At 38.0% G+C, this 72,089-nt stretch overlaps 1 protein-coding gene across 3 annotated transcripts; it reads left to right on the top strand.

The window, feature by feature from the left end:
* Positions 1-22,971: 22,971 nt before the first annotated feature.
* Positions 22,972-67,024, top strand: PKIA (cAMP-dependent protein kinase inhibitor alpha). 3 transcript variants are annotated; one of them, XM_080381355.1, is made up of 4 exons: positions 23,224-23,450; positions 25,252-25,421; positions 59,227-59,404; positions 64,490-67,024. In XM_080381355.1, exons 3-4 carry the CDS (start codon positions 59,254-59,256, stop codon positions 64,567-64,569), a joined length of 231 nt encoding a protein of 76 aa, XP_080237481.1. In that variant the 5' UTR covers positions 23,224-23,450; positions 25,252-25,421; positions 59,227-59,253; the 3' UTR covers positions 64,570-67,024. The 3 variants fall into 3 exon arrangements, with proteins under 3 accessions (XP_080237482.1, XP_080237481.1, XP_080237480.1); XM_080381356.1 differs by lacking the exons at positions 23,224-23,450; positions 25,252-25,421 and adding an exon at positions 22,972-23,083; XM_080381354.1 differs by lacking the exon at positions 25,252-25,421 and having other exon boundaries at positions 23,229-23,450.
* Positions 67,025-72,089: the final 5,065 nt, after the last annotated feature.

Genomic DNA, 72,089 nt, shown 5'->3' with positions numbered 1-72,089 from the left:
CTCCCATTGTGCCTCTGTGCTTCTCCAGGTTTGTGAAGATGGGTCTTTGCTGGGCTGATGGCTCCTGTGATGGGCCTGACAGTAGCCCAGCAGGGTATTATTTGGGGTCCCCCAGCCTACCATGGCCTCTCTGTGATCTTTGTGGGTGGGAAGATGAGTGTCTATCACATAACCTGACATAATGGGACATCAAGCCTCTTGGATGCATAACAACATCTGGTGCATAATAGCAGCTTTTGAGTGTCTCAGTACAAAAGACTGTGATTGAAAATCTTACCACCTTAATTTTATTTCCCCCACAAACATATATATACAGTGTTGTTTGCATGCTAATGCCATTTGCCTCATTTCAGTGTTTAGATTACTAGAAACTAGATTTACTGTAATTTTGACCAGGCTATTTCTTAATTACGAATTGATGCTTCTGCAAGGTGTTCTGATGCTATTAGAAATAATACAAATGCAATGAATCCTGAAGTTTTACTTTCTGTTGTTAAAAGTGAGGCGAGGTCCAGAAAGACTAACGTTCAACCATTAGAGACAAGGAAAGCCCACAGAACAGCTTATGCCAGTTTCGAACACAGGTATATTTAACAACGATCGGCTGATAAGAGGAATATGAAGTGAATCTATAATGAATAGATTATTCAATGGACTGCACTTTCTATTGAAGCATTGCTATCTGCTTGGAATCTATTCATTTCTCTAGATTCTGCAACATCATTATTTTTTCTCATGCTTCTACCTAATCTGTGTTGCTCAGCAGTCACAACAAGCTGGAGCAGCCAAGAGCTCTGCTCCACTTGCCAGCCACATTGTAAATGATGAGTTTTATTTAACATATGCTTCAGCAAAGAATAACAACAATTTTTTAATTGGCTTATGGCACAGATACTTAAATTATGGCTCCTTCCAGCTTTCCTTCCCTGCTGATTTAAATTCACGTAAGGCCTGTAAATTCAGTAGGGTCTGTAGCAGTAGGACGAGGGGTTATGGTTTTATACTGAAAGAAAGCAGATTCAAACTAGATATAAGGAAGACATTTTTTACAGTGAGGGTGGTGAAACACTGGAACAGGTTGCCCAGAGAGGTGGTGGATGCCCCATCACTGGAAACATTCAAGGTCAGGTTGGACGGGGTTTTGAACAACCTGATTGAGATGAAGATGTCCCTGTTCACTGCAGGGGAGTTGGACTACATGACTTTAAAGGTCCCTTTCAACCCAAACGATTCTATGGTTCTATGAATTAATAAAACCAAGTAACAAATATTTGTGACCATACTGTTAGCTGAACTAAAGTGTGCTACAGTGTGGCTTGCAAAGTGCCCTAACTAGCTACCCTTTATTTGAAGGACTCATCCTTATTTCAAGAGATCACTTGTATATCCTTTGTTGGTAGCACGAAGGGAAAAATCACACTTTTCAGGGTAGCATTATACGCTATTATAGAGGAAATCAGCCTAAGGAAACCTAGTCCCTTAATAAAAATCAAATGCAAAGCTCTAAAAAATGTTCTCCTTTTATGTTGTCTTAAATCTGTACCTAAAATAAAAATCATTGATGTGGCTCCCTGGTTTGAGACTCTGCATGTAAGAACTTGGGTTTGCCCCAAGGTTCTGTTTTTTTTTTATATTTGTAACCAAGGTAAGGAAACTGGCATATAAAAAGAAAAAAAAAACTGGAAAGGTTAATAAATCACTGTGTAAACAGCTAATATGAACAATTGTACATTTCACTACAAATGCGTAGTGAGTATCACATATAGGGTAAAACTTTGAAGAGGCTACAGGAGGACCTCAGCCTCCTGGGACAGCCTCCACCGTCTTGTGTGAAACTACTGAAGAATCAAAGGACTTCAAAACCAGGTACTGGAACCATGCAAGAGGTGTTCTTTCCTTGGGCTCACAACTAAGACTAAGTGTGTGTTACAAGAGATTTTTAAAGACAATTTGAGACGGAAGACTACTTCCCTCCTACTCTCCACTGTTGCAACTGGTCAAGAACGGACAATCTGGCTAGTGAAGCAAAGAACTAGGGAAAAGTGGTGCTGTCCATCTTAAGTGAGGCAGAGGCCCCTCTGACAGGCTGCATCTAGGCTATTTTAGCCAGTGACTACACCATTTTACAAACAAATATGGTACTCGATATCAAGTACTTCACATGCATACATCTCTAAAGGACAGGAAACCTTCAATTTCTTTAGCTTTTTTTTTTTTTTTTTTTTAACAGAAATTATTAAATCCATCATTAAAAAAGATTCTTTTAAAGATACATTTCCAGAATACAAATCTGTAAGTGGGATAACCCAATACATTCGGCTAGTTAGTGAGTAAAGATTTCATTTTTTGTATTTATCATAGGGTAAACGTTAACCATTATAGACTACATTGTCTGGGGACTCTCTCTCTAATATCAATCAATTACAGAGACTGGCATGGCAGTAAGAATCAAGGTAAAGCCAGTTATTATTTATTTTTATCTCCTCAAGTTACACCATGGATGATGAATATGACGTTGATAAAATATTATGAAGTGATGCCCCAATGAGAAGATATACTTTCACGTGACTATACTTTACTCTTTCAGTAATGACAAACATTTTGTGATATGTATGGCTATACTTTTTACTATACTTTATGCAGCAGTTTCACTGTTGCTCACAGGGACTGTTTGGAGTAGGACAGCATGCAGGCAATGCAAATCCTCCAAATAATTCCTACAGCATCAAGGAACAAGCTCTTCGTTTTGTGTTTTTGTTGGTTATTGATAAAAAATGTGACAATGCAGAAGCTCACGAGGTGGCTGCTGCAAAAACAACTAAGTTTACCACCATATCATTTGGAGTCATCCGTATGAATGACTTGATTATAATAATAAAGTAGCATGGTTTTCTAAGAGCACCCATGTCCAAAATGTTACCTCTTCATATGACAGAGCTTTCTTTATTGCCAGTTTTCTTTTAACTAAGAAACTCATTAAGAATATTTGAAAAAAAAAAACTGTTTTCCTTACTGGATATTGGTACTTCAAACAATAAATCTATCAAAATAATTTCTGATAGTCCTAACTTATTACTATTTAAAAAACCCAAACACCAACAACCAAACCAAAAAAAAACCCCACACACACACAAAAAATCCCAAACCAACCACAAATCCACTATTTGATGGATTACTTTCTTAAAAATCTATGAAACTGCAGCTAAAATTTTGAAAAAATAAAAAGCATAGTGCATTCAAATGGTCTACCCTTTGACAGAGAATTATTGTCTCCAGCTGATAGTGGCAATATCAACTCTGTGAGATATCTGCCTGCAAATTAATGGAGAATAAAACCAAATATTCACTTCCAGCATATTGTCCTTTTCCTTCAGAGCAAAATACACCATAAGACGTAAAACAATCCTGACAATGATGCAACAATACATTTCATCTTCGTTTCTCATCTTCCAAAATTTCAGGATAATGGGAGCTACGTCATTTTGTTAGTTTTACATACTTAGAAATATTGTGCATGTCCCTTTATCTCTACGGCTGAAAGCAGCTTAAAAATGTTTTGTCACTTTCTAATATTGCATTTGTGTCACGAGAAGAAACTGTAATTTTAAGTCTTTCTAAAGATTAATAAAACAGATTGGAAGAAACTTTCCATGACTGAGAACTATTCTTATTTCTTTAATGACATAATGTGTTAATTGATGGTTAGGTTCCAAAGGAAAGTTAATGACAAATTATTTTTTCACAAATTTAATACACCTTGAAAAACATACAGAAAAACAGCAACAAGAACAAAAGGCAAAGAGATTTATTTTAGCAATATACAGTAGCTCTCAAACTTAAGATTCAGTTGTTTAGCAAAAAAAAAAATTCAAAACCAAACTTTAATACAATGTAACCATATTATTTTAAAAGTATTCAATATTTATTTTACTTCTCATGAAACTATTAGGATTATTATAGGGCTGAAGCCTGACAAAAGGACTTACTATGGATTTTTTGTGTAAGGAATATTTTAACTGTGATTCAGAAGAGTATGAAAATCAGGAAATGAAAAATTGTCTATCTTCAAATCAGATTTTCTCAAGTTCTTAAAAAGTTTAAAATTTACATCTATTCCTACCTCAAATGCAGGGCCAAAAATATTTATTTTCCTAGTCAATAGTCCTGGAAAAATTGCAGAAAATTGCTAAATATTAATTGTGTTAAAGCTGAACATCAAACTAATTTCCACTACATGTAAGTTATTAACTATTTTGAGTTTTTAAAGGTTTGAAATATATTACACCTGGAAACCATTTTAAATAGCAATTTGAGAAGTGTGACTTGTATATATAGGAGGAAGAAAAAAATAGATATAAGATAAAAAGTCTTAATACCCTGGAGGAAATGGTGGATTTTCCATAAGGACCTTTTAAACATAATCTAGTCTTCAGATTTCTTTGTATCTTTTCACTTTTTTCTTATCTCCCTGGAAGTCTCCCTGGGACCTCAGCAAGACCTCAGTATCTCTGACAGCAATTCCTAATCACGCAGACACTGATTTTCAGTGTTCTGTGAATTAAGAATCAGTCAATGACTCTTCGTTACTGCTATATTGTAACTTAGCAACGTTAATTATAGATCAGGAATCTGATTTTACACCTTTTTTTCTCTTTAATACCAGTGTCCATCTGCTTACTTGGTTATAGGTAATAGGGATGAGCGTTTTACCTCAAAGGACATGTTCATTGCTCCTTTCAGCCAATACAAACCAACCAATTCAAGACCAATTTTTCTCAAAGTGCCATCAGTATCAGCTCCTGACTTTGTCTCAGTTTTTGGCATATGCATAGGCATATATGTTTTAGTACCGCCATTCATTTGACGTCACAACAGAAATACTATGAATATTATATTTTTCAATCTTCAAGAAAGTTACAGGAATAAAATCTCATATACCTCCCTGCAACAGTGTAGGGATCTCCAGGCTTGCTCTTTTCAGTAAAGTTGCGGATAATATAAGGAGCTTAAAATGTCAATATGGGCTGAGACCATGCTGAGTGCTTTTGGGTTTATACCTAAATAGACAGCTTTGTCTTCTTTCTGACATTACCTAGGGAGAGTACTGATTCTTTCATTTTTTCACACCTTCTTTGAATACCAAAGGCAGCAGACATCTATCCATTAGTTTCTGCATTACAAAAAGGGAAAACCTCCTGAGAGCATGAACTGAGAAATGGGAGGATTTCATCGGCTACACTCTGGGGAAGCAATATTTTCACAGCAAGTCCACTACTCTGCTCTTGCTGTCCTTTTGCAAAAATTGTAATCAAATAGTAACTAAGGTTTTGAGAGTCCAGCTAAATGTTACTTCCTATTACAGCCATACAAGCATATGGACTATGAACACAATAGCAAACTTACTATGTAAGTATATATTTTACCATTAAAAAACAAATAATCTTGTTAATGAGCAAATAAAACTAATCAAAGGTATGGTGTATTAGGTTTATAACATTTATAAATGTTTATTCAGCACATTTGTAAGCTAACCACTAAGAAAGTTTTCAAATCAATTTTCCATATTAATGAGGTTTGGCTGTATTTTCTATAATTTTCACAAAGGTATATGTTTGAAAATACCACATGCATATTGACAAAGGAGACATAAAACTGAAGTTTAAGGATTACTAAACATGATGCAAGATATATAACCAGTGACTTTAATTTACAAATATATACATCAATTAATTGCCTTGGAATAAATAGATATTTCAAGGCCTTAGTCAAAGAAGAAGGTGGTTTAAAAAAAGGCATTTCAGGCTACACCTAACCCACCAGAGAAAAATCTTGTGATAGAAGAACCACAAAGGCTTTTGCTTTGTTAGAAAGTTAATTTTAGTATACTAGTAAAATATGTAGTATTTTACAACTTACTTCCTAGAATAACTTAGCAAATTTCCTGAAGCAGTGAATGTTATTAAGAAGCAGCTGGCCTGTTTCTATGCTGTCTTTATATAGCTTTCTAAAGTGTGTCTTGTTAACGAGACCAAAAAGAAATTGTCATATTTTAATTCTAAAACTTGAGTTTCTCTGCTTCTCCCCACCACTGAACTTCTTCATCATTATTTTTCTTTATATTTTGGATATTATATTTATCCACATATTTCATTTAAATGCTCCAATAATATGTGTAACTCTACTGCAATAACAAGCATACCTTTTCCACAGTAAACTGAAAAAGTATCTGTGTTGGGGGTTTTTGTCTTTTACTGCACACATTATATCTCTCTGAGGTAAATAGGATTCTTCTAGCAACATGGGCCCATTAATTAAATATGATTTTTTTAAAGCTAGTCTAATTGCTTTTTGCTGCACTGATGCTAATCTTCCCAAGGTATCTTCCGAGCTGGAAGATTCTTTTTTGTCTATGGTATACATACTCTGCTGACTCTTGTAGTTATGCTACCATTTCACAGACACCAGTATTGGCTGATCTTATGTTGATCGGTGTGATTTTGTCAACAGGACTTTCTTGGACTCCAGATTTGAGTTTTGCTTCCCTTTTTTATTCCTGATTCTCTTTTCTGCTTGGGGATACTTTTTTTTTTTTTTTTTTTTTTTTGTATTCTCTCATATTCATGCTACCCAAGAATTTAACTTTCTTCAGTACATTTTCCTGTGGGTTGACAAATTTCCTTTGCTTGGCAAATTTTAATTACTTCAACAAAAATTGGTTCTTTGTGTTTGAGATCTGGGACAAGTCACAACCTGATCTTTTATAAAACCCCCAGCATTCTTGCATCATTAGGTCAGCTGTGTCCCCTTTTTTTATCTTGCTTTTATACAGAGTTTTAAAAGGTTCAATTTTATGTATACCATTCTAGTTTTCCATTACCTGAAAAAAAAAAAAAAAACAAAAAGAAAAAAAAACCCAACCCACCAAAGTGCATATAAACTATTTTTCCATTTTTATATATGGCATTCCTAGAGGAGTCAACAGTTCCATGTATGGCACCTTTGAAGCAGGAACACATCACAAATATTACTCTATACCTCCTAACTTTTCTTTGCTGCTGCCTGCTCATTGTGCTCTTTTACACTGCAAGCTGGTGTGAGGGATGCACCCACTCTACGTGAGAGAACAGCGCTGTGGTTCAGTTCATCATCGACACGTAGGCCTGCCTGAAAGCAGCCCTGCTGTGCAAACCAGGAGAACTGTGCTCGGCTGCATCTTCTCAGGAACTAATGAGTCTAGGCCACATCCACCAGGAGCCAAGAGCAGAAGCCTGAACTGGGACTAGACAGAATTTAAACTGCTAGAGCTGCACACCTGCACGTACACCAACGGGCTGGGTGGGGGGTGCCTACAAGTCAGTCACTTCATGCTACAAAAACCTGCAGCCCCTCCAAGCCCCCTGAGCTCTCCTGTACAGCAGCAGGCTGTACGGTGGCAACCTCCTCCTGAAGCAGGGATGCCTCTCAAGGTTACTTCTTGAGGTTGAGAGATCCTGGCATCTGATATCTGTAACAAGGTAATCGACATTTTACACCAGTCCTAGAAGTATATTGTATGCTAGTGACATTTGTATATACCCAGCTATAGCTTAATTATTAGAAGTCTAGTAAGTAGCAGAGTGTTTGACTGCTGTCTGAATCGTTGTCTCAGTTATCACCTAATCAGTCTAAATTATCATTTAAATCACTGTCAGCTCATTCTCAAAACATTTTTAAATCACTGTTCAACTAACATTATATTATTGCTTAGTGACCATTTCATTACCATTTGATTTTCATTCATTAATCATTGATTAATTACCATTTGATCATCATTCAATCATTAATAAAACCCTTTTCGTTAAAATTGTAACAATGACTTCTCTTAATATTTACCTGCAACAGACATTTTTTTGAAACAGACTGATAATTTAGCTTTTCTTATTTTACTAGATGTCCCAGGCAAAATAAAATCTTTAGCCAAAATATGAATTTATAATGTGTGTTGCTACCAGACACAAGGTGTTTTTCATGATTATTTTGCTCCTTTCCCTGAGGCTTTTATACAAAGGTTAGCAATAAAATATAGATTCTGATGCATTTTAAACCTTCAGAATAATAAAGCACTGGATCTACAGAGTTCAAGACAGACAAGGCATCCACTGTAAAAATATTCATGCAAAATGTTCAGACAATACATATATTGTAAATCAAACAAGGGAGGAAAGAAATAGAGCTGCCCAGTCCATTCTAAGAGAAAAAACATGCTATTGTTTTCCCATGGCATTGTTAGAGACAAAGAATGCTAAGTGATGAACTTAGCTTTTGTGTGATTAAGTGCACCAGCTGTATTTCCGAATTTCAACAGTCAACTGCATGATTTGCAGAAACATTTGTAATTAAACGTTTGCCTTAATTCTTCGATGATGTTTTCACACAATGTAGATTTGAATAGCCACATAGAGCAGCTACCTATTCTAGAACAAGTGAGAGGTTTTTAATGTGTTGCTTCAAATCAACATCATTTGAGATATCAGGCATCACTGAAATTATGCTTATGGAATATGATACATCATAAATTAATGCAGAACAGCCTAAAAAATATCAGTTTTCTGAGTCTTTTTATTACATGTTACTGGCATTATCAAAATAGGCTAGGACTTTCCTATATAAAATCAGGAGAAACAGCCCTTCCCAAAGGGCTATTTCTCTGAACAGTAAATAAACAGAGAAATGGAAGAAAACAAACCTGACTACACAGGAGAAATAACATTGTCAGGGAATGTTCCCCACACAAATAGGGTTCACAAATTATTCACATATACATGTACACAAATACTGCATAATATTAATTCTATCACAACAATTTTTTTACTTGCTTAGGTTTAGTTTCCTCAGTTGAAGGCATTTTCTGACAAAGGAAAGAAAGAACACCATAAAGCTCCCTGGTAACTTACAGGGAGAAACATCTTTTCTCCAAGGGGAAGAATGGCTACATTTAATTAGCTGAAGGCCTGCTGGTTCCAAGGCTTGTTTTTCATATGCAGAATGAGGATAGAGATCCTTCACTGTAACCCTCTTATATAAATGTTTCCTTCCCTGAGGCAGTATTCAATTTAGAACTGGAATAATGAAAAGCCAATAGAGGTCTGACAGGGACAGGCACACATGGATAAATTTCTGCCCTGACATTATTTTAGTTTTGGTGAAGCTTTGAGAAAGCTTTTGGAAAAGCTTTAAATTCACACCCAGACATCATATCTATTTAGAATAGCAAGCTGAAGCAGACTTTCAGCAGATTCCAAACTGCTGAACCCCCATCAAAAACACAGAAGCAATGAGAATGCCAGTTACCTTGTACAAAAATAAGGACTGGTTCAGGCTTGCCTCTGCTTCCTGGGACAGCCTAAATGTCTATGCCAATTCCGAAGTGATGCATTTGATGAAAAAAAATCTTTGAATGATGGAAGACACTTTATTAGCAAAAACAACCATTTGGAGGGGTAAAGTGAGGACCTACCTTCTGATTTGCTGTGCCTTGAAATAACACAGTAATATCATGTTTTATCAGAATTACTTCAAATAAAATCAGACACTTATCTAATTCTTAAGATTTACTAACTAAAATTAAAACTCTTCATACACAATTGGATTGCATGAGCTAAATAAAATGAAAGAACTTCCCACATATTCAGGTTTGGTTGCTTTTTCTTTAAAATGAAGTTGATATAAATCTATTCTGCTACTTAGCCATATACTACAAGGGGAGATCTTATTCATAGTAAAAGTCTCACCAATAGAGAAATCTGACATGTGTTGAAAAAAAGTGATTATAGAAGCCTCAAAAATTGTGTTTTTAGTAGAAGATAACAGTTCATAATTCTTCCTTCTTTTTGTGAATTGTTAAAAATTTGAGATGAGATTGGTTCAATGAATTATAAATTCCCTCTATAAAAACCACCTCCCAAAGCTATCACCTCTCTCTCAGAACACTGTTTGAACAGCTTTGTATATCATAAGGAACAAGCACTCAACAATCTTTTGATAACTGTTCTCCATCTGGAAATGAAGACCAGCTCCACAATATTGTCTTTCATTGCTGCAAAAACAGCAGCTGTTGAAAAACTCAAATTTAAACAGTAATGCAAATAGAATTTAGGGTGAAGAAGAAAAACAAGTCATCTTTTGACAAGCATGAGAGTGGGGAAAAAAATCACACACTTAACAAAAAATAGAGTGGTTAAGGCACTCAAAACTCTCAGTTAAATTTCCAGCTTCTTCACAGACTTTTTATTTGACCTTGCTCAAATTTCAGTGTGCTCCAGTCCTCTATTTTTGAAGTAGAAATGAAAGAATCATTTTTCCTTTCTTCTACACTGCTGTGCATGAATGATTCAGACAAGAAGATATTAGAGAGATACATATACACCTGTATATACATCATACATACACTAATCACTTTGTATAGCTGCATGAGGTGGGTACCATGGTCTACTTTTTAGTGATGTCAGTGCTGTCAGCACCAGTTAGCTGTTCTCCAGGGCGTAAGATTGAATTACTTTAGAGCTTAAGTAAGTAGACACAAACTCTAGACTGAGTAGGGCTTAGGCAAAAGCCAAGGATCTCTGAGCTCAGTCAGGGTTTCTCCTAAGTATCTGCAGGCCCTAATTTTAGGTATACAAGGAATTCCAAGGACGGTCAAGGAGGATGAGTAGTCTGTGGAAAGCCACTCCAGCTCAGACTTGAGCAAAATTTAGATACTGAGGGTCAAGGTAAGGCAGAATCTAGGTGACATGGATGTCAGTTTTACTATTATGTGTATGTACAACGTCCAAGACATTGTGGGGTCCAGACTTCTTTTGAGAACTCCTCACACTGCAAGAAATTAATAGTTCTCACCAACAAAGACTATCAATGTACTTTTACTTTCCGGTGCATATTTTACCTCACATCATGAATATGTGGGGATTTGTAGTTGCACACCAGGAAATTAAATTTATAATTTTGGTTCTATAAATTAAATTGCTTAGACATTGCCTACTCTGAGATTTAGACAATATCTCAAAGTCTGCCCAACACAGTTCTCTCTCAATGAAGATTGCAGCCATAATGTCAAATGTCTACTAATTAGTCTCTTTTTAGATTAAAAGTACAACTAACCATCTATCTTAATGAAGACTGTTATAGCTACAAAATTAACAAAAGGACATTATCTGTGCAAAACGTTCACATATAACCAGCGTTAAACACTGAAGGTGTAGAAACATTGCTGTTGCTGTTTGTAAAAGGATTTTCTTTAATGTCTCATTTTCTGATACAGTTCTTTGACATTTCATAATTAAGCATTGTAAAGCCCATACTACAAATATACGCTCCATTTTGGATGTAGTTTTAATTTTGAAAATGTTTTCTACAGTAATTAAGTGGACGATCATAAGTCTCTTAGAGTCATTTGAAATAAAATAAGTGTAAAAATTGAGAGTTTATCCCCATCTAAGGACAACTTTCAGCTGAAAAGCCCTGCACTATACTGGTAATAGATCTGCTAAATCTCTGAAAACTCTGATTTTAGAGCAAGCTTAAAAATGAATGGTATTATCAATGTATGCAGTAGTTGTTAAGAAACCAAAGGCAGGGAATTCTTAGGGGAAAAAAACCCTAGGAAAGACCAAGCTTCTGCTTTGTCCTCTGACCACTCTACCATAATCTCAAAAACAGTATTTCCTAATCCCCACTGACTTTTAACCTGCTGCCTGTGCAATCATGTCCTTTCTTCATTTTTGTGAAGCAGTGTTCTTGGTCTCTTCCCACCTTTTATAGGGTGTTCTTTAAAGTAGATGGCTTAACTCCTGTCTTTACCTTCCTAGAGTTCTGTCCTTACTCTCCTTCTGTTGTCCTTCTATATCTTATTTCAACCATGGCTCCATGGTCTCTCTTCAAAACATTTCAAAAATACAGGGGGGGGTTGGTTGGGTTTTTTTCTCTGCTTAGCCATGCAATCAAAAATTTCATTTATGCTCTTATGAATTACCACAACATTCTTTTTTGGCTTTGGCACATGCCCTGCTTGTTCGAAGTCAGAGTATTGTTAAAATAATAAACTTTCTATCCCATCACCTTGATCGCATCATTAATTTCTCTGCAGTCCTGTATTTGTGGTTTCACATGCAAACCTTCTAGACCTGAGATGGGGCATCTTCACAGCTCATCTTATTACCATCCACTTTCCCTTTCTTTTTATGAAGTCTTTAAAAAATGAGTATTTAGGCTTTGTCTATGTTACAATTCTTGCATATTGGGGAAGACCAGGACTGAATTACCCAACTGTGTTCTACTGTCCATTGTCTCGATCCTTTGAATGTAAGCTGCACAAGAAAACATCTTGTTCTGCGGCTGTTTTTGTACTGTGCCTAGCCTAATCAGATCCTGATCTAGGATCAAAGCTTTTTCATGCTATTGTAATTCAAATCACATTTTTATTGATATTTCTAGCAAAATTCCAGTTTCAAAAAGGAGGTAGTTTTGATTATGTGTACTGATTATATTCTGTTTAAAGAATGCTGAGAACTGTAGTTGCTTATGAAACCAGAGTGAATAAAACGGTAACTTTGGACATCAGCTTCAAAGGTCTGCTTTAGCAAAAGCAGAAGTAAGACACATTTGGCCTACAAATTGCAAGTTACAAGTCTGTGCTATTCAGCCACTTATCTACTTAATTAAACTTTTATTGCCTTGAGATAGCTAGCATACACTGTCCAAAGGCTCTTTTCAGATGGAGTATGCTCTGCTGCTCCACTGTCATATAATTGCATACCGCCTCTGGAAGGTGGATATTCAAGAGTCATTTTATATAATTTTATCTGTCTGAGTGTTCATATCTCTACAAGTACAATGAAATTCTACACAGCATAAAATGTCAATGTTTAACCTATTGTACAATTTTATTCCCCTGTTTATCACAATAATATCTGAGCTCATTGGAAAAGCAACTAAATCTCTTACAGGTTCTTCTCTGGTAATACTTTCTTTCTTGACTGAAGAAAATGTTTGCAGAAGGATTTTGTGAAAGTTGTACCTTCCATTTAGCTCTTGCCTAAATTTGTGCTATTTTTGCAGTCTCCTTTTTCTTCCCATCCTACAAAACAATACCCCATTAACCTATGGTTGAGAAAGTCATCCCTGAAAGATTATTGTTTCTTATGTTTTTTGACTGACACAGTTCTCCCTAGGAACATAAACAGACTTAAAAAAATCCACAGTCACAACAGAAAATTGACCTGAAAGTGGGATTCCTATGGAGGCATTGAGCTTGTGAGTGGGCAGGCACAAGGAACAGTTACAGAATCTTCCAACATACACTCAGAAATAAAACAGCAAAACTAAACAACAACAACAAAAAATTACTATCAATTACTTCTCATAAAACTAGTTTTTGGAGGAAAAGATTCACTATCATTGATAGAGAATCACTAAATTACTTGGTTTAGGAAATAAATATTTTTAAGCAGAAAGCACCAATACCCCAACTGCATTAATCAAAACCACAGACCAGCTTTGGGCACAGCACTTATAAGTAATGAATTTGCTTCTTTTAGACTGTTGGGGAAAAAAAATAATCATGAAATATACACATAGTACAACAATGAAAAGATTTCTCAGTAAACAGGCAGCTGACTTAAACTCAAACTCCAAATGTTCAATGTTGCCCTGACTGCACTAGTCAGGAATTACATTCAAACAGGAAAAGGCAGGAGCAGGGACCTAAACAAAAGTTTCAGTAGATGGTATCCAAAGAAAAAATTGAGAACTCTAAATGCCTTGAAAACCAGGAAAACTGCATATGTTTAACTGCCACCTACTCGCCAACATTTAAAAAAACTACAAGCAACCCACAAGCTTCTGTTATTTGGAAAACTATAATTAGCCACCATCCAAAATTGAATATATTTTTTTTAATTCCGAACTGATAATTGTTACCCAAGAATACTGAACAGAAAGAGATACAGAAAGGGAAACAGCAAGTAAAGCTAATATACAGAAACACAACAGGCATTCCTGAGTTTTAGAAATTGCTTTAGAGAAAGTTTTAGAGGTGCTGGCACAATACCGAGAAATCTGCCTAAAACCCAACTCAAGAGTTGTGCTAGATTTGGGATTAGGAAAAGATGTATTTTCTCTGGTTAGACAGACAGGGTTCTTGTGTTTCTTGGCTGGTTAAAACTGCTTTGGCAGTGAAAGACAAAGTATACAGGATGACTGTGGCACATTTTTTCTGTCAAATTCTCTGCATCTGCAAAGGCACCAGGTTTTGGCAACTCTCACAGTCTGCTTCTCTCTTCCCTGCTATATACTGTAAGTTTTGGTAGTAATTTTAGTAAAAAAAAAATAATAAATTAAAGATCTGTGTTGAAAGATGGTCTCTGCTGCATTGCAGAATGAAGAGTGTTTGGACAAATCTCTGTTTAAAGGTTTGTACATAACAATAAACACCTGGACTTACTGACTCCAGTCTTAGATGGGTTCCACTCAAAGAGGTGTGAAGGAAAAAACCTGAAAGAAAGTCAGGATTAAAACCTTACAAAATTTTAAGTCTGTATCAATGACAGTCAAAGAAATACAGGCTGTACATTAAATACAAAATATGGCTGCAGGCTGAACCCCTGGGAGTATTAGTAAGACAGAAAGGCATCAAACTAAAAATGAAAAGTGGACATTGCACACAGATATATACTGAGAGTAGCCTATCTATTATAGGGGTTACTCACCACTTTGGACAGGACATTTTCAGTCTTGGTTATAACTGCCCATGTTAACCATTTGACCTCTACATTTCAGAATCGTGTGAGCTTCAAAATGTACTTTAATGTCACGAGAAAATTATTTTTTCCAAAAGTTGTCAGGGTAACTCCAACCAGAATAAAAATAAATCTGATGGGATCTCTTTAGTACACATGCTTTGGATGAGGAACTGAACTAGCCACTGAGATTTAAATGTATTCAAAACCTTAAAAGTCTGAAAACTACACATGCTTAGAGAGAACAGGGGAGCTTTAGCAACAACCACTTCTAAGATCTTGTTCTCACAAAGCACACTTCAGAGCAGAACCAGTAGGACTTGTCACGAACTACTTAGCTGGTACCAGCCCTGGAAACCTGAAGTTTTCACCTCTTTTGTTCTCTGACAGCCAACTCTATCTGGCACCAGACTGCATGGAAGAGGAAGATGCAAAGTTCAAATGCAAAGGAGACATAAGCAAGGGTAGGGTTCTGCTGAGAGGAGGACATTGGCTCAGGCTGTTCAAAAAGAGATGAAGAGATATGGTGACAAGCCAAAATTACACTTGGCAGTTTTCAAGAGATGAAGTGAGATTGGATTGAGCCTCTGATTTCTTTGTTCCACCATATATTATTAGAAAGCGGCAAATCCTATGATCCAGAGACGAGCTATGTTGAATACTAGCAGAAAGAATGAAGGACAACTAACATCTGTGGGGACTGGTATGAGAAACGTGAAGACGGGAATTGGGTTGAAGATCCAAGAGGATGAAAAGAAGGAGTTAGAAGAGGGCATGAACAACATATGTCAAGATTCTCCAATTTTTGGTTTTCCACTGTTGACAAATAGTTGTGGAATCAAGAGGTAAAATAATATCGTAGTCATAAAGTGGGTTGGGTTGGAATGGCCCTTTATAGATCAACTAGACCAACCCCTCTGCCACGGGCAGGAACAACTTTCACTAGATCACTAGATATCCATTCACATACGTAAACACACTGAAGACCTATGTAGGTATCAGAAATGTCACATGACAGTATTTTTTTTTCTTTAAAATGAACAGATTCCATATACCATAAATAACAAATGTAAAGAAGCTAAGGCTGACAAGTCAAGCACTCAGAAAAAATTATGGCTAATGCCAGAATTCAAGATGTTAGTGCAATCTTAATTTATTCCCTTATGGCATATGCATTATAATAGCATTATATTATTACAATCTATTTTTCCTACTTGGAAGGAAGCTTTATATTACAACATTAGTAATGTATTTTTAAGCACAGAAAATGCTACTATGGGACTATTATTCCTACAAAGTTTAGAAAATGTATAAGCAAGCAATGAAGCTGACAGTGGAAAATGAGAAAACCCAAACATGTTGTTATTAAAGCGTTAAGAAAATCAGACTTCTTTGTACTAAGACAATGCTAGAAGCCCCAAGGGAGAAAAAAGGAGAACACATCTGTTCCTATTGACGTCAGGAGGCTAAGGGCCAGGCTCTACCCCTGTACACGCACAACTTCCATTACCTTCAGCTGAAACAACTTGTAACTTAGGGTAGAACTGGGTCTGGCACATAAAAGTCAAAACATCATTGTAGAGATACAAGTGTCATAATTATTATCAGTGCATTTTGCAAGCACCTAACAACATTATACAAACTGAAACATTGACAGTTCCTGCCCTGAAAACCTGAGTATCCTAGTCTAAGAAAACAGGCAACCAGCATTAAGAGGAGGATCCTGAGAAGCACTGTCAGAGGCTGTCTGCACCCAGAGTTTGGTTATTCTGAATTGTTTACAACAGGATCATGTTACTTGAAAATGCCTGTTGCTGAATATTAGAAACTAATGTGCTGAATGCAGCATGACTTGTTTGCTTTTTAATTCATATTATTTTGACAGTTATCAAGTAATCAATCAGAATTTACTTAAATAATTATTCCCTCCCAAATGGTTTGGAAATGATTGTAGATATATATCACTACTTTAGATATATTTTCTTGATGATGGTTTTAGTTATAAGAAAGTCTATTGCAGGGGTCCTCAAACTACAGCCCGTGGGCCAGATACAGCCCCCCAGGGTCCTCAATCCGGCCCCCGGTATTTACAGACACACAGCCCCAGGGATTGGGAGGGGAAACCAAGCCCCCGCAGATGACTGCCTGCCACTGCATCCACGTGCCGGCCCCCTGGTTAAAAAGTTTGAGGACACCTGGTCTATTGGGTATTGTTGACATTGCAGTTCCCCTTGCAATGTTCTTCATCATCACACTGCTTTTGGGTCACTACTTCCACCATACACATTACACCTTATAAATGCAACCAACTGAAAAAAAGGTATTAATTTACTTAATTTACTTAAATGCATATCTATACATAACAATCTATAATGGCAGTGAAAGAATAAAGGAAGAAAGAGTAAGGAATTGAAACACTGGTCATGCAGAGACAGCTTAGTCTGTCTTTAAAAAGTAGCTGTTGAAACAATACTTCAAACACCAACATTTGTAAGCACTGCTTCTGTTCGATTTATTTAATTAATTTTATTAATTAAGGAAATAATTTCATCTGTGGGACCTGAAATTGTTTCATCTAAATGGTGTCAGACGGATGAGGTGGACATTAACTTATTAAGAGGGATAACTTAGGGTTCTTATGATGCATCCTTACATTATATTTTAGATTAAGATTGTTCTGATACCCAGTAGGGACTGTACTTAACTATATTCCCCATGGAATTGTAAAGCAATGTTCGGTATTACACTTACATTACACTGCTAGTGACACATGGCAATTGTTTTTTCTGTCAGTTTTTTGTATGTTAATGTAAAATTTTTGCCCAGATCTTTTACAAAAACTTGTAATATTTCATTATGGCAAACTACGATAAATAAATAGAATATATAATGTTCTCCAGGAAACAGCACATTGGCTTGTGCTGCAGAGACTCCAAAAGCATTATAATAATGGAACACACAAAAAGAACCTAACATAGGTAACTGCCACAGGTCCATAGGAGGTAGGTTATTTAGGTGGCAAAAAGTGGATGGGAGATCAGAGCTCTTTTTTATACTCAGTACAATTGTTTTTCTTTGTTTCAGGAATATAAACTTAAAAGAAGCCTTTGTGCAGTGGTCTTCATATCTTCTTATGTTCTTGTATTACTTCTGGCTGGGGTAGAGTTAATTTTCTTCATAATGGCTTGTATGGTGCTATGGTTTGGATTTGAAATCAAAATAGCATCAATACCACAGAGATCTTTTAGTTATTGCTGAGCAGTGCTTATACAGCATCAAGGCCTTTTCTGTTTCTTACCCCACTGCACCAGTGCATAGGCTGAGGGTGCACAAGAAGTTTGGAGGGCACCCAGCCAGGACAGCTGTCCCCAACTGGCCAAAGGGATATTCCTTACCGTATTATGTTGTGCTGAGCAATAAAAGCTGGGAGGAAGAAGGAAGAAGGGATGATGTTTGGAGTTACGGCATTTGTCCTCCTGAGGAACTGTTACATGTGATGGAGCCCGGCTTTCCTGGAGATGGCTGTACACCTGCCTGTCATTGGGAAGTAGTGAACGAATTCCTTGTTTTGCTTTGCTTGCATGCGCAACTTTTGCTTTACTGTCTTTATCTCAACTGTCAAGTTGCTTCACTTTTACCCTTTCAATTCTCTTACCCATCCCATTGTGAAGGGTCGTGAGTGAACACTGTGTGGGGCTGAGCTGCCTACCTGGGCCCAACCACAACAGATCTCCACATAATATATGCCTTCATTAGTACAACATCTTGTAAATCAGATCTACTTTTACCAACTTTCATGGTCTATGCTGCTTTTACTACCAATACCAAGCAAAGTGGTAAAAAAGCAAAGTCAGCTCCAGGAGACTTCTTTTTATTAGGAACTTCCTGTAGCTCCTAATGCTCATGAAAAGTCTGACATACTTTCTACATAAGTATATGCTCACATATGTATATGTGAGAAAGAGTATGATGAAGTATTTCCTAACAGGAGAGCTTCAGAAAGCACCCACAAGCTGTTAAATACTGCTATACAATCTAGGGCATATATTTTTGATGCATTAAATGCCTAGGTAAAATTGAAATGAAAAGTAGGCCCATGGGAGTTTTACTTTACTCTGTCTCTGAACAAAGACCAAGAACTGAGGAAATAGACACACATTCTCTAAGTTACAAAGACACTGAAGTCAAACCCAGAGGCAATATATATGAAGGGATCTTCTCCACTTTACTGTTAAAATTCACGGCTCATGTATACATGCATACTTGTCCTGTTTACACACTTCCTACGAATTATTCTGTGAATGGACTTGCTTCTTGCCATTTTTTCTTATTTTTCAAATTAGCGTACAGCTGGCCACATACTTACCATTTAGCCACTTGATCTAAGTGTGTGCAAGCCACTGTTTAATCCCAAAAAAGAAATAGCTTTCTGTAAAGCTATTTGTTAATTGTAACACACTTTCTACTGAGAAGTGTCACTGCAGCAAACTCAAACAGGTAAGCAGAGATACAGCTAGGTAAACAGAATTCCGTATCTACACTAGCCTCAGTTGATACGTGAGAAAAAAACATTTTCCTTTCCCAACACTTACGACACAGCTAGCTCAGAATCATCCTATGATCATCTAATAGTTCTGAATCTTTCTTTCTTTTCCTTTGTGATTTTCATCTGATGAGTCTCTAGTGTATAGTTAATATTTCTGGCTTTTTTTCCCCATTAAAACTTCATCCCAGTTCTGTGATTTTACTCCTCACCCAGTTAGTATGTTATTCAGAACATCCTGTAGATTTATAGTGTTTCTTAACTAAATTTAATTCATTTCTACTTACTTGCCAAGACTACTATGGCAATGCTAAATAAAATCAAATCCAAGATCACTCTTTCTGAAATGCTACCCCTGATTTTTCTCCAGGATGATATCTTGCCTTAAGAGGACAACTTTTTGCCATCCCTTGTATTCTTTTACTCGTACGCTATACCTGCCTCACACCTATCCCTATATTCTGCACCTTATCAAATGAGTTCCATAGTAAAAGCATCCCTGAATTTCAAGGTTACATGCTACCACCAACTACCTCATGTAAATGAAATTTCCTATGTCCATTCTCATTTCTTAAATACTGGTAGTGTCTGACAATTTCCAGGAATAGGCTTACAAAATTTTCTTGAGATTTCATACCATATTTTTTCCATTACATTTAGATGGAGATTTACTCCTCTGACTTGAACACCCTCTTTTAATTTCACTGTGAAAGCACTAACATCCATTTGTAGACATTCATTCATTCACCTCTACCCTTTACTACAGCCAGCAATTATCAAGAAAGCAAACTACTCCGTTTGAGGGACAGAGCCTAGATTTTTCACCCTATCCTCACTAAGAAAGACTCAACCTTCTTTATATTTTTACAGGTGATGCACTTTTTACTATTTATTATTTATTTTCACAAGCTAATCTAATTTGAATGTCAGCAAATCTCACCCCACCCTTGCTATTTCTAACCTCTAAGACACAATTTTCTCTTCATTTGTTGGTTGACAGCCTAACTCTAACATTTTGTTTGAAGTCACCCCCTTTGCACTTGTATGGAGTTCTTCTCACTTATTAAAGAAATTTCCAAGCCTTCCCCATACTCAGCTCTTCAATTGATTTCACTAACTAGTTCCTTCCATTTCCCCGGCAGAGTACCTTTTTATGGTTGAAATGCTTAGATTTCAATCAGTTTGAATTTATATTTGCATTTATTTTAAACTATTGAATCCATGATTAATAAATTTAAGATTATATTCTCTGAGCAAAACAGGCTCTCTGAATGTTGCTAAATGATGCACACCTATATGTTTTTCTACTAAGATAAAATTCTATACGTGTCTCACCTGTGTCCTTCCTTTTTTTTTTTTTTTTTTAATTATGTATATGGAATAGTGCTAATCAAAACTCTTAGGCCAGGAGCATTTACTTCTCTTAACTCCGGAATTTAGTGCTACCAAAGAAATAATAATAATTTAATAATTATTTTTTTTAATTTGCACTTTTTGCATAGATCAAGGATTTTCTAGCACATTAATAATTTAATGGATTGTGTTAGGAGTTGCTGAACCATGTAACCCAACAGAAGAGAGGCTGCCATGTCTCCATTTTCCTAGGTCTAGTCAGTAGCAAGTCTGAGCACATATTCGTCAAAGGCACACACACACAGTGTATGTATACACAAACATATATACACATATAAATATGCACATGGCCAACCACACAGATCAACATAGACACAAACCTTCAAGCAAACACAGATGGCATGAATGGTGTAGTCCTGTCCTCCTCTCTGGCATGCATCCCTATGACTTGAGGTGTGACTCTTGCTGCTGGCACTTACTACCCCATACACACACATGCAGTGAGAACAGGGAGTACTCTCACCGAGTTAAGTCAGAAACACAGTTTAGGAAGAAGACAGAAGAGACTGTGCTGACCAGGCACAGAGCATAGCCAGACAAGAGTACTGACCAGCAGCCTGTTTACACAGGGCTAGCCCTATTTACCTCCTCATCCCACTATTTCTCACACTGGCTCGTTCCCATATCACCTTGATCCCTTCCCTTCCCCAACTTTTCTTCCCCACAATAAGCCTTGTACAATCCCCAAACGCTTTTCCTATTATGTGTTCAACAACGTGTCCTGTGCCCTTGGGCAGTAACCCCCCTCAATCTGTGAGGTGACAGACACACAGAGCTTTTTGGTTGACTGCTGGGTGTGTGGCCCCCGTCCCCTGGGAGGGGCTTCAGGGGGTCCCTTTCTCCTCTGACCTGGTTATTGGAGCTCCCCCACCTGTCCACGTGCCCCTGAGCTCCTCTGTGTATGTGGAGATAAGCCTTTAATCACCTAACCTAACACACTGTAAACAGAGATTAAATACCACTGCTGAAATGTTGCCAGTGCTGTGCATCCAGGTCTGCAATGCCAATCAACAGAAGAGGTTCCAGGCAGGGAGTAAACAGGAGCAGCCCAAAATTAGTGCAACTGTAGGACTGCACAGGCAGGAATCAAATCAAAGACACTGGCACAGTTTGAAGCCTTACCATAAACACTACAAAAATAAACACAATGACTTTCCAAAAAGGAACTCAGGCTCTGAGGGTTTATATTTCATCTCAGAGACAGAAACTAAGATCCTTACCTTAACAGACATTCTCCTCCCCTTTCCTGCTTTCCTCCAACACTACAGGCGACCTTCCCATCCATGCCCAGGCCACTGTAGCAGCCTTTCTCCCGTTTCAGACCCCATCACCATGGAAAATATCAAAGTTTCCAATTCGGGTCTACTCCAAAATCTTGCTCAGGCACCACTGGCCTACCCAGTCAACAGAGCAGGTGCAACACCTTGGAAACACCTCTGCTCACAGCATCTGAGTTTTCCCAGGTTGTCCAGCAGGATTTTTCTTGAACAGACACAACCCTGCCTTGCCTGTGAGATACGAAGAGCTCTCAGAGGACAACGATTTGGTGACAGGCTTTATCTATCTGATCGGGCCTGCCTGGTGTTATTTATGCAGCAGCATAGCTGTGCTCGTCCTGCACACAGGATGGGTTCATGGGATTGTAAACTGTGACAGGAATCCAGCCTTCTTTATGAGCCTGTCAGTTACCCAGCGCATGCACAGCACTCTGTGAGTAACAAAAATAGACATGCTGCCTTCTGGTGGACCTTAAAAATATCAGGACGCCCTTGGTAAGGGAAAAGTGTGTCCTGGTGACCTTGAACGCCGTGCCTTTCCCATGGTCTCCCCTCCCAGGCACAGAGCAAGAGCCACCGGCAAAGAAACTCTCCCCCCCAACCCTGGAACAGCTGCATTTTTCAGGGCGACATGCTGCGGAGGGCTTGCCCGCCCCGAGGCCGGGAGAGGAGGGGGAGAGCTGGGCGCCCACACACCAGCACGGAGCTTTACGGCGGATTTTCCTTCATAACAGACCCCCACCCCCGGGGGGAGGCTCTCCTTTGACTCCGGCCTTGCGGTGCTGCGGGACCCGGCCGGCCCCCCCGTTCCTCGCCGCTTAGCCCGGTACGCCCAGGTGGTGCAGGGCGGCCAGGCCTCGGTCCGGGACACCGGGACGGCAGTTGGCGCTGGCCGTACGCCACGGGCCGTTGAGCGGCAGCACCGCGCTGCCCGCTGCCCGCCGAGGGGACTCCCGGGAGGGGAAGGCTGGCGCGGGGCGGAGCGGCCCATCACGCTGCTGCGCCCAGGGAGAGACCCCCGGCCCGCAGCCGCGCCGCCGCGGGACTGTGCCGCCCCTCGCGGCTTCCCGGGCAGCAGGGTACGTGTAGGGCAGCGGGAGCGCCGGTCCCTGCGGCGAGAGCGGAGCGCCAGGGCCCTGCGGGGCTCGGCCGGGCGGGCGGCGGGGCCGTCCCCCCCTCCGCGGCGGGAGCGGAGTGCGGCGGCCCGGGGAGGGGGCGGGGAGGATGACTTCATGCCGCCGGAGCGCCGTGAATTTAGTAGCAGCAGCTGCCGCCGCGGCCGGCGGCGGGATGTGGGGGTGAGGTGACAGCAGGAGCCGCCGCCGGCTGAGGGAGGGGCAGCGCCGGGCATCCCGCTCCGCCGAGCCCAGGGGCTCTGGGCCGCCACAAGCAGCCGCTGCGGGAGGGAGGGAGGGAGGAAGATGCGCTGAGCCGGTCACTGGAAAGGTGAGCGGGAGCTGCCGCGGGCGTGTGCGGGGGCAGGCGGCGAGCGCTGCGGTGCTGCCCGGCTGGGGGGCCGCGACGTTGCCGCCTTCAGCCGCCCGCCCCGGCTCGCCCGGCCGCCGGGGCCGCTGCCCGCCCGCTGCGAGCGCGGGCAAGGCCGGGCTGCGGAGGCAGCCGCCGTGCTGCCCGCGCGCAGGCAGGCTCTGGAGCCGTGCTGGGGCATGTAGCTGTCTTCTCCTGCGGTTCCCTCCTAAAGCAGAAGGGCTGCCCTCCAGGAGCGCCACGGCGTTGCGTTTTATCTCATATTGCCAGGATGTGCAGTGGCTCGGCGCCAGCGGTCCGCTCAGGGCCGGGCTGCTGGCTCTGCGCCGGCTGGAGGGGTTCGCCGCCGCGGCGGGGCCGTTCGCCTGTGGCGTAGCGCAGGCCGGGCGCCAGCGCGGGAAGGAGCGCGGAGCGCGGCGACAGGTGCGGGACCGCGCTCCCGCGGCCCTCTTGCTCCACCCGGCCCGATGTGCGTCCCTCAGGTGGCGGGGAAGACATCTTAGGGCAGAAGGGTTTCGAGGAACGGAAGCGAAAAAGGATGTCGTCTCCTTCACGTTTCTGGATTTGGAAGTCGCTTCGCAGAAAACTGAAGGGAGTGTAGAAGTTGGAGGACCAGCCCTTATACCTGAATGGATTCTGTTGACTTTTTGGGGGGACTTCTGTGTCTGTGTGTTTTCCCTTTTTCCGTTTTTATCATCTAGCACAAGGTTTGGGGCAAACAAAATAGCAGCAAAGTTCAAATGCCTTTTTGTGCTAAACGAAAGAATTAGTAAGTTGCTCTTCCACCATATCACCTGTAGAAGTGGAAAAATTAGTACTTGCAGCATTGTAGCTTGGCCATTGACATTGCACATTGTTTGTGGTATGTACACAGGTCTTAACATTAGAGGAATGGTCTTTTGAAATTGAGTAGAAGGGAAGAATCTCTCTGGCCTGTGTCCCTGTCTAATAAGCTGGTGATGTTTGGGTCTGTTTTTCTAGAGCAGAACAAAGAAAAAGGTTGTTTTAAAGCAGGCATGTCAATACAGGAGGCTAGGGTTGGCATGCAGAGGCAGATCATTAGAACAAGCGCTATTTGCGTGTAGTAATGGTTAACGGCTCTATGTGGTTTGGATTGGAAGCAAAAACTGGTTGTGCCTTTGTAAGAAAAGGATAGGGTATTAATGTGTCTTTAATGAAAAAGGAAGCAGGATATTGGAAGCTGAAGGTTATTTTATTCAGTGTCTTATTTGCTTATATGTTCGTCTTAAAGGATCCCATACATTCACAGAGCAGCTCATGTAGTTGTGGGATCCCCAGTTGCGGTTGAAGCCTCTGGTCATGGTGCTAGAGCAATAGAAGTAATACTTGAGGAGGTAACTAGCAGCTGTCTGGCCTGTTGTCATTATTTATGGGAAGATTTTTAATTCATTTATTTGCCTCAGTACTGTTGCTGGGGATACAGAAGGCAAATGATGGCTACAGAGGCAGGAAATGTGTGTAAAAGACAACTGAGGCTTCACAAGGCTGAAACAGAGTGAGTGGTGAATTGCAGCGTCAGAAATCAGTTCAACAGACAAATCTTTGCTCATTAACTATGAGCCTATATAAGCTTGTTCCTTTTAAGCACTCTAGGGCACATCCTATGTATTCATTTCAAGCTAGAAAAAAAATCTCATTCTATCAAACCTGTATCTTTTCTCTACCAAAGATTTACTTTGTTCCTGTAAAACACATGGGAGTGTGAGGTAGGACATCTCTACTACTGTTTTTTCCCTCCTAGAAGAGAGCATGACTGGATGTCTCAGCAGTTGCAACGTTGTAGTCATTTGCTGATTTCTCCTCCAATTGCCTTTGCCTGGAAAAAGAAACCATGTAGCTGACTTCAGATACTTCTCAAATTAGTCCACCCATTTTATATAAAGTAAATTTCTTCACTGAAGACTGCATCAGGTAATCGTCTCCCATTCTACTGTTGCAAATACAGGGTAGTATCAACAGCTAATGTTGATGCAACGTTAGCCCAGTAAAGCTAGCTGTTTGGGCTTCCTGGCAAACCTAAATAATGTTTCAAAAGACTGTTGGTTAACAGCCTTTTTTTAAAAACAAGGTAGTGGCAGGGGTAAAGGAGGAGTTGACCAAGAGCCATGCATTATCATAGATACGACTGTACCCCTGATCGGTTTGACACTGAAAACTTGAGTTGCTTTTGTTTTTATCTTATCTGTCCTCCAAAGATAGATGGTATAGTCATGTAAAATGCAGGACTGCGTGTGCACGTGTCCATAGAAAAAAGTATATATCTAATTATCAGTGTGAATTTAATTCAATGGAATAACTGATGTAAATCCACTTCCTGCAGACTTCTCTCTCAGAGCTCCTCTTCCTCCTTCTGTTACAGTAACTTCCATACCTCTGCCAGGCAAAGTGTCTTTATTGTGGTTAATCTGGGGCAACAGCCCCGCTGACTGGAGGAACAGCCTAGCTGGCCAGCTGGTTGAAGCCAGACAGACTGGGTAGCAGCTGAGATTTAGTTGCCTTTTCCTCAGAGGGTCTGCTATTTTGGAACTCTTCATCTGGGTTACTACTTCAAATTTGTAAGAACTTAATTATATTTGAGAATTCTAGACTGCAGTCAGCCTTTGAACCATCAGGTTAATTTGACCAAATTTATGAGTGGGGGCCAGATGGGTATATTTGCGTAAGGCTTGTTTCCTTAGGAGAACAAACTGGAAAACCCAGTAACCTTGAATGCACTTGAAGTTGCAGAGATTTGATTTCACTTGTGGTCCTTTCCAAGGGTTGAAACAAAACAGTTCAGTTAAATATATTTTCTATTATTATGAGAATGTTTAAAGTTGATGTTTCTAAGCGCTGGTTGAACTAGCTGGAACAACCACATTCCAGAGCAAGCATGTAATTTTTCAGTTTTGTTGTTACTAGGTTTTGAGTTGGAGTGTTTTCCCTAAATTAGGAATTCCTTAAAGGAAGGCTTGAGCAGGGTGTGAGTGGACAGATATTATACAGTGAACTTAAAACTATGTACTTCAGCATGTGCAAACAATCAAGAGTATTTTAGCAGTAGTGACACCATTTTTTCCTTCTGAAGAGCAAGTGTACTGACACTTTCCAAATGCATGGCCTTTATGTGCAGTAGCTAATATTTCTAGGTAAGAAAATTTCTGAGAAATAAATGCCAGGCATAAACTTAAATTTCGGCTCCTACTATCAAATGGATTTCATGTTGGACTCTTTCGTTATTGTCACTAGAAGATCTTTGTGTGAGTGGCCAGTCAACTGCAAAGGTAGCAATTGTTAAGGAGAACTAAAGGTTTTATCCATTTATAATGTATTAGTGGTGAGAACAAGACAGGCATTGAGTATCTTTTTATCTTGAATTCAATCTAATCAAGTAAGTCAGCACTACAACCAAAGTAGTGAGCCCCTGAGTTGAATACCTGAAGTCTGGAGATAGAAGGGCCGAGTTCAAGTATGCTTCCTGCAAAAGCAAGCTGATTTAAGCCCTCCTCTTGAAGAGGACTGCATGTGACAGCAGCACAAGCATGAACCCATTTATATGTATTAGTTTCATGATGCATTGAGAGACTAGTTTCAAGACAGTCTTCATATTGTATATTCTTACAAAATGACTGTATTAAAACATGATAAAAGAAAGGATCTGATTCTTCAAGAACTGTAAGCTAATAGTATATTTCCCTGTCTTTAAATATGAACGTATCAAAGGAGAAAGTAACACAAAATGGACTGTCTCATAGGAGAATTGCTGCAACTATCCCAGCGAAGTGACAGATCAAATAATTCCATTTTTTTTCCTTTAATTTTTATGGGAGAACCAATAAGATATGATAGTGGGTTTTGTCCTCCCTAACATACTGATGGTACGCTGCATTTTTGCATTGCTGCAGTGGTAAAATAATTCCAGGGTATCTCTGCCCTTCTTCCCTGGGTGAACCAATCACAAAACGTGAACTCCGCAGAAGAGCTGTAGTGGAAGAATTTCCAGTCAGCCAGGGTGTAGTTCTCTCTAGTATAATATGTTTTGTTTTCTGACCTTTATTAAAATTTTAAAATTGGCTATTTTGCCCATGAGTCCTGTAAAGCCAAAGAACAGCAATTTAACCTGCCTTGGGTTCAGAAGTACTTTAAAGCGACCGGTAGGTCTTTGCACAGTTATGCATCCCTTTATGCACTCATGTCCCAGTGATTCATCAGATGTGATAGGCAAATAGGTCTAATTCCAACATGCAATTTTTGTTTCGCTGACTACTTTTTTTGTCACATCTTTGTTCTAGCAACTATTCCAAAGGTATATCAAAGTTATATTGGCAGCTGTTAACTAGCCTGTAAAATGTGCTGCAGCTTTAATGAGATCATATACATCTTAATATATCTATATAATTATATATATTATATAATATATATATATATTTGCTAACTATTCACTCATTTGCCTTCTACCTCCTACAGAATTTCCACTTACACATATGGTGAGCACATAACTGTGGTGAAACGATCTCACCACCTGTTGTTTTAAAATAGCACAGATGCTTATTAATGGTCCTTCCATGATACTGTTTATAGTACATGTTAAACCTCACTGAAAATACTGTGGATCATATTGGTAAGGGATATTATTACTCCAGAAACAGCCTTAAATTGGTTCTTGTTGAGCATCTCTACTTGTTGATTGTTTGTAGATAGGAGAGAGGTAAACTTCATAGGAGAGTCAAAGCTATGATGCTTGGTGAGAAAGCTGTCAGGGAATCCTGTATAAGGTGTTCTGTGAAAATGGCTGCTGCTGTTTGGATAGCTGATCAACCTGAAGAACCTGAAAAAGTATGAGTGCATAGATTCTTTACACTCAGAAGTCTTGAGCTCAGTTGATGTGAACTCCTTGAGGCCAAGGCTCAAAAGCAGTTTTCGCACACTTCAAAGCAAGGGAAAGTAAATAATAGCAGAAATTGCACCTTGATCAAGTGTGTCTCCTAGTACTTTTCTTTTTTTTTTTTTTAATGGAAAACTCAGTTTTAAAATGACTAAACTAAATTTAAGTAAACAAATGTTCTATTAGTTACTGGGTTTTTTTGTCCAATTTAAAGAGTGATTTGGATTCTCAGCTTTGCTTTCGAAGGATTTCTAGAGTTCTGCCTAATATTTCTGGACTGTAACTCTGGATTTGTCTTCAAGTTATTTTTGTTTTTTTGTCTAACCTGGTCAAAGTATAAATTAAAAATGTATTTCTACTTTGAAATAGTCTATCCACAAGTGGACCAAGAAAAACAAAGAAAAATTATTGATGTTAAGTGGCAGTTCACTATCATTGTCACTTCACTGACATGTAAATTTAAAGGGGCAATCAGGATAAACAGACTCCACTACTTCTAAACTTCCCAAGTGCTTCCTTGAAGCTGAGAAAGTTCTTGATATCTGCCTGTTGCTATTGAATTCTGAGAAAACACTATTATACACTGCAAAAAATACATAACAAAAAAAGGAATGAAAGATGTGTCTTATTTAAGTTTTTAAGTTTAGCAAAAGCTTTTAGGAGCTATTATGATATATTTTTTTGTGATTTTTTTTTTTAATGAAATACGTGTAGAGACTTTATAATTTTTTCCTGTGGTCCATGGAAAGTGTCATTGGTCAGTTTTGTTTAGTGTAGCTAGTAAGTTAAAAAAGTAGTTGCTTGCACTGGAATGATGACTGTCAGATGCCTATTAAAACTGTACAGAATGGACAAAAACCTCTTATTCAGAAAAGATATGTGGCATATTACAGATGTAGCCTGTAAGAATATAAATCTGCTATTAAAATAAAACCACTGGTGAAATTCCAGTAAAGGAAGCTTAGAGAAATAATGCATAAATTAAATGGAGTCATCATCTGTTAATAGAGTCTCCCAGTGTTTGGTGCTCTGCATTGCTTAGGAGTTCCCTGAGCATAATGTTTGCGCAATTATGTTTAATTGCAGGAGGCATTGTGTCCTCACTGAATGTGTTCAGTTGATCTTATTTATATTCTCAGCCTCCACTGTACCTTTGGCAGTTATATGATTCAGTGTATGTGGAGCACATGTCTCTTTGTTTTGCCTTAAAATTTGTTGCCTAATGATTTAATTGGGCACCCTTTTAATTGTCATCATGTGAGAAATCTTAAACAACTGTTTCCTTTTCAGTTTCTCACAGGTCATGATTTCACATATGTATCACATTCTCTTTTTCTTCAACAACAGAGTTGTCTTGGTCTGCTTACTCTTTCTGTATATATAGACTCTGTTCCATGTCTAATCCATTCTTTGCCACTTTTTTATATACTTCCTACAAATTATTCTGATGTGCAATGGTCAGAACTTAGGAACTCGGTTTAGTAGTATTATGATTTCTATTTCTCTTCCATTAGTTTCCCAGGTTTCTTACTATGCATGTTTTTCCCAGTTACTAATGACATGTTTCGTTTGGGCTGATCTGTTGTGTCCCTGTAAGGTTAATTTTCATTGTAGGATCAGTACAATAATGTGTTTGTATGACTGGAATGAACTGGTGTCATTAGCAGGAGACATAAATGTTGATAGCTGGGTATAAAAAAAGATGTGTAATTTAAATAGAAGAAAGACCAAACTATAGTATGTAGCTTTATAGATCAAGAGGGATTCAGTCATAAACCCTTCCTTTGTTTTGTGTTACTCTTGTTTTAAAATAATGGGATGATGGCAGCTTTACTGACTTGGGCTAGTGTTTGTGAGTTCAGACATGGCAAGCAGAAAATAAAAGAGAATAGGATTTGTTAATGTATATAAGAATTAGAGCATGTGAAAAAAAATTCAGACTCTAAAAGGCAGGCATAATGTGAAACACTTTGTTTTGTTTTGTTGGGTATTTTTTCTAATAGAAACAACAAAACAAACAAAAACCTCAACCCTAAAAACAGACTGCTGCATTTTGAGTAACTGTTATTTGTAAGGTCTCATGGGGTCAAATCGTGATAAGAAATGTGAATGGAGCATGCATGAATGTAGAAGCTGTGTGACTTGAGAAAGAGGCATAGTTTATCAAAATTGATTACAGCATGCCTTAAAGCCTAAGGAAACCACAGCTTTTTGTCAGTGAAGTAAGCCCATTTTATCATAAATTTGTTTATGTACAGGCTGCTAATGTTTACGTTCAGTTCTTAGAAAAACCTTTCCAAGCAAAATATTTATCCTGAGTGGGGAGTCCTCTAAGTTATCCTGAATAGCTAGAGGTGTTGTTGAACACCGTTTTAGTTTTTCTTTTTCTTTCTTTTTTTTTTTTTTTTATGTTTATTTGCCTACAGGGAGTTCAGGTGTTTATCTGTTGAATAGCAAAGGTAGTAAAGAATTGTATAATAGCACTGTCATTCACTCTTGAATGACAATGTGCAAAAATAATGCCACCACTGCTGCATGTCCTTTTAGAGTGTAATTTTTGTAACTATACCTAATGTGGTACTACTAGGACCTGACTGGGGCAATGACAATGTTCTCATTAATGTTACAAAAGCGAAACCACTCATAAATGGTGAAAAACAGATGCAAAGCCTTCACCCGTCCCCAACACACACACAAAGCATCTCCAGAACAAATGAAGTCTGCATGGGTATTTATAGAATATGAACATGATAACCACGCACTCAAAGGAACACAGATACTGTATAAGAAATTTAAGCATGTCACATCACTTCCTCACTGATACTTTGGTATTCATTATATGTTTGTGTAACAATAGATTTTTAATACATAGAAAGCTAATAATGAGGAATGATTTCATTAGCACATAAGGAAGGAATTACATGAGAGTATTTTGCATGGTATGATACATTACCTAATTGTCACTCTAGAAAAAGATACTTTTCAGTTGTATACTCTGCACATTTATACAATTGCCGTATAGCCTAAAGAGCAAGAAGCAGCATTTCTGTTACCCTCTTTTTCTCAGATACTGGGGAAATGTATTATTTACGTAGCACCTTCCATCATGGAAGACCTCAAAACACTTTAAAGCACTTCCATATTCATTGACAACATTTGCAAGTAAGGATGAAAGCTGTTATTTTTGTGTAGCTGATAAGACTGCAGATCAGGGAGTTACTTGTTTATGCTAATCTCTAGAAAAAGTTACTGGTTTCTGATCACTGCTGCAGCACACTGAACCATGCTGTTCCCTTCCAAGCAGAAAATTCCATTTCCTGCCACTTTTGTGCCTCATAGAAGCAATTTTTGAAGGCTGTTCATCCGTTACAGACTGCAGCCCTGCTTCTTAAGCAGTGTTTCTAGTGGGACAACACACTGTGCTGTAAGTCCAATCTTTGTTAGCATTTCTGTTCTTCCATCATCTTCTAGCCATCTTGGTCTAATTAAGCCAGGCATTTTGCAAGTTTTGCAAGTGTATTTTTTTTTACTGAATTTTGTCAGTTTATAGTTTGATGTCTCTTGGTAGCACAGTATTTTATAAATATGTGTTCTTAAATACTGTCATATGTTTATTTGTAGACTTAACAGGTTGCATACCTTAAGCAAATGCATGTGACTTCTTAAGCAAAGTACAAGTCAGAATCTAGAAAGAAAATTTTAGCACTGTTCAGGGTTCAGCATCCAAATGACAGTCTGTCTTCTTGTGGTGGTATGTTGCATTGATTTCCTACTGCAATGGGAGGAAAAAGTGTCAAAAACATTCCAGTTCTCCCCTGCTTTCCAAGCAGTGTAATCTGAGCCAATTACTGAACATGGTGTGTTCTTTGAGCCTTAGGCAGCACTTGAGCACCTTGTTTTGGTGTCTAGGCATAGTTTCGGCAAGTATGCTCTTATATCCAGCTCCTCCTGAGAGGAGCAGTTGCATGTGTCTCTGCACTTAGTAGTGACACGTTACATTTTCCTCTCAGGGCTGCTTTTCAGCATCTTCTTTAATAATTCTATTCTTGTATGAATTTTGTTGACAAGTATGGGGGATTTGAGGGGGGGTTGTTTCTATGGAATGGGTATCGGCAGGATCAAACTTGCAGTCTTCGCTTTAAGGTAAAACAGTGTCTGTGAATACTACTGAGCACTGGAACAGTTTCATATACAACTGTTAAACCATTGCCAAGGATTTTGGCACATTTTTGGCTTGTGTCAACTCATTCTTCTGACCAAGTCCAAAACTTGGTCTGGGAATTGGTATGGGTTAGGTGCTACTTCCTGGGGGGTAATTTGACTGTTGTTTAGAAAATAAATTCTTCTATTGGAAGCTTTTTAGTTTACCTGACTTTCCCTTGATGTAATTGCCATTGAGGTAGGCCAGATTTTCCGTGAATTTATCTGGCTTTTCTCTGTTCAAAGTGATGGAAACAGTGGAAGCTTTCTATGTGTCCTGTGAGAGATGTTCCTTCTGTGACGCTCTTCTTGAACATGTACTAATCACATCTGCTGTTCGTTCTGTTGAAGAAATTTCAGTTTCCCATCCCCCTTTCTGAAGTATTCCTGTCCTGCTCAGAGAGCAGTAATTCTAGTGAAGTGTTCTAATTTATCTCTATTCTCTGAGCACATTTGAAGGCCTTGTCAAAGAAGGCAGATATACAGAAATAATTTGGAGTATCGTGGCTTTCATAGTAACCATTGTAGAGGCTTTCAATAGTTTTACTGTCTACACATGTTAGTTTTATGTTAAGGATGATGGGAAAATCCAAGAGAAGTCATAGTTTAGCACCTCGGTTTTGTTGATTCTCCCTTTGTAGTGGTAATTTATAAAAGTAATTAACATTCTGATAACTGTGGCCAGAATATACTAGGCTTTTATTTTCACCAAGGGTTGTCTCAAGAGATTCATGTCTAAGTAAGGACATAGATATGGACAAGTTGGAAAGGATAACACAAATAGGAGTTAACTGCTACCACAAGAATGGGAGGGTGGATCTAGTGAGGGTCTGTCTTGGCAAGTCAAATACAGAACTTACCAATATTAGTATGGATATACAAATAAGATGGTTTTATGTCAGTTGTTTGTTCAGTGGATAAGTTTTTCCCTCTTCCACACAAAGTGCCTTCTGTGTGGAGCTAATGAGTGTGAGACCAGTATAAGGGAGTAGTAGTTCCTTTTATAAAGATTAGTAATAGCAAAATTTCAGTAACCAAAAGTAAAGGTAGCTGTGATCTCTACTCTGAACTTTTCTTCGCCTTTTTCTTTTCTGCATGTGCATGTACTTGGGTAATAGTCAGGTTCTTCTATCTTACAGTTTAAGGATTTCTTTACAAACTAAGGAACAAAGGCTTCTGTGTTGGACTTTATTTTGTTTTGTTTTTTTCTTTTAGGTTCCCACTTTCCTCCCCAACTAGCCAGCTCATTTAAAGCTAAAATCTTACACTTGGCATGGAGGCTGTTTATATTCAACTCAGCTGATGTATTGCTAAATCAAAAAGTATTCAGGGAAGCATGAAAATATTCAGTAGGATTAAATAGAAAAGCATAAGGGTTTATTCCATGCAGGAGCAGCCTTTGAAAGCTAAAAAGTAAGGTAAAGAAAGGCATTAATTGTGAGAGGTTAACATGTAAAACGGGAATCAGAAGAGAAGATTCTTCAAATCCTTTCAGCTACTGAAAGCATTGAATCGGAGGTCTTCAGTTTACAAGTGATCAAGTGTAAAGAGAGACAGAAAAGAAGCCTAATAAGGCTAGAGCAAACAGAAATTGCTGAAGTCGCTATTAGGTACCTCCCCATAATCATTTGTCTGTGAAAAGGGTCTCTTCTTTCTTACCCTGTGGTGTGGTTTTAGACATATTTGACGAAAATTGTTTGTTATTTAAGGTGGTATGGATGACAACTGAGAGTGAGACACAGATGAAGTCAGTATCCATGTGCTTCTATAAATAAAGATTGCATGCAAGGCCTTGCTGAAGGCTGTCTTGTCTGTCAACTGAAAGGGCTAACTAATCACAAGTTTGATTCAAGTCTTCTTCCTTCAAGCGCTTTTGGTTGTTCAAAACCTAACCAAAGCAGAACATAGGTCACTTTCTCTTTGTTTCTCTCCTTCTGTATTTACTGACTGCTTTGAGACCTTCACATAGAACTTAATGAAAACACATTCTGGTTTTTGTAGTCATGCACACAACTATATCTGATAAGAACCAGTTACTCCTGAAGGATCCTTTTTTGTCCTCTAGAAATCCTTTTGTCTCTGAACACAAGAGCAATAACCCAAGACTGGAATAGGCTGTAAAATGCCAAGCAGAGTGCCTCACCATCTGCACTTGAATCGTCCCCAGCACACCTACTTGGACTGCACAAGTAAATTTCCTTTCCATGGAAACTGGAATGGTGATGCAGAAAATGGGAATATCTAGGGCTCATCCTGACATTTAATCATGACAAATCTGCAAAGTACTTGTGAAACATGCAACTTCAGTGTAACTAGGATCTCTTTTTTTGGTTTCGCTAACTGGCATGTTTTGCTGCTTTTTCTACGGGCAAGTTTTTTTTTTTTTTTTTTTAGTTTCTTCTCATCTCAAAGTGACAGGAGCTACTCTACTACCTGCACCGAGCAATTAGCCCTTTTATTTGCAGGAGCAGCTGCAGCAGGATCTATCAGACAGTATGGCTTAGCCCTAGCCTTCTGATGAAAATACCTGTTTTGGCAAGTGTTTTCTATTTCTGCAGTTGCTTGGAAGAGGATGTGCTTGGTGTTTTCTCATCTGTCTAAAGCAGAAGGAAAAGTACATACACATGTGAGGCTTGTCTCAACATGCAAATGTTCTGCCAAGTGCTTTGAGGGAGCTAAAATAGCTTTACTTCAGATAACTGATTTTGGAAAGAAACTAGTTTACCAACTTGTCATTTATAGTCATCACTATTTGAAGTGCCTTTCTGACAAGATACTTCATGTAATAACTGAAATAATTTTGACTCCCTCATTAAGCTTCTTAGGAGAAGGCATAGGCAAGAAAGAATTTTTATCTCCAAGGGGGACTTTTCTACAAGCCTTTGATGAAGTCCATTTATTTTTGTGGAACTTCTATGGCATCCTTCTTATTTTCTAATGACAATCTGCTAGTCTATTTCTGTTAACTATGCTTGTATAAGCTACCAAAAGAGTGGAATTAGTTTATCCCACATTGTTGGGTACAACTTGTTCCAAAACAGCCAACAATGCCACTCAAATTTAAATTAAACCTTTCAGCATTCCTTCTTCCATGTTCCTGTACTCTTCACTCAAATATTTTGGAATAGTAGGGAAATTACAGCAGTCAAAAGAAATCTAATATATATCCTTTAATAAAAAGGATAAATATAGTGACTTAGTTACTGAGGTCTATTGATCTGTTATGAGTCCCAGGCAAAACAGTTGAAAGTGTGATATACTTTTCACTTATAGCTTTGAAGGACAGGATTATAATTAATGCAAACCACTGATGATTAATGGAAAAGAAAGGTCCTGTCAGAGACTCTGACATGCTGGATTTGTATAATTTGGAGGTTACAAGTTTTGCTAAAGGAAATAGGCTTAATAGTGTGTTTGACTCAATGAAAACTGAAGTTAATGAGATTTCATGCCTGCCAACTGAAACACCTCTTGTATGTTACCTGCCAGGTTTGCTAGTCAGTTCCAAATGCCAAGCAACATGGTCATAGATAGTCACAGCAGAACATATGTGTTAAGTTCATACCTACATCTTACCCACTGGAACTGTTTTGTACCTGTCATATAAATAGGTGTGATGAATGTTTTTCCCAACAAAATCGTGGTAGTGTTTAGATCAGTACCGGCCCAGACTGTAAGCAGCTGCTTCTGAGTTCGCTGTGAAAAGGTTTCTAAAAGATGGAGTAGTTACAAGAGTTTTACCTGCTCAGAAAATGCCAAAAATCTTGTGACAAGTATCTTATCTGACAAAGAGTATCTGGTATTCCCTTTCTTGCTCAGTCTCTGCAATAGTCTGCAACACTTGTGGGTGTTCTCTTACCTTCCTCTCTCCTCCCTGACCTCCCCACACACCAAGAAAGGCAAGGGTGAAGTTTTTCCTATAGTTGAAAGTAGAAATGGAATCCAGAAGTGCTCTAAAGAGCTGTGAGTTTCTGGAAAACTACATGATTTCATGCAGTTTCCATATTTTGCCAATGGAAAAATTTGTTTTCCTATTGATAACTTACCTTGACACATAAACATTCAGTCTTTCTCCTAAAATAAAACTTTGAAACCAAAGAAATGCAAATTAAATTTACTTGTTCAAAAGAATTGGTAGTCAGAACGTTGTTTATATGTAGCAAATTTGTTAACAGTACCCTGGAATACCTCTTCATAAGGCTCTTAGATTAATTCAAAGACAGGACAAAGAGGATTAAGGGTTCTACCATGCCATCTTAAAGACCTTTCTGACTAGTGCTTTTTTGGCTGTTTATATGCAAGGCATCTGTCTTCATGTTCACTGCAAATTTATGTGTGAAATCCACTGAAATGATCACTTTCTTGCTGGAAGACTATGAAACTGTTGAAACACTGAAACTGGGCATTCCTGTTTCTTTCCGTATGACTCATCACTTTTGTTTGCCTCATTTAAATGAGGTGAAACCTCATTCATTCCTTGTGATTACATTGTGTGTCTTGGTTCTTTCTACTTTGTTTGTACTGGACAATATGAACTTTATTTGTCTTTTTGCATTTTGAACTTTGGTACATACTGTTCTCCATTACAGCTCCTTTTTCCATCTACAACAGGGTAAGGTTCTTCCAGAAATCAGCATGTTGCCTGATAATCGAGAAGGGGGGTTTAATGTGACATTTTCTTCCCTACTTCTCTTGTGGTAGATATAATGAAGACTTGACTGCTGTGAAAACAGAAGACTGCCAGCTGTGCCATGTGCATGTTACCTAGTAGCATTAAAAGAATATCTTGTATAAGTTTCAGTCAGAGGATGCTTTCAAGTTAATGTCTTTCAAGTTAATTATTGAAAATGACATGAGAAACACAAGGTGAAGAAATGCAAAAAGAGGCCACCTACTGTAATGAGTAAGATCTTTTGAGTAGTCTCTGAGAAGCAGCTTTTAAATATAAAACAACAACAAAAAAACCCACTCTAATTTATAAACCACTTGCTTTTCAATGCTGTGGCCAGAACTCCATGTGTGACTTGCCTTTGTAGTATCCTTTGTCTTCAGCCTCTAGCAGTTCCATCTCACTCTGTTCTTGTACCACTCCCCTTTCTTTTTGTTTTCTCTCAAAGGACAGATATGAAAGTCAGCTCTGTGCTCTGGACCATATGTCTGAGTGGTTGCTTCATACTATACATCTGTTGGGTTTTTTCCTAGTTTATTTACAAATTCATGGTTTAAAAACAAACTCAAAGGCTTTAAAAGTTCATAATTGCAATATATTAATGAGGAAACATCACTGCAAAAATGCATTATGATATCACTTTTTCCAGATGCTGCTAACAGATAGTAAAATAAAAAAGCAGTAAGAAATTCTACTTCAAAAATTGATTTAAAACTAAGATCTTATCTCAATGACTGCCTGCCCTGTGTATTCCTAAGGCTTTCTCCTGTGTGCCCATTTATAATGGAAATCATCATTCTGCCTCCTGTAGTATGGTACCCAGCTTCTAGATAAGGTATGCATATAAGACTTTATTAGATACAATATGTATATGTGTTAGTAGCAAAATACATAGCAGTGTTTCTCTTTCGGCTGTCATCAAGCTCAAGGCCAAAGAATGTGTGTTCTTGCAAATCTAGAAGTTAAATATGCAAATCTTCATTTTCTCTTGAGAAATTAAGTATTTTTGACTGTATGGATAGAATCTGATGAGAATTCAACCAGTGAAAATTCTCCAGTAAAGTTAATTAAAGCTGGTATCCTGAGAATGCTCTGCATTAATTTTGTATCAGATTATACTTCTACTTTCTGCAACATTAATTAATCAAATCTTATTGGTTACTTAATCTGTAGCACTATTTTGAGCTTAAAAAATTATCAAGGGACGTGTTCCTAATTGAATATTCGTATCTGGGGATGGGAGGAGTAGATATTGGTCCCCATCTCCAAAGGGGAAATAGACTGAAGTCTGAGCAGGGGGGCGAGAAAGAGGGAAAGGGTGGCTTGTCCCTCAGGACAAGAAATAGCAGCAGAAGGCAGGCAGGAAAGTAATTAACAGGTCTTTCTCCAGAAGAAAAGGTGATCAGTAAAGATTAAAGTGCCCAATTACAAAGACTTTAATTTAAAACATGCTGTCTCAATTGCACAGATGGATCTTTCAGTGCCTGGTTCATGCAAGGTTTAGGCCTGTGAGCAGCTATCTAGGTAGTCTTTACCTGAGATCACAAGCTGAGAGGACAGATTGCCTTGTGAAGAGTCAGAACTCTCATCCTTTGGATTAGTGTTGTGAATTAATCCTTTGTAGATTAATGGCTTCGGCCTGTAATGTTAACATCTTGATTTGTACCAGGATACGAAGGAGTATCAACTTTAGACTAAACCTGAACTGTTTTCCTCCAGCAATTAGAGCTAAAATCTGTTTTTATAAGCTCTGTGCAGATGTGTGATTAAAAGGAAAATATCTGGTTACTTGTATTATATATGTTGGGAACAAGCAAGTCTAGAGTAGGCTAAACTAATGTCAGGGAATCATCTTGGCAAGACTCGGCTGTGTAAGTTGAGGACTGTATTTCACCTACGACATAGTGATAGTGACAACTTTTTAAACTCACTAATCATGGATTAGACAATGTTTCTGTCAACCAGTACCCTCTGTTTCTACAGTGCTTTTAATGAGACTGGGCTCTTGAGCCAAGAAAATATCTGGGAACTACACATACCTTTTAGGAGACTGAATTCAAGACTCTAATCTTTCCAGTTACTTAAAAGCTATAAGCATCTAGAACTGCTGGCCAGACTCTTTTTATGCACGTACTGTCTGTCACCTAAGACTGTTTATGGTATGGTAACTAGAACTCTCTGATCCTAAACTCACTGACAATGAGGCAGCAATGTGCCATTGCAATCATTTGAACCACTGGGTATGAAAGGGGTATTGACACACCAGCTCAGGTTTAGTGGAGGCTACCAAAGCCAATATGAGGCTGGAGCACATGATGTATGAGCAGGGACTGGGGGAAATGTATTTGTTGAGTATGGAGAAGATGCTACAAGGAGATAAAACTGTACTATGTAAGGAGGAGTTATGGAGATGATGTAGACTTTTTCTTGGAGGTGTACAACAAAAGGGTAGGTGGCAATGGTCACTAGTTGCAATGAGAGAAATTCTGACTACATGAAAGGGAAATCTTTCACTGCGAGAATGGTTTAGCACTGGTACAGGTTCTCCAAAGTGCCTGGGGAACCTCCGTCCTTGTGAAAGATTCAGAATTTATCTGGAGTCCCTGAGTAACCAGACTGAAGTTTGAAGTTAGCCTAGCTTTGAGCAGGTGGTGGTTGGACTTGATGGCCTCCAGATGTCACTTCCAGCCAAAGTTTTTTCTATGATTCAATGGGATTTGTTGACTTACTAGCTGTGCCTATACAGACCTATCAGTCCTGACTCAAGTCCTGAGTTGAGCTTAATACCTTCTGTGTAGAGCTAGGGAAGAAGAGAATCTCATTGCTCATCTTCCACATAATAGTCTCATGTCAAGGAAGGAGGAGACCTTGACTGCAGACTGTCCTGAACCTCAGAAAACCTGAACCCATGTCCAAGCAGAGGACAGAACCACAGTATAAAAAGTATGTTGAAACTGGTTCATTGTGTACAAGCACAACTTCTTTCCTTCTGGTCCTGTGCCGTTTTGCAGAGAAGAGGATGCCCAACTCTGTAGTCTTATGATTTGTATGCTAAAAAATAGGAAGCCTCCACTTCTGGATCACGAGCCTGGATTACTTCTCTTCGTTTTAATTGACTCTGGAGTGAAATATGTGAGCGGTTCTGAAAGTCCTTCTAGCTCTCAGTGTTATGTACAAGACAAGCTTCTCTGTCACTCAGTGCTTATTTCACCAGAATAAGCTAATCTAAGATCATGCAAGAGACAGAGCTTCAGTTAGACCCGCCCCACAGAAAGTGTCCAAATTCAGCAGAACAATACTCAGGTGCCTAGACAATATGGTTCTCAAACTTCCACTTGAGGAACTGAGCTATGCCAAGCTGGTATTCCACTGAACCTGTAAGACATGAGCACAGTGTTCTTTGTGAAGAAGTGTCTTCTGTTTTCCTTATGCTGCTACGTGAAGTGAAATTCTAACTAAGACAATGAGATGCAAACCAAATAAGCAATTCCATATTTAGGTGTTAATGATTTTGTCATTGTTTAATGTACCTTACTCTGGTGCAGAAAAACACAGATATGTGGCAACAGGCACTGAAAACTAAACTTACCCTTCTATCAAATCCACCCACGTAGAAGGTATTCAAGGAAAACTCCTATCACATGGTGCAATCTGAAGCAAACCTGGGAAGTAAATTTATTTAAATTAATAACTGTATATCATTCAAACTGTACTGGTGTGGGACAAGAAACTACAGAAATCAAGCAGAATGTAGAAGTTCACAGCTTTTGCTGGTTTTGGTGTTGGATGTTTTAAAAATGTCAGTGTTGCAAACACTGTACTCTAGGAGACTTTGTAGCTTCCTCTTCTGAAACATACTCATTTTCAACAACTGCCAAGTCTTTCTGCGCAGGCTTGTTAAGGAAAGCTGGTGAAAAATATTTGCTCTGGAGAGGAAAAATACCTTTTTTTTTCCTGAGAATCAGAAAAGAAGGTATATTTGCCAGTATTGTTCCTAGTGTCACAACATGAAGTAATCACTTTATATAAAGCACAGTCTGTCTAATCATCCTGCACTATAATAGTTTATACTTTGCTTATAAATATTTAAAATTCTTACTTTCTTGTAACAAAACTAGCATAGGATTGTAGCTGCTAAATTCTATGCCAATCTGTTTGGTGTTAACTGTGATCAATACAATATTTTTAAGACTTCTTCACAGCCAATAGAAATAGCCTTGCGACATAGCATTTTTTTGCTGTTTTAAGGAAAAAGATGTTTAGCCTTGTAGTATACTGACAGTAATTTTCCTAGTGAAGCGTGTGAGTTGACTTAAAGCTACTTATTCTTCTAGATGTACCTCATCAGCCTTTTGTTTCTAAGAAAAAAACCTTCTCTTTATGCAGTATCAGGCATGGTTCTGCCTCTGGAGCTCCTCTGCCCTGTCACTGTTTTTTGGAGTGCCAAAGATCAATAGGAAAAAGAAAGAACCTAGTACGAAGCTGAATGGAGCCAAAATTGTCTGAGTCATAAAGTTTAGCTCTGAAATTATTGATAAGTGTCCAAACAACTGAAAAATGTAATGCTGTGGACCTTCAGAAAAACTTTATATGGTTAACATTAGAGCTCACTAGAGTATTTGATTTCATGCTTAATAATCAGACTAAAACAGTTTACCTTTGTTGACAACGTTATCACCATCTGTACTTCATCAAATTAGAGTGGTAGTTTGTTTTGCTTAACTTATCTGGGTTGTTGGGGTTTTTTTTTGTGTGGTGGTCTTTTTGTTTCTTTAAGTTATTTGACCGGAAAGTTGAAACTGTTTCCGATAAGCTTCATTGGATAAGAAGCTTTGGTGTGTGTGTGAGTGGGAGAGGTGTGCTTGTGTTTTTACGGGGAGTGTGGGAGTTTTGTTTGTTTGTTTTTAAAAAACAAACCAACCCCCTTCTTTCTGCTTATATTCCTAAGGCGAATATGTTGTCTGCCTTTTTCTATACTACTATTATTCACATGAGGATGGTATGGCTCTTCATTTTAATCCTGTCTTCAAAGAATATCCTCTTTGAATTGTCAGACTTGGAGAATCTGCACAGCATTCGTTATATGTTCTCTGCAGTCCAGTTGTATGCTTTTTAAGAAAAAAAAATATCTTCTCTATCTTTTTGTGGGGGAAATTTGATTAAGTTTGTTTTTACTCGCTGTTGAACCCATTAGCTTTGGTAGTCCTTTAAACGGCATACTGAGGTATGCCGAACAGGAGAATAATTTACTTTAAAATAGCTTTAATGGACCTAAGAATCATCATGTTATGTAATGTGATGTATGTGGAGTTTCAGGCAAATAGCCAAATTCCCATTGACTTTACAGATAAGTTTGCCTCGTTTGGCATACAAGTCAAATGGCTAAAAAATCTGTAGTGATTCCCAGAAAACATCTTGGCACATGTAGATCATTGCTGTCTGGATACAAATGTGCTATTGCAATAATGACATCGTGCAAAATAGCTCTGTGGAAATGAGGGAACACATGTCAAGACATGGATTCAGCAGTGCTTCACACAGAGTTGAAGTGCCTAGCATGTGTGAGTCTTCAACCAAAGGTCAGCTCTTGGGGAAATAGTTTTCTATTTCAATTAGCCCTCCAGATTTTTGATTATTCTTTTCCTTTCAGTGTTTCCCATGTTTAAACTTTTTTAAAAGTTTGTATTTAACAGTTAATAATAGAATTAAATATTTTAAGTCTTGATTTATCTTTATATATGAATAATCTCTGTAGGGGGTTGAGCAAGAAGAGTGGCAAAATACAAAAGGGGGGGAATATCGCTTGATTCTGAAAGTCATGCTTAAAGATGTTCCTGACAAAGCGTTAACAAGCACATTGCTTAGGAGGAGGAGCTTTTTAGAAAGCCTTAGAACAGAAAGACACTGAGGCTGAGCAGGGTATAGTTAAGATCTCTCTCATCTGAATGTTATTTCACTCAGACTGTGCTGAAAAGCTTTTCTGAAATGAAGATACCTCTTCTCTTTCTGTTTTTAGTTCAGCTGTGACTTCATTGGAGTCTGTGGTGAAAACAAATATAGAATATTATCTGTTATCCAATTATCAGTACTGTTTGAAAATACTGGTGCTGTTTCTGTTGGCTCATGATGAGGAGGCTGTAGGTATAAGGTATGTAGTAGCAATGGAAAATTTTAAGGGAAGGATAGAAAAGATAATTTTTGGTGGTTGGGATGGCAAATCTAAAAGATATTGCAATAAAAGTTAAAATTTACTTACCTAAAGATTGGCTATGAAGCACATGTTCAGTGAAGATTTTAATCCAATGTAAATAGTCATATTGGAGAATGTAGGCATTAACTGCTGAGTATTAGAAAGAAAAATGTCTTTGTCTTTCCCCCCCAACCTTTCTTCCCTTAATGTTCTTTATGGTATGGGTGGATTTCTGACTCTGCTGAAATAAACGTGTTTTTTTCATCAACTTCAGGTCTTGAAGTTTGCGCTGCATCCTCAAATTTCTAGTGTCCTACATTTCAATATTGCGTTAAGTAAAATTTTCAGAATTGATAAGAGGCTTGGGTTTGCTGGTTTCTTTCTGTACTTATCCCAAGATACTTTTTGAAAAGGTTGGTTCTTACTAATTTCTGAAGCATGATGTCCTTTGGTATCTCAGGTTGGTCAACTGAAGCTGAAAATGAGTGTCTACTTGATATGTCACTTGCATATGAGCACATCTTTTTGCCTGTGGTTCTTCTCTGTTACTTTTTAAACAAGCTAATCAATGCTTAGGGTAAATCCACAAACAAACATGTCACCTCTTGCAACATGCTTGCATCCTTAGTATATTTGCTCTTCTGGAAGGCATTAATTCAACTGAATAATGTGGTGTGATCTTGAAAAAATTCATTATTTTCTTTATAAGGCAAATGCTTTCTTGGAAGTAGTCTATAGGCTTGAAATGCTGGTATATACTCCTCTTCTACCTTTCTTGGTACAGAAACCTAAAAATGCCAAAGCTAATCTCATGTTTAATTATTTAAAATAACAGAGAAAAGATTCCTTGTCCTCTGTTATGGAAAAGAAGGGCTTCAGTCTTGGGGAAAAGCACATTGCTTCTGCTGTCTAAAAGTCATGGCTAAGTGATCGTGATCTTTGAGAGCACTGAGATTTTCTTGGTCTGTGATGTGAAGAATGGTGGGTAGAGAATAGTGCCTATTCATCTCTCACGGTATTAACATACTTGACATATATAGCCTTTGCTTGGAAGGAGACTGCCTCATATCAGCTGTGGGTATCAGAGATGGGTAATGGAGGAGATCATCACGTGCCTGTAACTTCCCAGTCTTAAGTGAAAAAGGGCAGTCTCAGCAATTAAAAAGTTTAAGGAAGACACTGGAAAGCATAGTAAGTGCTTCACCTTGCCATTTATGTCCACCTAGTACCTTGTGATGAATATGAATTTTATTGGTGGGTATATCAGGTGTTGGTGTCCAAGTGTTGGCAGCGGGGGCTGCAGGGCAGTCTCTGTGAGGGGCTACAGGGGCTGCCCCGTGCTGGGAACTGCCAGCACCAACAGACTTATCACAGGGCACAGCTGAGCCCCTCAGCGGGGATGGTGGTGGTGCCTCTGGGAAAACATATTTAAGCAAGTGGAAAAAACCCACCACAAAGGTAGAGGAGGAGGAAACAGAGTGAGAACCAGTAGAGGGAACACAAAGGTTGAAGGAGGAGGAAGAGGAGGTGGTGCTCCAGGCACCGGAGCATAGATTCCCCTGCACCCTGTGGAGAAGACAACAGTGGAATGCCTGCCGGTATGTGCACACCAGAGCTGCCTGCTATTTCCTGAAAGGCCTGCAGCCTGGGGAGAGCCCACATTGAAGCATGTGGGAAGAGCCCATGGGAAAGGACCACGCTGGAGCAGGGGAAAAGTGGCAGTGAGGAAGAAGGAGCAACAGAGAGAAACTGTTATGGACTGACCTGACTGCACCCTCCCATTCCCCATCCCCCTGGCTGCTGGGTGGTGGGGAGGAGGTAAAACAGTAAGGAACTGAGGAGTGAAGTTGAGCCTGGGAAAAAGACAGGGTGGCAGGAAGGTGCTGTTTTAACTTGTCTTTGTATCTCGCTATACAAACTTAATTTAACTGGCAGTAAATTAATTTTCCCTAAATCAGTTCTGGTTTGCCACTTCTGGTAATTGGTAATTGGTAACAGGTCTCCCTGTCTTTAGCTTGATCCACTGGCTCTTTCATCTTATTTATTCCTTCTGTCCTGTTGAGGGGTAGTGAGAGAGCAGCTGGGTGGGCATGTGGTAGCCAGCCACATTCAACCCACTACAGGTGTTCTTTGAAACTCATTATTTTGGGTACCAAAAGATTTTTTTTATATATATATATTTTTTTTAAATAGACAAACATTTGGAATATGAGGCAGTTCTTGTACAGCTTACAGAAAATCTACTAAGCTCACAGACTCTACTAGTAAGTATGTCTACATGCAAGTTGTTATGCAGATGGAGTGAATTTTTAATGGTACCCATCTTGGCAGGTATATTTTCCATGGATAGATGAAGTAATTTTCAAAGTTCCCTGACCAGTCACTGTTGTACAGGAAACCTTCCTGGTATCTACTAATTTTCTCTGGTGTTATGGTCATTCTCATGTTGATCTAAGTCCAAGGATGGGCAGTTTTAGTTGGGATGAGGTAAGGCTTACAGCTAGCTGTCAGCATCCTAAGATCTTTGCCAGGAGGAATAGCAGTTATAAAGGTTTCTTTCTCTCCTTTGCCAGGAGGCACTTAATTGATTGTTTGTTTCTTCCTGCTCAGTCTTAAGAGTCCACTTGAGTTTATGCACTTTCTTACCGTGGTCTGCCTATATGTCTTTTCTCTTCATTGGTTTTCAATTACATAATTTTTTTTCTTCTATTTCCAAACTTTAGATTTTTTTGAACAAGGCACTTCTGTAGTGACTATGAGATGTATGTGTGTTTTTCTGTTGCTTTAGATTTGGAGCAACATCTTTTATATACTTATCTTCTTCCTCTTTGAGGTTATACCTGCAGCTTGCTTTTTATGGAAAAAGTGCTATCTAGAAACCTCACATCTGTGGGTGATTCTTGAGAGATTTTTTCCTTTTACCAGGATTTCAGAATTGGAAGACTTAGGAAATATTTTGTCCATGAATACATTCTACCTGTAAGCAGACAGCTGCTACTTCCTTTCATTATCCATAACACACCAGCAGATAGAAAGAAGGAAGGATTCTATGCTTTGCACAGCCTCTGAAGGATCAGGTAAGGTATTCAAGCCAAGTATGGAAGTACTTGGGTAGTCTGACAACATGGAATTCTTCTCAGTAACTTTGTTACAGGAGTAAGGGTTTCTGTAATTTCTTATGTTTCTGCTCATACCTGTGTGTTTATGCTCATATCCAGAAAACATGGCTTGTACTTTATTCCATTTTGTTGTTTTTATGCATGTATGAAGAAAGAACTGCATATTCAGCATCTTCTTAGGCTCTTCTAACATTTCTTAGTACTCAGCAACTGCTGTGAAAGGGAGAGTTATGAGCTAGATTTAAGAGTTTGAGCTGCAGAAAATATGTGTTTGGTTGGATAACTTTTCTTGGCATGATTATAAAATGTCTACTGTATGCTGTTTTAATAGGCCATCACTTAAAGTGATTGAGCAATTTGTTATGGTTGGCTGAAATCAATGAGCTCTGTGTGAAAGCCAAGGAACTTCTGCTTTATGTGCTTCCACCACCCCCTCTTGTAAGTTACCCACCTGTTACTTTCCTCCATTTGGCCCCTTCTTCTCTTAGATGAAGAATTGGGATATTAGAGAGATAAGAATTAAGTATTTGAGCTTTAGTTTGGCTTGAAATTGGGGACAAAAGCAGTATTTGACCCTCAGATTCAAAGCTGTAACTAGCACTGATTTTAAGTAGCTTTGGTTTGCAGAGCCTGTATCTTCCTCAGTTGCTGTTGGGTATCGTATTCATCAGGGTACCTGAGTTTGCATCTAGAAATTAATCTTAAATCTGAGTGTCATGGACAGATTTTGTAATGCAGCACAATTGCTAATTAAATATTATTATATGCAAGCCATTTTTTAGTTTCCATCTGGTACCAGCACATGGAAACTTGTCAGCATTGTTAAGGACAGCTCTTTGAAGTGCACGTTTTTCAGTCCCGAGTGTTCAAAATGATCCTAAGTCACAAATGATTATTCAGGAAGAAGGGTTGTTTTCTGTTTTGCTTTTTTCCTCTTTGGTTAATTAGATTACTTTTTAAATGAGGACATGCAAAAGAGGTTGGTAAGGTTCCAGTCTTCAAACTTATGGCAAATGTGAGGGCTTCCTTTTTGTCTTTCTGTGTTATAAATTATTTGACCGGTCTTTTAAATGTCCATAAATACTGCAAAGTATAAAATGCAAACCGAACATACTAAAGGATCTCCTCATAAAAATTCCCTTATTAATGCTTTTCTCTCCTCTAGCTGATAATGCATCATTTTCAGCTTTCAGACTGTTTGCTTACCATAAAGGAGATTATTCCAAATGTTGCTGTTATCCAGGTTTTGACCTCTTGGCTTTCAAAACAGTATTGATACTGATTTGAGTCTGAGCTGTACTTTTTATATGTTTTTAAAGAGTAGAGACTTGAAATGCATCACTCTGGGAAAGTCATACTCATTAAACCTTGCTGAATCATATTCTTGGATAGCTTGGCTACTATGCATATATGTGGCTACACATACGGATATGAAAAACAACCCTTTTACACCACCTCATGCATTTGTTTTTGAGAAGCCCATTCCTGTGTCCACCACAGTCTACTCAGTTTAAGAAAAAGTCATCTTTAAGTTTTAGGATCTTAACAATATAAAATTGCTGCTCTCTTCCTGCTCTGCCTTTAAAAGACTGCAGGTGGACTTGCCTCTGCAAAGGCCTTAATTCAAACCTTGTTCCTATTTTTTCTGAGTCTGGGAAGCATCCTTCCTCTCTCTACCTCAATTCTGGCCTGACACACAACTCTCCATAGACACAGCTGCTGCTGAGCATGCTAAGGTAGACAAGGAAAAGAAAAGAGCATGAGGTAAAATACTTCCCTTCATTAAAATCTCTTTTGTACTATTAGATCTCCTTTCTTTGATCCCTCATCCTGGCTGCATAGTAAGGCATTTGGCCCTCTACTGTTGACGAATGCTTTAACAAGAGCCTTGTTGTTTATATTGCTATACATATTGTTACAGAAATGAATTAACTTAAGATTCTCAAATAAGTCAGAAATAAGAAAACACACATTGGTCCATCCTTGTAGCAGCAGCACTACAAGGTTGTTAGAAGAAGAATGCTGTCTGAGGCTGGAAAGACTGAATGTTTCACAGAATAGTTTCTCAAGGGCTGCTCGGAGGTATCAAAAAGCAAATGCAGCCTCAGTTCATGGCATCTGTAATATGATTTTAAAAATGTGGAACGTTGTCCTAAAGAGTTCTGAAATCAACTTATTTTATACTGAATTGCAGCATAGAATATTTGCATATAAGTTCCTTCTGTTGAGCTGATTAAATTTATGATAGACTTTCTATAAAGAGGGTTTGTTTTTTCCTGACTGGCGGCATATTCTACATCAGATAGATAACTTTTTTCTTTTTTTTTTTTTCTTTTCCCCTTAAATGAAGTTGAGTAAGACAAATAACAATTAAGATATTTGTTCCTTATAAATACATGGCAAACATGTAGCAATATTTGAGATATTTACCTCTCTGTGCTAATGCAGGAGCTATGTCCTTAAATGTGCAAGCAGTAACGTCGTTTTTTGCCATCTTAGGTAGCTACCAAAACTTCCCAGGTGAACACTGTCTAATATTGTGGAAAGATCATCTGTGGTCCATTATAAAGAAACAGCGAAGTATTCCTTCTGGAAGCAAGTCTAAAAAAAGCACATTTGAGACAATTATTTCAGGAAGCCCTAAGTAGGCTATGCTGTTGCATAGCAACGCAGCCAGGCAGTCCTTAGGCTTTAAAGTAGTCAGTGTACACATGGGAACAGAATGCAAAAATGGTGGAAACCTTGAAAAATGTGAGGCTGAGACTAAGAGAATCTGAAGTGAAATGGTATGCAATATAAAATGTGAATTTATCATATGAGGTATAATGTATTGAACTGCTTTTAAGTTACAAAACCTGAAAGGTGTCAGCCAAATTGTGCCTTTTTTGTAGCTTCTAGATTATAATCAGAAGAAAGGCAGAATGTCTGGTAGCTGGAAAAACAAATTCAAATGTAAAGTAGATGTTAAATACCTACCACAGGAAAAAAATTGCATGGAAAATTAATTTATTATTGATGAGGCAAAAAGCTGACCATGAATGAAAAGCTGATTAATGTATTGTGACACAGTTTCAAATACTTACATTATTTAAAAGCTGCTTGTCTTATATTTATGGGTCTCCAGGCTGGCCCAGTGGTATTTATCTTTGCAAACAGTGAGAGGTATGGTGTGATTTGGTCTATTATTGGCAAACTCCAAGTTTGCACATGAAATGTGAGATCTTAACAGAAGCTTATTACACTATAGCAGCTTTGTTTTTGCAAGAGGTAATTGATTTTATTAAAAGCAAACATAGGAACCAGTATTTGGTAATACACAGTTGTGGATGATCTTGCTATCAAAAAAGGCAAATCCCTTCCTTCCAGTACTGTTTTTGCCACTGCCAAAGAAGAAACAGTAATAAGCTCAAGCTCTTCTGTTCTGGATGCTGCAACACATGATGAGTCATGACTGCATGATTTTAAAAGGTAGTCACATGCAGACAGTTGAGCTATTCCACCAGAACTGCTGAAAAGATACGTAATACAATAAATATTGTGTCTGTCCAGTACCTTACAATGTCTTAAAGATTTGAGGAAGGTATCCTGGAGGGGACGTTTTTTTTTATTAAATACTAAGGAATAGTTTAAGGTTAGCTAAACTGTGGAGATACCTTGAATACTTGATAGACTACATGTTGCACTGAAATATTGAACAGTCCTGGCACATAGGTCTGGAAGAAACCTCGTGAAAATGCTGCTGCATCCTCCTGTCCACACAGAATAATGTATAACCTAAGTTTTAAATGTTCTCATGATACTGTTATCTAGACACTTTCTTTTTGCTGTTCTAACTGCATGCTTTCCCTTTGAAATGCCTTTGTTACCTACAAACTGCTGTTGTAGATGCTGTAAACATATCAATCAAATTGTCAGCATGCAGAACATTACAAAATACAAACTTTAGTTAACTTGGTAATGGGAACAGTGTAATAGCAAGGATAAGTCTATTAAGCCAAATCTCTTGCAGTGAGATAAGAAGAAAGGAGGTCTTCTAACACAGCCTCATGCATTGCAATTTCAGAGGAAAATGAGTAATGTAGTGGGAGGAGTATTGCCTGGAAACAAAGTATGCACCATAATTGTGTTACATCTTGGTTCAGCAGTAAGTGGTGGAAATACTTGCTGTTCCAAGGATAGAAAATTAAAATGTTTAAGATGGAATCCTTCAGGAGAAGTAAAGCGATACCTGTTTTCTTAGTAAATAAGCTCCACAAAAGCAGTATTTTTAGTGACTAGTAAATACAAAGATGCCACACAAAGAATTAGTATACTATATTTTTGAGCTGACCAGGTTATCTTTCCATTGTAAGATGTCTGAGGCTTTCATCTCCTTCCCATAAAATGTCTTTTCAGTGAGCCAAACCCCTCATTCAGATCAATGGCCCTGTGTGAAGTCATTGAGTTCAAGTTAGCCCACCTCTTGGTAGAGCAGCTCCACCACAGTGGAAGCTGCCTTTCCGTTTGTACAGGCTTAACTGGTTTCTGTAACTGAGCTGAGTTCTCTAAGGCAATTGCTGCTTCCTCCCCGTCTCCATCTGCTTCTTTTCTTCCTGGTCTTGTCTTTCAGACAGAGTACCCTTTTTGGATGATATCTCCCCACCTGAAATCTGATTCTTCATGCCCATATCATGGTTTTGTAATTCCATCATATTCCCCCAAACCACCACATGCATAGATAAGTCTTGGCAGCACTAGCTAATACCTTCTTGCTAACATTACCTTTACTCACATTTTAAAACAATGAAGAGCAAGGCTTACATTAGCTCTTATCCTAGCATAAAAAAGCCAATGTATTTTATCAGATTGGGCATGTATTAACATGGAAGAGCTGGTGTCTATGTTTCTTGGCTTGTAGCTGGCTAAAGATCATGAATCTTCACGTTAGTTTCGTAGTTTGCTGTTAGGAATTGCAGCAACTATAATAAATTACTTAAGGATGCTTAGCCATTGAAATCTATAGTTCAGTTGAGTATTTCATCCCTTTTACATGAGTGGAGGTTGCCTTGCACCATGGAGCTATTTCTTAAAGACACAGCTGGTTCCCATTTAACTGGAAAAGTATACAACAATGTACTGCATACTGTCCGTGTGCCATTTCTTGTTTGATTTTTTTTCTTTTGAGAATGAAGTCTTACTTTGCTCTGACCTTGAAAGCATTAGTACTACTAAAGTAATATCTATGAAGATGTTTATCTGCAGGGAAAACAATAATGCTGAGGGGAATAGGTCTTACATGGATAAGAATTTTATATATGCTGAATTTAAAAATTCATTGGGCCAGAATCCTTTTAGGTCATCTAGAGTAGGATTAATGTCACCTAACTTAATGTATGTATAATTAAGATCTCTGCTCACCTTCTAGACTTTTCTTTCCTATTCAGTAGGAAGAGATAAACACATTGAAGTTGCTAGTTGTGTTCATTCTAAAACAAATCCCTAATGTGGATTGGATGATTCATCTCATATAGTTACCTACCTACATATGTGTACACAGGGATTTAAAATTACTCCAATGAATCTCATTCTTAGTCCCTTCCATAGCATTAAGCTTCTGCCAAAAATTGGAAATCTGTCTTTATCTAAGTGGCTTCCACAATTATTGCCTTTGTACCACTTAATTGTTTAGAAGGCTCATACTGGTATGCAGGTAGTTGACAGAACTATTCTGGTATCACGCCTTAAAAGTTGACTAAACCTATAATTTTTTTCAGTTGAAAGTTTTCTATGAAGATTACAGTGGCTTACAGCAGTTTGGCCCAAAACTTTTTCAGACTATTGATGTGACTGTTCAGTTTTTTGTTCTTTTTTTTTGCCGTTAAGCCATATACATGCTGTTGTATGTAGCAGTGAATAGACATGGTTGTTATAAAAAATCACTACAGTGCTTATAACAAGTTCTCTAAAGAATAGACATCAGAGGCCAAGCTGTATTTTCTAATAAGTACTGTGTTGATCAGTACTTTTTAAAGCACTAGCTGTGCAGGCTGGCGCTTGTTGACGGAAGTGTCTGAGAGAACAAACTTGCTTATACCATGAATCCTGAAAAGGGCAAGGTTAGGAACATAGAGATGCTTTGTGAACAAAGCCCACATAGCTTCCCCCCCACCACACACCCCTACTAAATGTCCTGATGCTTAAGCAAACATCTACTCAACATTTCTGCAGAAGGCTTCTCATTTTTGTGCTACACATTTCCAAACTGCTAGTCCATTGTGAATCCTCAATAGACTGGGCTTTTTCAGTAATTCAACATTTGAGGAAGAACTCCTCTTTCCTGTTGAGGGGTGTATTTTGTGTCTTCATCCCCTTCTATGGACTTGCCTCTCATGTCATCTCTCTGTTCTGAAAGGAGTGAACAAATGTATTTGTTCAGTGTTGTATTAACCCTGCTCCTTCATTCAGAGCACCACACCATCCTAACCAATTAAATTACAATGCTGCATACCTGGCCTCATCCTCACAGAACCCTATAACATTAGTCACCCCACAGCTCAGATGGATGTGGGAATGCTCAGCTGGTTGCCAGATGTGTGTCACGTGAGGAGCTTGACAGCTCCCATCTCGCTTGAGGCCCTTCTCCGTCTTTATGGTTACAAGGTGCTATAGCAATAGATTTTATCGTTCATAGAGAGTATCAATGTATCCTGAAAAGTGATGACTTGACTCCCTCCTTTCCTTCAGAAGCCAAGAGGTCCATTCACCAACTGCAAATGAAAAAGTCACACAGCATTAGGTACCTCTTTTCTCAAACACATTTTGTCTGCCATTCAGTATTCTCTTTAGGTTGAGCGGTGACTAGTGATGGTATGTGGTAGCTCACCCTCTTCCATTCCCTAACATAGAGTCCCCATGTGGACACTTGCAATGTTGTGATTTGTTTCCTCCATAGGGTGTTAATTTCAAAATAACAGAACGTTTATTGTTACTTACAATTAATTCCAATAACCTCAATAGTTGTCTGGGAATGACAACTTCTGTACTGTATCTTTTCAAAGAACCAAGGTCTCTGTAGTATTGCTTCATTGATTATGTTTGCTTTTTTTTTTTATTTGCTACTGTAATTTCACTGCTCATTTTTATGCAATAATGGAAGATAAAACTGAATTATTGAACTGAAATTAAGTAGTAGATGAGATAACAAATCCTTATGGTCATGGGCATAATGAAATTTGCCTGAGCAAGGACTTGGTAAGAATTTAACTATTTGGCTTTTGGTTCTTTAGATCTCTTTAGGTAAAATATAATTTAGATAATACAGAAAAAACATATTAACTGTCTTAGTGAATGATCTCTTTGTATAGGTTATGAGCTGAAGGATAGCCAACTTTATAGTGCCTTTTTTAATGCATATTTAAAGCAGCTGCTTAATTTTTTTTCTAGTTAAAAAAAATCTTAGGTTGTTATTTTCTTTGTTCTGCTTCATTGTTAAACCAGTTGAATTTCTCACTAATTTCCATTAAGATCTTACTGGTACTAGGGGTACTACATGTACTGTGTTCACAGTAAAAATATATTAACTGTCAGAAGGTGCCCTGTTCTACATAATTATTTTACAGAGCTGGTCACTTCAAAACATCAGACAGACAAAAGTACATAAGGGATTTTCAAAGTGCAGATTGAAATACTGTTCAACTTGCTAGCTGGCATGAACATTTATATTTCCTTTAATTGGCTTTCAAGAGTTAACGCTATTTTTTTGCTCATCTGTGTCTGTGCAAAAGCAATACTGTTGAATAGCACAACAGACATACTCTCCTGTGGAAGAATACATTGTAAAAATGATTCCTCTGTTTCTGCTTTCAACATAGCAGACCATGCATAAGGTGGGAATTTAGGTACAGGTTGCTGTGGAATAGAGCAATCTCCTCACTGGAAAGAGCCCTCTCTCTAAGCTAAGCCTAGATTTGGAACTGAAATTTATTTTAACAGCATAATTATACACCTTCTCTAAAATAGACATGCTATTAAATGGCAAGTTCTCTTTTTTTTTTCCTTCCTCTTTTGTTCCCTTATGAAAGCTGAATATAGATAATTATATTGAAATAATGTGCTGATCGTGATACAACATTTAGCAGCCAAAGCCTGGGAGAGTTTTATTTGAAAATCCCTTGTTCAATGTCACCATTAAGCACATATGGAGAAAAAGGGGGAGTAAACATTGAAGGATCATGCCTCTTAGTTTTACACTGCAGGTCTGCCAAGAAAATGGCAGCTCTCCTGTACTAGCCAGCAACATATGCCAAATCCCATAGACCAGTCATGCGTCAAGTGCCCATTCTTATTCTGTCTTCCTTTTAAAATTGTAATAAATTCCAATTAGTGAAAGTACTTTAAATGTGTTTGAGCTTCTTTTAGGTAGCTAGACCCTTAAATAAGGTAAATGCAATAACCCTAGGTACCTTTAGCCCCTAAACTATGTGTAGACACTGATTTTTAATTCATGCTGGTATGCCACATAATTTCTGTACTTTCACTTCCAAACTCCTAAGAATGATGGCACTGTGTAACGCTTGGTTTCACTGAATGACTATGGAACGCTGTCTAATTGGGATTTTTGAAGCCATCACTAACTTTTTAGGTTTTTTGAAGAGTTCTTTCAATAAAACAGAAGTACGTAGAAGGAAAACAGAGAAATTTGACAGTTACCTTCAGGAACTTGGGGGATAGGATTTTTTATATACATCATGGAAATGGAAAATTTAACACAGAAATTGGATTGTGGAGACCAAGGAGTATTCCAGGAATTCTGATTCTTTTTGTACCAATTACATTATACTGTTCTTGTCATCCTTATTTTCTCTTGTATTCTCTGGGTACTAATTTTACTCCTTATGATGCTTACCTGTAAAACTTATTCAGTTGCATTAGACACAGAAGTAGGCCTTTTGTAGGTGTAGCAGTATATGTTATCCAGAATATTCATTAATAATACAGATATCTTGTTAGACTCGATAAAATCCAAGATAGCAACTGTGCCTACCAACCTTCCTCATCCGTGCTTTCAACAAATTTTCAGCACAACTTTCTTTGGGAAGAAGGAGTTGGGAGGGGGAAGAGAGAGGAATATAAGATACCCACATTTCTAGAGGTTTCATGAAACTTAAGAAGCTGAGGAAAGGAAAGGTGCCGTATGAGAATCCCCAGGGCTGTATTGCAAACTCTAACCCATTATCAGGCAGAGTGACTCTACATGGGGGGAAAAGACAAAGCACAGCTGGGGGAGACTTCAGATGGGATAGTATCTTACCAGTTACCAAGGAATCCAATCCTGCAACAGCAGGTTTCATTAGTTCTTATGGTCACAGAACTTCTTTCTTGAGTTTGCTGATTAAGTTGGCAGAAGCAGTAAGGTTTGCAGCTGCCTTATTTCAGTTTAATACCATGTAGCAGAGTACTGGTTTTGCAATTAAAAAGAAGAAAAATAAATTAGTAGAACTAGAGGGACTACAACCACAGCCTTGAATGCAGGAATATCCTTTGATGCAATTAGTTAAGAAATTCAAATTCTCTTTCACAGAATTATTAGCAAATTCCACTCCTTCCACAGAGACTGAAGGAAAAAAGGTTTTTTGGAGTGAATGGTAATTTCTTAATGACTGGTTCAGTGAATAAGTACAGACTGCTGGGCACTGAGCCATTCATTGGAAGGGGAGCTCTCGGGTGATGTCAGTGGAGTTCCATATTTATGTAGTAATGTCTCAAGATAATGCCAATACAAAACAGAATGGTGTTTGATATTTAGGAGAAGACGCAGAGAGGAAAACTTGGAAGTGTTAATAAATGGATGTTTGGTAACATTCTTTGTTGATCAAAAAGTTGTTAGGAATGCCATATTGAGCCTATAGAAAATGAACGTTTAAAATAAAGTTCAACACAAACTCACATTCCTGTGGCTTTATAGGTTGTTTCATAGCTAAAATTAAATAAGCTTGAGAATTTCCCCTGGTGCTGTCCGCATTTTGTGGAATGTTTCAAGAACAATATAATGTTACAGAGGAGTATTCTGTGGAGTGCAGTTTGTACAGTCCAGGAAATTGCTCATGGAGTACAACATTGCTCATTTTGCCAGTCTTACAGCCCTGTAGCAGTTCCACCTTGGTGATAGTCTTCTCTGCTTATTCTGTTCCTGATGCACTGATATATAGCTTCCAAAGTAGCAAAAGAATATTTTTTTTCTCCGTGGTGTTTTTTCTATGCTAAGATGAAATTAATGTCTCTGTAGGAGTGATAGCTATAATGACTTTGGAGTGGTGCTACACTAATGAAAAAATCCAAGCCTGTACATTGATAACTTTCAGGTTTTGCACTTCCTTTTCTACAGGCCCATTGCAATAACAGGCATGAACAAATTTAACTCATTGAAGTTTCACTTAAAATCTTTTTTCTTCTGATCTTGCTGGATGATATTCTTCAGTGAACAGATCAGATAAGAAAACAGCACAAGTTTCCAGACTTACCTTATAACATATGTGCGTGTATATATATATACACACCTTATAACTGTCCTCATTGTTACCTTTGCAAGTTATGCGTCATTACTACATGGTTGATACATTTGGCCTTGTGATGTCTGCACCTTGGGCAAAGAACAAATGGTTGACTTCTCATTTGCTTCAGTAGTCTTGCAGCGTTTCAAGAAGAGGGCAGGCATTTCATGGGAAGAAGTGCACGTGCTCTTATGTAACATTTGTTAATTGAGAGGCAATGTACCATTTCATGTGTCAAGGCAGGCTTTCTGACCTCTTTCCATTCCCTAGGTGGTTTTTGTTAGGTTCTGTGGGTTGTTTTTTGGGTTATGTTTTGGTTGGGTGTTTTTTTATTTTGGGTGTATTTTGGGGTTGTTTGGTTTTTTTTTTGTAGTAGTTTCCTGTTTCATAGTGGTTGTTCATAGGAGTCAAATTATCCTCTCATCTATTCAGCATTTGGCATGGGACACTGCAGTTTGATAGTAGTGAACTTACCTTAAGTTAGTCATTCTTGTAATGATACTTGATATAGTTATATTTAGACTAAATAAAATATGGTGTAGAACCCTTTTCTTGGCTTCTCAGATATATCATACAAACACCCTCATATAGCTGACTGAAGATGGGAAGGTGAGGACTAGAATGAAAATGGACAGGATTTCTGAAGTTATTCAGAACTGAGGGTGGGGAAGGGTTAGCTGTTGTCTAACCGAATATGTATCTACTTTTAAAATAAATGGTGTTTATTAAAGGTGTGGTGGTTTTATTTTTATTTAAAGAGAGAAAGCTGAATCTCTTGCTGCTTTTAAGTGTTTGTGATGACTTCAGCAGTTTCCTCGGTGTCCAGCAACTGCAGTAGGAACTGATTAAAAGATGTGTACGCTATACAAATGTGAAGGTTCAGCTACTTTAGCAATGATAGCTAAAGCTTCTCACTGGATGCTGCTGTGCAATGTCACCCTTACGGCCACGTCCTCTCTTTGCAGTGTGCAAACCCACAGAAATACTGCTTAGAAAAATGAAAGAATGGAAGCAGCATACAACAGGGGGGTGTTGGCTTTGTTTAGTGGCTCCCTAGTGCTGCTTTTTGTTGTAGTACTGCCCTAGCAGAAAGCTTCCCAGATTCCCCTACTACATCCAAACGTAAAAACATAAGGGAAGCTACATTGGAAGGATGGTAGCCTAGCTTTCTGCAGGAAACCTTAGATGAGTACAAATAGGACTACAATAAAAGCAGTGAGATCAGCAGGAGAAAGTGTGCCCTGCCCCCCACCCTGCCCTGTTTACAGTTCTATAAATTAAGAAAAAGAAAACAAAATCCAAATGAGGTAAGATCTATAGCAGATACAGCAGATCTTCAGCAGGGATCTTTCCCTTACTGAGGTCAAAATAGGAGTTTCCTTGTATCATTGGCAGATCTTACATTAATGTATTTTATCACATTCTTCCATCATAGCATGAGAAATATTTTTTTTCTAATGAAAAAAAAATTCTGAGTTTATATCTAGCTTACCAAGCACTGCTTTTCTAAACTCTGCATTACAGTTTAGCCATTCTGCTTGCTGTGTTTAGCATGTCACTCATTTCAGTGACTATGGTAATGCATTTGCTTTGGTGCAACAGCCATACCAAAATAAATTAGTTGAGTCTGAAGAGGACTATATACAATACCAAAACTAATCATACTAACAGAAACATAGCTGTGCCTGTGTATGAGCACGGTGCTCTGCATGCAAAAACATTATCAATTTGTACTTTCTTACTCCTTATGCTGTGGTTTTTGTGCAGAACTTTGTTCCACCCCCTACCTACCTCCTACTTCCTAGCTAATATTAAAAGCAGAGATGGCTCTATAAAGAAATTATGTTGCTGAGGTCATTGCTTTTATGAAGTACTCACTAGTGCTTTATGAAGTATGAAAAATGAAGTTGTTTAAAATACTGTTGAATACAGATTGCATAAAATCCATATACCTTTTTTTACTCTCTACTCTGTTTCTTCTCTACTTTCTCCAAATTTTGAGACTGAGGCATCTTTTGCTGCTTACTGCTATCTACTCCACAAGAACTTTTTATTTATATTCCTGTTCTATAATGTCATCTGTTTTTCTAGTGGTCTAAGTGTTGTTGTTGGTTTTGGTTTTTTCTCTCCCCCCACCCCATCCAGGTACTGCTATGTGGATATTTGTTAGCAATGACTGATGTGGAATCTACATATGCAGACTTCATTGCTTCAGGAAGAACAGGTAGAAGAAATGCGTTACATGACATACTTGTGTCCTCTCCGGGTGGGAACTCTAGTGAACTAGCCTTAAAGTTATCAGAGCTTGATATAAACAAAGCAGGTGAGTATGTTTTGGTCTTTTATTATACTTATTTAAAATGAAAAGTATAGTACACAAAACATGGTTATATGCACGCATTATTCCCTTGTCCCTCAACAACAATAATACTTTTTTCTGATCAGCAGGGGCTGCCTGCAATAAGCAGCCCAGACTTCATAAATGGCAAGGGTGGTTATTTGCAAGTAGAAGATACATACTACTGAAAAAATAAGTCATTCTGCAGTGAGTGCCTAGTGGCAGGATCTATATCAGGATAAATTTTATGGAAAATCAAGTATAAGGAAGAAAATAAGGAAGTTTTTATTAAAATCCAGCTCTTTGGAATATCCTCTTACGGGAGCTCTGGTTTGAAGCCTGTAGGGGAAGCCATGTGTCTGCTTGAAAGCTTATTGTGGAGATGAATTTTGTTTTCAGCTGCCACAGGACAAAGCAATAGCAATTAACTGTTGTTTGTTTTACTTGGATCTTTTTTTCTGGGCAGATTGTCTCTTTCCCCTTTCTGCTGATACTTTGTCCTTCTTTTGAGGTGACTAGCACTAATGCAATCATAAATCTTACTTCATCTCTAATATTACTAAAATTTTAGCTAGTTGTGCACCTTCAGTTGAGAGGAAGGAAGGACATTGTATGATAAAGAGCCGTACGTTAAATAAAAACAGTAATATGACTATGTAATTATTTTCATGTTATGTGGGTGGGGATTTAATAAATGGATGTTAGAGATATTTGAAAGCCCTTTTCAGATCTTAGGAAAGAGGTCTTATGCTTATTTTAATAATAGCGAAGAAAACAAATGCAGCAAAGAGCAAACTTTGTGCCCTGATTGTCCACAGATTTTTCTCAGAAACGAGTTCTGAGAGGCAGTCTCATCACTGGACAATTGGATGGGAGCAGCGTGATGTTTGGGTGGTTGTAGTGCTGTTTAGAGGGGATGATTCTTTTTTTGGCTTTCAAACTAATGTACATCCTAAGCCTTTCCTTCTGCAGTTGCCAGTTTGGGGCCTATAGCTTCTAATGTGTGCAGTTCTAGCTGTGCAGGATCTTAAATTTTTTTTCTATTTAAAAATAAAAGCTTTATTAGTATGTGTGTAGATGTGTCTATTTTAATGTGGAGATATGTGTAAAATGTTGCAAAAATATAAAGTAGGTGGCATTTGAAATGCATAATGCCAGCCTTCCTTCTTGCTTTAATTTTCTTCAGTCTCAGATTTACACTTATCAAAATTATCTTTGATCTTGTCCATTTAGAAGATATAAACAATCCCTATTTTTAAGTTAAGCTGTGGTGTGATTGTAAGCCAAAACTGTTATCTTTTGTGAGCTATAAAAAGAATGTGACTTTGTGCTTGTAATATATGTTGGTATACATTTTATATGTGCAGTTAGTTCTGTAGCAATGAGAATAGTTTAAATTATCGTTAGCCTAGTTTTTAATACATAATTCAGGAGTTTTACTTGGTTTTTCTTGAAGACCTCTTTTGCAGCTTGGTAGATTAATCATTGCAGAAAAATGTACAGAGTTGCTTACCTTAGGTAGTAGATACATTAAAATGCCTGCATAGTTCTTCAGGAGATTATGCAGTTTGAATTAGATATACTGAAAATATATTTACATTTTATATTATCAGTACACCTAGGTGCCAGATAAAAGCCTCCAAACCACAACTACTGGAAAACACATTGTGTTATCATTCATTTATTAGTATTAGTGTATTATCCTGTCACATCTTTCCAAACCAAAGAGAGGCTAAAAAATATTTTGCATTCCAAATTCCAGTTGAGAATATACTAGTGCTTGTGGGATGCATATATGCATCACACCTGATGGGATTAAGAGGAGAACACATTTTTGGAGGTTATATGGTATTTCTTGCAAGGTGCATGTCAAATAATTTATGCTAAGTACTACCTAATTATACAAATATGACATCACATTTCAATTATTTTTTTTTCCTTCTCGTTACAGCTATATGCATTTTCTTGCAAAAGTACAAATACATTTGCTTTCAACTGCTTGGTGTAATGACACAGTAAGATAATGCAGATTAAAAAAAAGTTTTTTATAAAACGTGTAAATTAAGCTACCCAAGCATATTTAGTATTTTGATTTTGAAAACCTGCAGATACATTTCCTGTAAAGAACAGGAACAGCTTGGAACAGCACTAGGCAGTGAGACCTTGTTCAAAGACCATATATTTTCTGTCATGCACTATTTGATACCTGAAGTGAGTGCTGGTTAATCCCCTCGTTGATGAGCCAAAGACAGATAATCAAGAGTTTACTGCAATGTTATGTATAATACATATAATTACTGTATAACACTCTCCCGTAAAAACAACTGTTCAGAGTTTTTGTTGTTGGGTTGTTTTTTTTCCATAATAAACTAATAACTTGCTAATATCTATGGAATGGATATATTCACCAAACTTGAAAATACAGGTTCCAAGTACTCTGTGGCAACTCATTTTATCTAAATTTAGTAAAAGCAACACTGTGTACATCAGATAAGTAGAAAACTTCAACAGAAATTGTAAGACAAGAAAGCAAAAGAAAGATTTTTAGTACAAAAACCCGCAGGTGTATCACCTGCTCAACCTTCTCAAGGTAACCAATGCAATTCCAAGAAACTTTACATTCAGTTCATCTTTCAGCTGATTGTAGCTAAATAAAGTAGTAAGGAAAAAGGATGATGAAGAACGAGGACCAGTCTCCTCTGCAAGTCTAGTTTCTAAAACAAAATGCTGCTTTCCTAGGTGTCTGCAGATACGCCACAGATTCAGTGCTGAATGGAAAGGAGACTTCTCTGTCAAAGTTGTAACGGTCCAACCATCTACAAAAACCTGGGGATAGGAGAATCATGGAAGTCATACAGAACTGGAATGAAAGACTGATTATAGAAAATTTTGATTAAAAGTTATTTTAATTCATAGAAATGTTTTAGGTGTAAGTATCGGGAACAGTGATAGACAACAGTCAGTGATGTTACAGGAAGAATAATGAGAATAAAAGATGCATGTTAGCAGAACATGTAACTGTTGCTACCTTACCAACTCACACAACTGTATGCTATGTAAGAATCACAGCTCTTAAGAGCTTTTAGCCATCATGTTTTGAAAGAAGAATAGTTCTTGAGTGTGCGTAGGCAATTTTAGGAGTCTCAGAGCTTAGAAGAAAAGTTATTTCCGTAAACATATTTTAAGGCCTTTGGTAGGAAAGCTCTGCCAGCAGAAAGACAAAGTCTGTAGTAACAAGACAGGGTATTATAGATTAAATGGGTTTAGGCTGGCGAGTGTTTTTCAGTGAGTTGAGAATTCTTTTAAGAAGTAGTATTAGAACTTCAGTGTGCTTTCTCTGAATCTTTGTGTGCTATATTTAACATTTAAGTAGTGAAATGTTTGGGCTTCGTGTCCAGGGTGATTTTTCTTTTAAACGCAAATACCTTGCAAGGTTTTTCTCATCAGTTCTGTCCTTTTTTTGTCTCTCTCTTGTTTGTTTGTTTGTTTGTTAAGAATTATTTCAGGAAAACTTGACTTGCCCTGGTAGTATGAGGGGATATTAAAGACTTTCTAGTAGTCAGAATAAATGGAGTACAGAGCAGGCAAAAAAGGAATAAAAAAAATCAGATTCTACTCATATGGATTTTTGCAGCATCAGAACAAATGTAGGAGGCTTTGAGGAAAGCGTTTGGATGACTTGGGCAAAAAGGGGCTTCTGTTCAATAGGAAATAACTGCATGTAGATCCATCCTGATAGCATCCTTCATAATGTGGGAGATAAAACTGAGAAATAAAGAGTTTTCTGAGAAAGTGCCTTGCAAAACAAATTTTTATTTATTCTTCAACCCATAATGAACAGAACAAACCTCACTGTTTAGTATGTTAATCAACCTTTCATACAAATTTTATCAGGTTGAATTTGGTAATTACCAATACCCTCGGAGGCATTTTGCCGCCTAAATACTCAGTGCTTGCACAAAACACAGCTATCACGTCTGAGCTTTTTGCAGTATTCATTGCAATGCAAAGAACTTTTTTTCATTAGCAATATGCCATTTCTTCTAGATAGAAAAGAGAAAGTGTTTATGGTGCTTATTTCTATAAACAGAAATAAAGCTGCAGATGTATGGTGTGATCTGAAATGGGGGAACAATAAATATCTGTATTGAGAACCCTTTATTCTTAACATCTGTAGATTAAAGTTAAGAGGCACTCCTACATCTGCTTAGACCTTTACAACTTAGTACATGGAATTTTCTTTTCTTTACTGTGTCAAGGCACAAGTTCAATACAAGTTACTCAGAATGCTTGCAAGTTACAAGAAGCAACTCTATGTCTTAACATTATTCCTTACCTAACATTATTGCTTATTATGTACCTATAGCTAATTAGTCAGTGTTCAGGGACTTCTGTCTTCCTTGCCCATAGCTTCCAGCTGTCTGAACCTGTTAGCTCTGTAATCGTTAGGTGAAGTACAATACTTTGCATATAGGTACTAACAGACCATTGTCAGTGAGCTTCTTAGCCTTCTTTAAACAGGCTTTATGAGTTGTTTACTCACTGTGCCACTGTAACATGTTTTCTATTCCTCCGATGGTTCTGTGGTTTGCAGTGAGACAGCTGGACTTAATACCATGGGGCATGGTACTGAAAATGGATGTACAGAACAAACACAGCTTTAACAAACTATTGCTTTTATTGGAGTTGCACCTCTTTATAGTAAACTCTGTTCAGGCTTGGTGTAATGAGCTTTTTTTTCTTATATTGTCATAGTGAATAAATTGTAAAAAATACTGTACCGTTTTTGTTAAATTCTTAAATTTTAATTTAAGAATTAACTTTTAGCTTAACTTTTGTTAAATACTTAAAATGATAGTGAAGATTGCATCTAGGAATTTGTTTTTGAAGATGTCTTTTGAGATGCCAGGTATGGCTAACAGTAGTAAAAGTTTTCATATTTAATGTAAGATTTCAGTTTCAATTTCTTTTTACTTTGTTTTTGAGACTGGTAGATGAACAGTTGGGATTCTGGGAGTAAAACCTCTTTGTTTTAGGGTACATCACTCATCGTTTTCTTGTATGTTATAGAAGGAGAAGGAGATGCACAACGAAATCCAAGTGAGCAAACTGGGGAGGCCCAAGGGGAGGCAGCAAAGCAAGAAAGCTGACATCCGACTTTGACCGACTGAAGCAGCTGCTGGATGTTTTCAGACTACGAGAGCATGCTGGAACAAATCTGTTTCCATGAGCAGGCTGGTGGAAAAGAAAGTGCATGTGTCTTCACTGCTGGAACTCACTCAACACAATGCTAAAAATGGGGGTACAAGCTGTGGCAGAAGACAGAATTTTCTCTACCTCTGTCATTAGCAATGGTTGAACATGTATTGATTTTTTTGGGATAGTGTCATCAGATGGATCCCTTCGTAATGACTACTTGATGGGAACACTTCTAGAAAGTAGAACAGGTAAATCTTGTAGCAAATGGCCTTTGAATTGTCAGAGGATCTAATTGTGTATCTTAAGCAAAGGCTTGTGTGATCCTCAGAGTTTAGAATTCTGTGGCCAAAGTGTTCACCCATTAAAAGAACTGTAAAGAAAGCACTGTTTTTAGAACTTTGCGTCTGTTTTACAGCTCTGTTATTTACAGTGTTTTTTGTATTGTACAACTTAAATGCTCCACACTGCCCCTTCTCAACTGCTTATGAAGAATATTTCTGTTACTGTGAATTTTTCTACCACACGTTTTGAAAGGGCTGGTTTTTTGCATAATGTGGTGATGTGCACATGATGGATTTAAAACGTCAACTGCTAAATTGATTATGCCTAAACCTAAATGACTCAGCAACACTCTAATTTGTTACTAGATGAGCCTTCAAAACGATTTGTTAATGTGAATATTTCAGCGTGTTTTGTGTCCTTGGTACAGTTTTGCCACTTGCCTGTAGTTAGTTGCATATCAGAGACTCAAATTGAATCTTTTATGTTACTCTTCCCTATTTTTCTAATTTTGCTCCCAATTTCTTAATCTTTCTCCAAGATATTTTTTAAAAATGTTAGTCCAAGTATTTTATTGTTATGGTAGTTTTACGAATACATTTATAACCTTATATGGGTTAAAATTCAAACAAATTCCATGGTGCTAGAGATTTTCCTGGTTCACATTGTTAAAGATGGGCCTTGTTTACACACGGGAAAACAACTGGCATAAGTTATTGCCAGTTATGTGTTCTGGAATGAGTTTGAGATTGCAGGATAGTCCAACTAGTGGATCATGGACTGGATCCAGCCAGGGGGCCTGTTTTTTCTATTCCTTGCCTTTGCCTCAGTTGATCAGGCTGTTGAGTGCACGTAGCCAGTAGCTTGTTACAGATGCACCAGGTACATCCAAGTGCTAGAAGCTGCTACAGCAGCCTTTTGGCTAGGAGGTGGAAAGGGAAGTGAGACTTGGCATCTAGCACCCAAAAGACTGAATTTTTCCTATTTCAACTATTTCAAAATGACAGTGCAAACTGAACCTTCATCAAAATACCAGGATAGCTTGTCCATCCAGGAGATTACTTAAAATATCTACAAGTTAAATAAGCTATTCTGCAGTAGCTATGCTGATTGATTTCCTTGCCCCAGTAGACAAGGCCACACGTAAGGCAGAACACTGCAAAATGGGGCAGCCACATCTCTGTGTGACTAAGGTGAGTAAAGAGAGTGACTGACTAGTAAACCATGGCAATCACATAAATACCAATCACAAAGTCAGAATATTTGTTTTCTTTTATTAACAGGAGGTGATGCCACTTTATATATAGTATATATATTATATATATTTTTGTGTTGTTGTTGGTTTCAAATGTTATGCACTTTTTAATGTTTGTAAACTTTTATTAATGAATAGTGTGATTGCTTCCTGAATATATTAATCATCAGTTAACAAAACATCTTTGTGGCTGCAGCTGTTTGTTTCTACCATATGTACCATAGTACTTGTCACCTGAAATTCTTTCGTGAGATGTGTGGAGAAAAAAACCCAAACACTTCTGATCAGTATTATGAGCTCATTTATTAGTGTTAATAAAAAACAAGCCAGCAGTATGCTTGTGGCTCATTAGTGTAATATTAGCCCTCACCTTTTATTGTTTGGAAGCTGAATGCCTCGCTGTCTTATTAGCTGTCAAATGCCCTATCTTCTTGGTAACAGTAGTCAGTTTGCTTTGAAAATACTGTTACCCTTAAACTAATTATTTATTCATTTGTTTCACTTTGTGTTCCTTTCAAAGTTAACACATTATTATTGATCTTTTTTTAATTATTCCCCTGGCCCCACCCTTGCTCTTGCATCAGGTCTTCAAGCTGAACTGATTGCCCATTTGTCATGGACTAGTTACTGTCAATCTGGCATAAACAGCAGAAGGAAATAAGATTCTAAGGCTTTTTGTAGTCTTTCTATATTGATGATCCATGAAAAATCAGTAAAAAGTTGTGGGAAAAAGCAATGGTGGAATAAGTAATTACAGTACATTAACATGTTGGTTTTCCTTGTTTTCCTTCAGTGCTTTTCTTTATTTCAATATTTTCCTTCTTAATTCTTCTGTGTTGTGAAATAAAATTCATTTCAGCCTTTCCTCTCTATTTTGTACCCGTTTCTTCTATTCCTCCTCCTCTTTTCTTTTGTATTTAAAAGAATTATGAAGGCCTCTACTGGTTTATTGAAACACATCTCTCTGTGATTAAAAAATAGTACTGTTAATTATAGTAGAGTAAAAGGCTGTTTATGTTCCTCATCCCCCCAGAAGTGGGAGTGCTTGCTTTATCACTTGAATTTTGCTTTCTATCTTTATTTGGGATATTTCTGTAGCATCTGTAGCTAGGTGTGGTTAGTCTGTGCCAAATCACAGCACTGTATCTTAAGTACTGTTATTACTCAAGCAATTACAAAAAAGCTAGTTCAATTATACCTTCATGTCTGTGTAATTGCATCATGTAAGAGGGACACTGATGCCAAAGTTGGACTTTGACTGGGTCATTTTTCAGTAAGCCTGCCACTGGCGTGTGTTCCAGTATTTTATTTACATTTTGTTGTCATGATAGGTAAAATATTTAAATGTTTGTTTAATCCAGGATTATCTTAGAAAGAGCTTTGCAAAAGCTATATAAATTCAATAAAGTTAGGTCTGGACTATCAGCTCAAGGTTTGGCTTTATGGGGGGGGGAAGGGGCGTAGTGGTGGCATTTTGTCTCTTACTTTTTAGTTGTATGCTTTCAGTGCTTCCTTCAGCCTGCCAGTCCTGTCACTTCAAAAAATAGTCCCTTTACTTATGTTCTTGTCGCCCATAATAAAGTCTATGACTGTGTTCGCAAGCATTGGACTTGCAGGGTTTAGATTCTCCATTGACTTGAAACACAAAGAATTAGAACTAGAATTGAACAGATATATTGGCATTTCTTTCTTCTGCTCATTTCCATTAATTGTTGTCTGTGTGCTTCAATAAGCTACTAAAAGACAGCAGTAAGCACACATATACCATTATTTCATCAAACTATCATTTTAAGCCAAAATTTCACCATGGCCTTCCATACAGCCATTATTATATAAACATGAAAAAAAAAAGTCATTGTACCTGCTACTTGTCCCTGCCGTTTCCTTTGCCACGTCTTTTCTACAATTTTAAAGTGGGAAAGAGTGTATCTTGGTATGAAAGACAGGTCCTAAGGAGTTAGATTTCATGCAAATGGATAATGAAATTGTCTGGTGCCCAGGAGGAAAACTACCAAAGAGGTTAAGCTGGAACTTGTACAGTATGAATGCCTTCCTCAGCTACACAGTGAAGAATTCCAGGTGTGCTTAATATTTGCATTTTATGTTTCAGAAATGTCAGTTAATTTTGTACAAAGAAAGAAAGACAGAGCTGCTGTTGAGACTGAGCACAGCAACATAACCTCAACTGACAAAGTTTGCCTTACCTCAGCACTATCCCTATGTTAAACTGTATTTTTACTCTGACTTGTTTCTTTGTTTTGCTCTGTCTCTCTTCCTGCTGGTTTATTTTCTGTGCTATGCGTCCCTCCTGTAAAGTCATACCCTAGAAATACATGGATATTTATATTTAACTGACTAAAATCTTGTAGTGGGAAGGTTGTTTCTCCTCATCTTTTTGATCAATGCACAAAGGGGGATCTGCTTCAAAGTTCTCAGGGCAAGAGAAGCAGTAGAGCTAGGAAGGAAGTGTGAGTTTAAGAAGGTAAGCTAGCAATGTAAGGAGGATATCTTTTCTTACTATTAAGGCAGGTAGAGCCCAATGCAGAAAATAGCTTCCTTATTTGATGGACAGTCAGGATGTATTGATCTTAGTTAAAAAGAAGATGAATTGTTCAACTTAGGCGGTATTTTGACCTCAGAACCAACTTCAGGTTTTCAACAGTGATCTAGGACAGAAGCATGCATAGATCTGTGGCACTTACCCTTGAGACAAATGGGAATCACCAGGGTTTAATAAATGAGAATGAGAGACTTCTTAGATCGCTTAGAGCACAGGATACCCTGAAAAGCAGAAACCTCTAACAGCTATGAGGAAACGATAGAAATCAAGGTAGGAACAGGCTCAGGCTGAGCTCTTAGTCTTTCCTGCAAGAGAATAGACACCAGAGGTGGTCAATATGGAAGTTTGGTCCATTTTCACTATTTTATTTATGTAACATACTGTCAATAACTGTCAGAGAAAAAGTAATAGTCAAACAAAGGTCTGGATAAGTAGGTTAACAGGGTATTGAATCGGTTCCTATTGTGTGTAACTAATAAATATAATACTGAGTTAACAAAATACAAGCAAATCTTAAAAGCAGAGAGTAAAGCTAAACACATACATCCCCATCATCTGAAAGCAGCAGGACTTCACATTCTACCCTTTTACATTGATTCTTGCATTATGGCTTGGAGCTGCTGATGTTTTAAGATGGAGGGCAGGACGGGCTTGTCAGCTCCATGACATGTGTGTACAAATGGTTTCTTGATATTTTCAGGCAACACGTTTCAGTACCCTGAAACCAAGTGTCCATAAAAGAAACCAGTGCTAGGGATGACTTGCTTATGAGTTCTTAAGTAAGCTTTTAGCAAATAAGCCATCAGTATACATTTCCAATCCTCTTTCCTATTAAGAAATTATTTGGTGCTGATCCATGAGTGTAATGTAATAATAGGTGATAGCCTGATACAGGCTTGACCAAGGCAGATCCTCTTGAGCGCTCCCATAATGTCTGAAACAAAAATGTTTGCAAAAACTCCACACTACTTTCTTGAACTAATGAACACAGATGATGACAGGGTTTTGTATTTGTTAAATAAGAAACCTATTGTATCAATGATTAATCAGATAATGCTTAGATCTACTTCCATGAAAAAAAAAACACCTTTTGATCCTAAAAATTAGTCAGTTTTTAACATAAAAAATGATGAGATGAATTATTTTTTTTTAAAAAAGTAACTCAGCAGTAAATTATAGGAAGTAGTGATATATCATCTGAAGTACTCGTAGGGAGATCAAATCTTGATCAGCTCTGCAAACCACTATTGAGGGAATTAAGGCTATCTGTCATTCAATCAGTACTAGCGTGATCCAAATAACGCATGTGTGAGTTGATCTATTCTGCATCTTTTTTGTTGCATTAGCATTTAAATTGTCTCATTGTGTTCATCAAACATGGACATTGCAAACATACACAGAAGCAGTTTTTAAGTATGAACACATAAACAGTGGCTTCCAAGGCAGTAAAGGAGAAAACTATTTTTTACCATGTAGCATTCTGACAGATCTATTTACTACTATGCTTCCATTTGTAAGTCCCATCTTCGTTAAAAAAGAGCAGTGCAGGTGTGATTGTGCAAAGAAATTCAGCATTGCAATATGCACATCAGCAAAACCATGCATTTGTCTTAGAGTTCAGTTATTCAGACTTCAAATGGCAAATACCTAGCCAATGTATTAGCCATGTCATCCATTTTCAGTGGCATTTCACTGTGTTTCCTACTAGTTCAGTCAACTCACCTATGAAATTAATTCTATTGTCCATGTTCTTTTCATTTCAGTGATTTAGCTGGCTATTGATGTAAGAACACTTACTGTGAAAGTTAAAAACTCATGTACAGTAATAATACCTATCTACTGCTTTAATATTTCTCTTTATCAATACCACAGGATGTATATGAGTCACTGGGGTCAGGAGCTACTCAGAAACATCCTGGGATGGCCATCACTGGTGGGAATCCAATAACTACTGGAAGAGGCCATGCTAGGTTTTTGGTGGAATAGCATTATAGTTACAGATGCATCTAAAAGATCAAGGCTAAGAGTAAATATGGGGAGGGAGGTGTTCAGGCCAGGGGTGGGATTGTTTGCAGTTTTACACAGGTAGCTTGAAAACCATATCCTCAGTGAAATGTGACTACTAAATTTGATTTGGCAAATTTATAAATCTTTTGGCATTTAATGAGTTTGGCCATAACCCATACAACATGCCATTGCATTTGGAAATCTTATTCAGGCTAATGATTTCTTCTCAACAAGGTTGGCATGCACTTTGTTAAAACACACGTTGATTGCAAGATGCAATAGAAATCAGAAATAGTCAGCCTGACTGTACAGCCATGAAAAAAGCATCACTCCTGCACACTGCCCTCCCTCACATACAGCATCTGCAGGTAGTGCTTGTGACTGTTGCGACACACTGATTTGTAATTAGGTTGGAACAAGATTTTCAAGAGACCCTGTGGAATACATCCGAACCATACTTTGTACCACCAGGCAGGGCTGATCACATTTTATCTGCTAATTATTTCTTCCTGTCCGATGTTCAAATGAAATCAGATTTATTATTCATTCTAATGTATGCTTCTGAATATCCATGTGGTGATAAGTGTGGCACTGTTTTACACTGTAGTGTAATAGGATGTCTTCTAGTCATTTGTAATGTCCTATGGATCACTATGGATCTGTACATTTTATGCCTGTATTTCCACTGAAAATTCACTAGATATTTTCCAATTAAATATCACAGACCAAATGGGAATACGCAACATAAAAATACTGTATGATATTTAGCTTTCTGTAGTATACACTCATCTCTTCTTGCTAATCCTGGAAGTTACACACAAGCACAAATAGGACACAATTTACGTGTTTCAGTAAAAGATCTTCATTTCCACAGCCTCATCTTTGATCCTGCAATGCGGTGAAAATGCAGACTGTGTAACATCTGATTATAGTCATCATTTCCCTAGCAACAGACTGATATCCTCAATAAGTTATACAGTATACTTCAGAGAACAGGGCATGCTGTAAGGGAAGAAGATGGATGACTTAACAGGTCTTTTTAATCTATAATCATTCTCATCTGGAGAAAGAATTAAGAATTCTCTCTGGACACAAAACACAATATCGTCATTTGTATGGAAGTGCAGACACCAACGTTATATAATAATAAAAACGATCCTATAGAAAATGCTACACCACTGTGGCGTTGTTATGGAGCCCTCCCCCCAAAGAAAAAAAAAAATGCAAGCACCCCAGAAAGTAACCGTTAACTAGCACACGGACACCTCCTGGTGGCACTAGGTAGTATTTTAAATGGAAGGGTAAGAAATTAAACCAATTTACAGAAACAAAGGTCCAAACAGCCACGGTGGGCCTGGGATGATTAAGGT

The sequence above is a fragment of the Falco punctatus genome (assembly GCF_963210335.1).
Source record: "Falco punctatus genome assembly, chromosome: 3".
Taxonomy (NCBI): domain Eukaryota; kingdom Metazoa; phylum Chordata; class Aves; order Falconiformes; family Falconidae; genus Falco; species Falco punctatus.
This window is presented reverse-complemented; position numbering and strand designations above follow the sequence as displayed.

Bases quoted from the DNA above. Each gene is read 5' to 3' on its own strand.
- PKIA (XM_080381356.1), top strand. From the start codon at position 59,254: ATGACTGATGTGGAATCTACATATGCAGACTTCATTGCTTCAGGAAGA. The intron at 59,405-64,489 runs GTGAGTATGTTT...TGTATGTTATAG, and splicing joins GCTTGATATAAACAAAGCAG to AAGGAGAAGGAGATGCACAA.